General features: G+C 36.9%; 1 protein-coding gene across 1 annotated transcript; it reads left to right on the top strand.

Moving 5' to 3' along the window:
- Nucleotides 1–37,191: 37,191 nt before the first annotated feature.
- On the top strand, nt 37,192–51,467 carry gpr26 (G protein-coupled receptor 26). The gene is made up of 4 exons (XM_073827413.1): nt 37,192–38,018; nt 40,441–40,554; nt 45,654–46,280; nt 50,532–51,467. Exons 1-3 carry the CDS (start codon nt 37,348–37,350, stop codon nt 45,916–45,918), a joined length of 1,050 nt encoding a protein of 349 aa, XP_073683514.1. The 5' UTR covers nt 37,192–37,347; the 3' UTR covers nt 45,919–46,280; nt 50,532–51,467.
- The last annotated feature ends 20,622 nt before the right edge of the window (nt 51,468–72,089 follow it).

Genomic DNA, 72,089 nt, shown 5'->3' with positions numbered 1-72,089 from the left:
TGAGCCAGCCCGAGCTGTGAGGAACATTTTCTCACCTTATTGTTCCTGTTCTTTTCTTTTCCTTTTCTTGCTCAGCTGAACCCCATAGACCGTGAGTGACAGAGTGCCACTAGAGAAGCAGCCGGTGCACAGAAAGATTAGGGCCATGTGGGGTTAAGCCAACAATATGTAGAAGCACTAAGGATCGTGTAGGTTATACAGACGTATATGACTGTGTGTGTGTGTGTGTGTGTGTGTGTGTGTGTGTGTAGCAGACGATAGGTCCATCATTACAACGATCGTGCTGCAAAATCGGTTAGGATTGCATGGCAGATCTCTCTCTTTATTATGGCAGGGTGTGAAGTATTTCTCAATTAGAAGTAAATTTGATAATCAGTCACGTAACTTCATAGCCTGCATGGGTTGTAAACAATACTCTTATTTACAAAGAGAGCAGGTGTAAGATCGTGAACAAGACTCTCACAAAGCAATTCTCTCTTTTAAATACACTGAGAGAGGCACTTTGTTTTCAGCCTAACGACCCCATTTAGAACACGTCGGCAAAATTAATGCGGAACAAACTCGGCAGTAACCGGGCCGACTAATTTTTGCTCATTTCGCGTGAATTATTGATGATGGAGAAATATACCATATGCTCCCGCCAGAGTCACGCACATCCATTCTGCTGCGATATCACGCCTGTTTGGTGAAAAGTACTGGAAACTTATGGCCGTGCTTTGGCGCCAAAGGTAAGTTATAGCCGTGTGTTAATCACGTATAAATCAGGTGTGGTAATTACACTCCCAGCTGCCGCCTGAGGGGGGAGGAGGATCTTTTTGCTCCGTAATATAGACTACACACCTGATTCATCTGAATCTAGAGTTTCTCAACCAGAGGGCCAGACTCGTGCCAAATCATAGCCTATCAAACGCCTACCCACTTTGGCTGACTGAACTTCTTTTGAGTACCCTATTAGGCACCTGATTATAAAACTTAGAATACAGCTTGTTAAAGGAATAGTTCACTCAAAAATTAATTTAAATTATCTTTTACTCACCGTCACGTCACACAATACCCAATGGTCACCCAAGACTATTCTTCAAAATATCTTCTTTTGTGTTCCACAAATTAAAGTCATATGAGTTTTTGAACAACATGAGGGTAATTTTTTTTTTGGTTCAACTATCCCTTCAGTGCAATATATGTTGTAGTAAGACTGTGTTAGCAAGCTAAAGCTAAAGATATCCTGACATAACGCTAACCGATTACACTAATAATGAACCATGCTCTATGCAATTTTCTTACCTTGTGTAAAATGATCATTGGGCATCACAAATGGTTACATCTTTGGCTCCAAGGGATTTGACATGACGCAGAGGCCCACTGGATGACCGTAGACAAGGGAACTGCAATATAAAAAATAAAACAAAATAAATTTGATCAATTTAAATTTAAATTAAATGCTAAAAAAGTAACACTTTTCCAAAGGTTTCATTTGCTAACATTAGTTAACTGCATGAAATAATGGCAAATACTCCTAAAAATAATGTTAATTTTAACATTTACTAATACATCATTACGTATTACAAATTATATTTCTTAATATTCCTTAATGGATCTAAGCTAAGTTAAAGATTAATAAATAATGTAACAAACGTATTGTTAATTAATGTGGTAACACTTTACAATACGGTTCATTAGTTAACATTAGTAAACTACTATAGCTAACATAAACTAAGAATGAACAATACTTCTACAGCATTTACTAATGCATTATTAAAATCACAAGTTGTGCTTTTTAACAATAGTTAATGCACTGTGAAATAACATGAACAATGAACGACTGCATTTTTATTAATTAATATCAACAAAGATTAATAAACACTGTAATAAAAGTACAACAGCCCTACAACATCTAATTTTACATAATATTAGTCATATTTGCTATTCTGGTCAGTCCTGCTTCATTTACACAGTTTCTAACTGTCAGATCACTAAAAACAGAGAAATAAAGCTGTTTTATACACTTTTATAATTTTTTTATTTAAAAAAAAAAACTAATTTGTTACAGTACTTTTTAATCTTTTATTTTAAAAAATAGGTTTCACCTTGGTTGTGGCTTTGGGTTTCAAGCAAATAGGGTGTTATAACTGTAATCTATAAAAACATACCAGTCTGAAATGATCTGACACAGGTCCTAGTTTACGCTACAAGAGTAGATTACTAATGTCTCATCAACAGATACTGACTGTATAGGTGGCGTTCAGGTGGACTGTTACACAGGTCGTTCTTTGTTTGGCCTTAACGAGAAATCCATCTCATAAATGAATTCCCTTCTCTCATTTAAGACCAGTCGATCACACAAGAACAGCTAATGATCTAAAAGAAGATTTCGTATATTGGTGCCATTACCTTCTGTGATATCATAATCTTATGACATAGGATTGCACTGTCCGGAGGAGAAGGGGGGACACCTAGTGTTGGGTTTCTGGTACTTTCACATCCATTGCTAATGCATTGTTTCTATCACTGAAGATGATTTTAAAAAGCCTTCACATTTGAATCTTCAATTACATTCACAAAAAAAAAAAAAAAAAAAAAAATCAGTTCTATAAATGTCCACATGTATTGCTTAATTATTGTTTTTTAAATGTCTGATTCAATTTACTGTACACAAACTCTCTCTTGGTATCTCTTATTTCTTTTGAGGGAAGATGAAGGGAACAATCGCTAGCTTGTTCTATACCTGAGTGACTCTTTTAGTGATAGTCAAATGGCTCTAAGGGGGAAAGGTAGTCTAATTCCTAGGCCTAAGTTGGAATCATAGATAATTTCCTGGTGTCGGGAAAGGGGATTTTGTTTTGTACATAGCACCAGTAACTTTGCATATATAAACTGTATTTGTATAGCAGGCTCCAGCAATGCAAAACTGCATGGTTCTCTCTAAAGCCGGACAATAATAAGCAGCAGCTATTTAACTGAAACTTTATGTGATATGAGCGGCCCTCTAACCCTGTCATCCAGAACCTTTACTGATAGGCAAATGCAAGAACAAATTTGTTGGTATGGTGATTTTTATCTTCTTTCGCTCACTCCGATATAGCTGCCATTTACAGCAAAATGTGTCAGATAAGAGCGCTCTTCAGTACGGTTCAGGCTAGAGTGATGGCAGTTGTTGTAGAGTCCCAGGAATTGCCTGGATGACAGTACATGGAACAGTGTCGCAAGTCACAGGTCATCAGAAATCGCAGCGAACTGCTGGTTCACACTTATAATTAAAGTACTACACATATATGATGACAGACATAATATGTGCATGACTAATGTAGGAATTCACCTGCACTTAATATTATTTCACACTGCTATTACAACGCTAATCTTGTTAAATGTAAGCAGGCTGTTATTGACAATCTCTCTCTCTCTCTCTCTCTCTTCTCTCTCTCTCTCTCTCTCTCTCTCTCTCTCTCTCTCTCTCTCTATATATATATATATATATATATATATATATGAAGCAGATTTTGTGTTGTAACATTAGAGTTTTTTCCATGAGACAACATTGCTTAAGATTTAAGACGTAAAATCCTCTAAGTACCATCTGAAATTTTCTTCTAAAATGAGCATTTTTATCAGGCTCCTATATTTATGTTCAGTTATTTCACTTTAAATGCATAGAAAAGGACATTGGACATTGTCATTAGAGTAAAATGACTGAACCTAAATATACAAGCCTGATAAAAATGCTCATTTTCTATGAAATTTTCAGAAAGAAAATAGTTCAAAATCATTAATAAAGTTTGAGACACAAACAAAACAATTGCTTAGTAATGGTCCTGACACAAAACTTTCTTCATTTTGATACGGCCATAACCGAAAATAACAATAATTCGCAATTCAGAGAGTCAGAAGTTGATTGTGGATTCATCAGATTGATTCAAACCACTAATTCATCTTTTTAAATGATTGAGTAAAGAAGCTGCTCAGAAGATTCATTCACTTAAGTAATAGACTCTGTTTCTGATTTACTACAAAGAACAATAAAAGCTGTCGATTCTACTGGGAATCTGAATTTGGTTGTTGTAGATGTTGATTTACTAAAAAGTACCAGCTGTTATGGGTCATTCATTTGGAAATCGGTTTACACTGGCTATGCTGTGTGTTTTAGATTCAATAAAAAGAACCGCCTCACCAGTGTAAATTCGTTTAGTAATCAGATTACACTGGTCATGAAACTAAAAGAGAGTCATTTGTTAGTGAATCTAGCTACACTAAGCCCTCTATGTGTTTTGATTCAATAAAAAGAACCATCTCGCCCGAGTCATTTCTTTGTGACCTGAACTATGCTGGCAGTGTTATGTTTTGATTCACTAAAAAGAACTAACTTTGTTTGTTGAATATAAGTTCTGCATTCTATGTGATGTCTATTTGCAATGATGACTCAATAGAAGGATGTTTTTTCATTTGGTCACATGGTATGCAGTATTTTTCATAATCAACATAGAGAACAAACTCACATTCACAATAATATGACTTCTTTTGCTGTGGTGCTTTGGCAAAGTGGTGCATTAAAAACTGTACCAAGAAAGCAGATGGTACTTCCAACATATCTTTCACAACATTTTCAAGCTCAGTAATTCGAGTGTTTCTCTCATTTTAATTTATCCAGCTATGCATTTGCTAATTGAAAGATGTTCAGTGTTTTTGTATGCACACACACAAACACGCAGCGTTTGGAGCGGCTGAACTCCAGGCTAATTGGGACATCAAACAAGTGGGTTTTAATTGGCAGGGAGGGAAGGGACGTAATGACAGGATCTGTTGCAGTATCAGTGTCTTTGTATACTTGAATAAAGAGGTCACAGCTCTTACTGTATCCCACCATTCATGGCTTCTTGCAGCCGAAAGCTCAGAGAGGAACACCTGCTGTTTCTAATCAGACCCTGTTAACCAAACGCTGGCAGCAGGGTGCTGCTCTGTGTTTATATTTTGTGTGAGGAGATTATTGAGAGGTTCATTCGCTGTAAAAGAAGAGGTCAGCGCATGCACACAAATGCATACAAAAGAGCATCTTGCTGGAGACCACAGGCCAGACATGGACAGAAGCATTTTAGCGCATAAAATTGATGTGTGTCCATATTCGTGTTAAGATGCTAATTTATGACTGCGGTGTTGTGTGTAAACAAAGGCTGCATTCACACCCTCAGCTGGCCCGTGACACTCTTGGTATGTACTCAAGCAAGGATTTATGGAAAAATGATAAAGCGGCTCAGATCGCTAAACAACATCTGCTTTTCAACAAGAGAGACGAGAGAAACAGCGGAAGGGAGAAGGAAGAGAAACGGCGCTCGTATATCTGCCGCAGAATTCTTTTATGTTGCTTCTGTTTTATGTGTACCTTTTATTTAATCGCACAAATCAGCTGGCATTTCTTTTGTTATTTTGGATCCGAGGCTCAAAGCAGCAAGTAATCACGCGGCGGCGATGACACCCAATCCATCCCGAGCTTGGCGTTCTCAGACAGACTCGGCATTTCCGCCCACTGTGGCCTTGTGCCGTTCACACAGCTGCTTTTAGTTATGGTGAGTGGTAATCACATTGCTAAAGTTTAATTGTTCAATTATTGGTGCGCTTTGTGAAGGGGAAACACAGACCTATCCCACACCCTCTTCTCCTCTCTGCTCTCTCTCTCTCTCGCTCTCTCCTCCTCTTCTCTCTCTCCACCAAATGGACCATATTTGTAATGGTTAGCAATTAGAGGAAGGGCCCTTTTGCTAAGTTGTGCCTGGTGCAGGCTGCTCAGCCCTAATGAAAAGCTTTTATTACAGAACCCGCTACTGCAGTTAGCAGCAAATTATGGGTCATTTCTGTCAGCCCAGGGCCCCGGCTGCCACGGCTACATTTAGATAAATGACTCGCATCAGGCAATGCCAAACAGCCAGCCGCGGGGACATCCGTCTTTTTTATTTAATACACAAACCCACAGACACTGGCTTTTATCTATCTATCATTGTTCTGGAGGATGGCGTGATGGAGGCAGGTAGACCAGATCAGATTTGTTTTTCCAGGGAGTGATTGAAGTCATTGGGGCCATAAAGCAACGTGCAGACACACGCTGTCATTGTCATACACACCATTAGGAGGGCTACGGGGGGCTTGTGTTTAAAATCTCCATCTAAGACCACTTTTTTTCTTTACGCTTTTTTGATTTGCATAAAATGGAAAATAAACCCCTCTGTCAGCCCATATGAACACAAATCTACGCTTAGTTTCGGCTACAGGCCAGCACCGTCAATGTCTTTACCATCTAAACGGTGTCCTGGCTGGAAATATGTTAAAGATGAATTGATATTCACTGTCACATCACTACTTGGATGCTGCAAAACTCTGTGCAAGTCAACTGGCATATAATATCAATATGCTTAAACCAGCATAAAAATGGTCTTAGCTGGATTAAAATGGTCACACAGACAGGCAAGCTGGTTTTAAGTTGCTTCCAAGCCTGACCAGCTGAAAAGTTTCTATAAAACCAGCCAAGAGACCAGCTTAATCATCCAACAAAATATCTCAGGCTGGTTTAAGATGTTTTTTCCAACAATGTACACTCTTTAAAAAAAAATAAAGGTATAAAGGCGGTTTGCACAGCCGTAGAACCTTCATTTTGGGTTCCAAAAAGATTTTTCATCAAACATTTTTTCCAGGTGTGAGTAACATTAATGGGTTTAAAACAACTCAGTGCAAAGATGTGACCCTGGGCCACAAACCAGTCACAAGTAGCATATGTTGTATGGTTAAAAAATTATAGATTTTAGTAGAAGTAAATTATATTCCATGAACTAAACTAAAGTAAAATGCATTGCTAAGAACTTAATTTGGACAACTTTTTCTCAAAAATTGACTGATTTTGTGGTCCAGGGTCACATATGGACACATCTAGCGATTGGGTAGTTGTGACCCAGTGGTTGGGAATGTTTAAGCCAGTCTTCTGGGTAGTATTATTTAACTCAACTATTGCTTAAATATTACTCTATGTTTTGCTTTAAATGAACCCACAATTTTGGAAATGAACATTTATTAATATATTCAATAAATGAACATTCATTAATAAGTTGAATACATAATAATTAAATAATAAACGTTTGTTTAAATTGCTTATCAATGAATGTTCACATTTTTAACATTGCTGATGCGTATAGTAATTATGTGTCTGGTTTTTAATTTACAATGTTTTTGAGTTCCTTTTAAGCCAGCCATACAATAACTTTAAAACGACAGTTTTAAAAAATAAAGGTTGTTGAAAAATTGATGGTTCCATGAAGAACCTTGAACATCCATGGAACCTCAAATGTAGAAAAAATGTAGATTTTTAAAATGTTCTTCAAAATGGTTCTTTTAAGAACTGTTCGCTGAAAGGTTCTTTGGGAAACCAAAAATGGTTCTTCTATGGCATCACTGCAAAAACACCCCTTTAGCCTTTATTTTTAAGAGTGTGCTGGGTCAAAACAACCCAATTGCTGGGGTTTTCCATTTAACCCAGCAGAACCAGAATATAGTAGAATCGTCTTCTACTATATTTGTGCAATGGAAAGGTCCTGTGAATGCTTCTTCAAGGAATCACTGACACTAATAAAGAACCTTTACTTTTAAGAGTGTATCTCATGACTTTCCACACCAACAGAAGCAGTTGTAAATTCATATATATATTTAGGCCTATATATGAACAAGTCAAATCACTTTGGAACCTAAAAATTACAGATAAGATTCTTGTACATTTATAGACACTTCAGTTGTCAGTAATTCTTCACAGCATATATTCAGACTCAAAGACACTCATTTAGTGGCTGAGGTCATTGTGTCACTGTCCACTCTGTTCATTACCCAAATACACGTCTGTGTATTAATAATGGCCGTGTCTCTGTCGCCTCGCAAAAGAGGCAGTTGCCGGGAAACCGCGCTCGCTATGCCGTCAACTTCACCCTCGTCGCCGGGTAAACATTACAGAGTGATCCCTCTCTTCATTACACTCGCTCCTGATCTCTCTCCAGCGCTAATGAAGAGGGGAGGACTGTCTTTCTCCAGCACTAGAGAACAATCGCTCTGCATTCTCTGGCTTTTTATCTGCCCGCGGTAATGAGTAACATATTCACGCAGACGCTCTTGAAGATGCCTCCGATCGCGCGCATCACGGAAGCAGAATCCGACTCAACAGCGCTTCTATTCAGCACACACTGACTGCTTCGCGCAATTACTGCATTTCGCACATTTCTCAGCCTTTATGCGGGTGACTTTGTGACAAATTGTCCTTTTTCCCTCTCTCTCATTCATTTTCTGCCTTTTCTGTCCGTCGCTGTTCCTTTATTTCTTTCACACGCTATTTCTTTTGTTTGACTTTATACTCACACAGATGTGTGTACCGTCATTACCCTAATGCTTCTTGTAAGTCAGGTACTATATATTGTTTACCCGGCACAACTGCTTTTTCTTATCATAAAACAAACCTTTACAGGCTCGTGTATGTTTAGAAAAGTCTAGGACCCAAAAGTTCACCCATACAAATCAGGTAATTTACATAGTATCCATATCTTGTTTTATCTCTTCTTTATATTATTTTATAAGAGCAAAGAGTTTCTACAAAATGCTGGCCAAAAATAAATAAAACATAAGTAAAAAAATAAAAAAAAAAATAAAAATAATAATAATAATAATAATAATAATGGAGAATAACTGGAGTCCCATCATTTGTAGGAATAGTGATGGCTTTTTGGGGACATTGCACAGAAAATAAGGCACTGTCGCCATCTATAGGTGACATGGGGTATTGGTGGGTCACTTTCTAATTTCTAGATGTTATCTTTTTGATTTTATATTGTAATTTACTATCTGTGTGAGAGGTTTATCATTGCATTGTGTATTATTCTATCATAGTAAATAAAAATACTTGATATTTTCTGTATGAGGTAAGTAATGATGCAGATGTAAAAACCAGGACAAACAGAAGGCCTGCTTCCCACTAAAACTGCTGAGGCATATTGGTATGGAATTGGGCTAATGAATAAACAGATAAAAATGTGATAATGTTTAATATCCTCTTTCAAGTCGACCAGAGTGCAATACAACAGTCATTTGTATAACGGCAGCCAAGCTTATGGAGCATAAAATAATCATCGATGAAACTGGCATTGTATTTTTTTCAGAGGTTAGGCAAATCTCAGGCAAATCTTGGCTGTTTTTTCTTGACTATGATTCCTCATTTGAAGCCGGCGTAATAGTCTAAAAAATATTTTTGCATGGCTATCAGATTTTTGATGAACGAGGTGCTAGAATTTAAATGATCTTATTATCATGCATTCTGCAAAGGCACCAAAACAGTTCTCGAGAACAGATGAGTAATATATCACAAACAACTCTAAACCTAATGAGGACAAAAGAAAACATGTGTCCTGTTTGCTCTGCAGGGCCTTATTTGCATTTAAAAAGTGAAGCACTAGAGGATCAGTTATTTGCCATGGCCTCTGTGATCATGGACTAACTGTCTCTCTGGAGCTTTCTGTCCCCACATCCATTCAAAACAAGGATATTTACGGATACATCATTCAAATCTAGGTCTGAAAACACAGTTAGGCCACATCACATAGATCAGGATACATCATAGAAATGCAAAGCTGGCAATTCAGTTTTGCATTAATTTAGGAAAACAAGGCCACGGTAATCATTTAGAAGTCCAGAAGTTCTTTAGCAATATCAAAATAAAACAAAAACACTCATATCTAGAAATTAAAATGAATGTGCACTGTTTACCTACTTGATTAATCTACAGTCAAGCCAGAAATTATTCAAACCCCTGGCAAATTCTGACTTAAAAGTTATGTTTATTCAACCAACATTTTTTTCTTTTGACCAGAAATGACACAGGCTTTTTCTCAGCTTTTATTTACATTTGAACAAAAAGTGGCATGTCCAAAATTATTCATACCCTTTGCAAACTGTCATAGTCTATGGGAAAATCCAAAGTTCTATACTATTCCAAATAGTCCAAGCTTCTAAAGAATCTTAATTACCCTGATTCATTGGGAACAGCTGTTTTAATCAACTCAACAGGTGAAAAACAGAAGCTCTCTGCTGTTGGTTTGTGGACAGTCATGGCTAAGACAAAGGAGCTCACTGAGGACCTGCGGCTGCGCATTGTGGCTGCTCACAAGTCAGGAAAGGGCTATAAGACCAGATCTAAATGCTTTGAAGTTCCAGTGGCTACAGTGCAAAGTATTGTTAAAAATACAAGACGTTTCACACTGTTAAAAATCTTAGAGGACGTGGTCGGAAGCCAAAAGTGCTGGCCAGGAGGATAGTGAGAGAGGTAAAAAAAGAATTGTCATCAAAGCAATCCTAATGAATCTGGGCTCTGCTTGTGGCAACATCTCAAGGCAGACAGTCCAACGGACACTGCACACTGCTGCGTTCCACGGACGCAGACCAAGGAGGACACCACTTCTCCAGATAAGGCACACAAAAGCCCACTTGGCCTTTGGAAATGCTCATCTGGACAAAGAAGAAGACTTCTAGTCTTCTGTTTTATGGTCAGATGAAACAAAAAAAGAATTGTTTGGCCACAATGATGTAGCCTTCATTTGGTGTAAAAAAGCAGAAGCCTTAAACCCTAAGAACACCATCCCCACTGTCAAACATGGGAACCTAATGTTTTCGGGGTGTTTTCAGCCGGTGGACCAGGGAACCTAATCACAGTAAACGGCACCATGAAAAAGGAGCAATACATCAAACTTCTCAACAACAACATCAGGCAGTCTGCAAAGAAACTTGGCCTTGGGCACCAGTGGACATTTCAGCACGACAACGACCCAAAACACACAGCAAAAGTGATTAAGAAATGGTTAGCAGCCAAAAACATTAATGTTTTGCAGTGGCCCAGCCAGAATCTTGACTTAAATCCAATTGAGAATCTGTGGAGGGAGCTAAAGATCAGGGTGATGGCAAGGAGACCCTCCAACCTGAAAGATTAGGAGCTCATTGCTAAAGATGAATGGGCAAAAATACCAGTGGAGACATGCAAAAAGCTGGTCAGCAATTATAGGAAGCGTTTGATTGCTGTAATAGCCAAAAAAGGCTTTTCTATTGATTATTGAGAAGGGTATGAATATTTTTGGACATGCCACTTTTTATTAAAATGTAATTAAAAGATGAGTAATGGTTTTTTTCCACAATGATGCCTCTTGTACATCATCTATTATCTTTTGGGAGAAGCCTGTGTCATTTCCGGCAAAAAAAAAAACTTGGTCGAATAAAATTAACTTTAAGTCAGAATTTGCCAGGGGTATGAATAATTTCGGGCTTGACTGTACATCTCTTATAGGAGTAATAACAGAATACATTATTAGCACTGTATTCAATTTAACCCAGGGGTTTTAAATTTACCAAAGCAATATAAAGATGGTTAAATAAGGACAGCAAACTAGCAAACTATAACTTAGAAGATCCAAGTTCAAATCCCTAAAGATCTTCCCTTCTCTGACCACTAATGTTATGCCATTGAGTGGGGCACTTAACCCTTGACACCTGCCCAGCACAATCACCCCCCCTCGACTTTCCATCTTCCTGTATAAAACTAAAACTAAAAATATTAACCATTAAAACAATTAAAATATATATATTTAATATTACAAAATGTTTTATTGCTTTTTATATAATAAATAATATTGAATAAATATATATACATATAACTATTTATCTTTCTCTATTAAAAACAAATATATTTGAAAAAGTAAAAAAAAAAACACTGAAAAAAAGCTAATGAAAATATCTATCGCCACCTCACCTTTAGCAAATATGAATGTATTTTTAGAAGGAAATTTAAACACACACACACACACAGCCTAGGCTGAACCCTGCTCCATGTTGTTATCAAGAGACAGTGTTTCAGACAATAGAGATCTATGCAGGTCCCAGTGGGCCTTTTGAGCAGATATCTCTGTTAGCTGTCCATCGTACGCCTGTCTCAAAGGGCCTGCTGACTCCAGGTCAGTGTGCTCATACACACATTTATCATGTAATTACCTTGTTTGGGCTGAGTCTCTGATCTTAGGACATCATTACCAGTAATTACAGAACATTTCACGCCTCTCCTCTCGCACAGATGGGGTTCCAGACTCCCCACACAATAGGAGAGTGGAGAGAGGGTCATTTTTTTCATTCAATCTTTTTTCCCAACCCTTTTTTTAAATCCTTCATCCATCGTACCTCTTTAAGGGTGCTCAGTGGCAAATGAACTGAACCATATGTGTTCAGTAGTTAATGTAGTGCCACAGATTATGGTAGATGGGGCAGGGGTTTCCATTACAAGCATACTTTTAATGGTATAATGATATAAATAATATTGATATCAATATTGATTGTTAATCATTGCATAGATATTTAATTAAAGTTATCTCAAGGCAGGTGTTTGTCTTAAATCACAATATAAAACATTGTCTGTTGAACAGTAAAAGGGTTTCCATTAAGATACTTTTAAATAATGAAATAATAAAACACCGTAAACAATATTGATAACAACGTTGCTTGTTATATAGATGCCTAAAGTCAGGTGTTTGTGTTAAGTAACAATATAAATCATTGTCAGAAAAACATTTACATGCATTTCCACAGGCAATATGTACATGCAAACATGCAAACCAGGCTCTGAAGAAAGGCTTTGAATCTAATTCTAAAGTATTTCTAGGTGACATGCTGCATTTTATGCGTTTTTTGTTATTCTTTAACATAAAGAGCTATTTAAAGTTGATTATTTTTTAAATTATCATTATTTTTTATGTGTTGTGGTCATTCTTCACAATCCAACAGTCTTCTAACACATTCTTGATCATATCTCTATGCAAATATCACACCAGTGAGAGTCTTCCACACCCTCAGCAAAGCTACGGACTGTATTTCCGTGTCACCAGACCCACGGTTATGTTAAGTAATGGGGAATTCCATACATTTCAGGATAAAATGGCTGCATTTATTTAATAAAAAAATACAGTAAAAAAAATTAATCTTTGTTTTAAATATTATTATATTTTAAATGCAATTAGCAAAGCTGAATTATCAGCAGCATTTTTTTTCAGCTTTTGCTGTACTTTGGATCAAATAAATTCAGGCTTGGTAAGTAGAAGAAACTTTAAAACATTACAAATCTTACTGTTCAAAAACTTTTGACTGGTACCATATATTATGGCTTGCACAAAAATATTATTGTTGACTAATAAGAAATGTTACTTGAGCACCAAATCAGCCGCTTCAGTGTCATATTTTCAAAAATCATTTATCAATATTTTTGTGGAAGCCATAATATACAGTACTAGTCAAAAGTTTTTGAACAGTAAGATTTGTAATGTTTTTAAAGAAGTTTCTTCTGCTTACCAAGCCTGAATTTATTTGATCCAAAGTACAGCAAAAACTGTAAAAAGATTTATTCATGAATATATTTCAAAATATAATTTATTCCTGTGATCAAAGCTAAATGTTCAGTATTACTCCAATCTTCAGTGTCACATGATCCTTCAGAAATTATTCTAATATGCTGATTTGCTATTCAAGAATTTTTTTATTATTATTATTATCAATATTTAAAACAGTTGAGAACGTATTTTTTAAGGATTCTTTGATGAATAGAAAGATCCAAATATCAGCATTTATCTGAAACAAAAAGCTTTTGAAACATTATGAACTACACCATTCAAAAGTTTGGAGAATGATTGAAATTAATACTTTTATTTAGCAAGAATGCTTTAAATTGATCAAAAGCGATAAAAAAAGACATTTATTATGTTACAAAAGATTTCTATTTCAGATAAATGTTGTTCTTCTGAACTTTCTATTCATCAAAAAAAATTCTACTCAGCTGCTTTCAACATAATACTAATAATTGTTTGACCAGCAAATCAGAATGTTTGAATGATTTCTGAAGGATCATGTGACTGGAGTAATGATGCTCAAATTTCAGCTTTGAAATCACAGAAACAAATTATTTTAAATAGTACAAATATTTCAAAATGTTATTGTTTTTGCTTTACTTTGGAACAAACAAATGCAAGCATGGTGAGCCAATAAAATAAAATCTTACTGTTCAAAAACTTTTGACTGGTAGTGTATATTTTTAGGATTCTTTGATGAATAGTTCACTTTTAAGCAATTGAATGCATCCTTGCTAAATAAAAGTACTAATTTTGTTAAATAAAATCTCACCAGCCTCAAACTTCTGAACAGTATGTAGTGAATTTGCCATTAGATATGCAATAAAGCACCATTCATTTAGCTGGGAACGGTGATGTCACAAACCGTGGACTATGCTAGACTGGAATGAAATAACAGGGCAGTAAAGACAGATGCGAAGACGTCCATTTAACTACTGTGGCTGTCTGTGCGTGCACTGAACTGTTCACCTCAGGCAGAATAACGGCAGATGTGGTCTGTGTTGCGACTGTGTGTGTGTGAGAGGGAGAGAAAGAAAGGGAGAGGATGGGGGTCACATTAAGCTGTTGTGACCCTCGCATGAACTGGGGGTAGACAGATCACCCACTTAGCAGGTGCAGCCTACAGAACTGCAAAACAGGCCTCTTCAGTGCCATATTCAAGCAGTGTGTGTGTGTGTTTGTGTTGGTTCGAGCATCTATTCTGAATCCATTACCCCTAAGGTCTCCCCTCTACATTCTTACAATTACCTGTGCGGGCGAAACAGGTGCGTTCTCAGGTTTAAAAGGGGGGTCCGAGCCACTTAGCCGTCGGGGGGAAACCTCACGAGTGACACTTTGGCCTGGCAGAAACAATAAAAACAAAACAAAAAAACAAGTGAGAAAAACAAGACGAGAAAGTGAACTGACAGTCCTGTTTAATAGGAAACAAATTGCTCTCCACTTTTCTGTGACACAGATAGGAGCCCATTTATGCCTGTCCGGCTTTGTTGGGAACAATTGGGAGGAAGTGGTGGGATCCCGAACAGGGATTGGTTTCAGGCCTCGCCGCCCCTCATGCTGCTCTGAACAAGCCCCTGTGGTGAAGCAGTTCAGGTGCGGCTACATTCGGAGAGAATGGAAGCGATGGTTACGGCCCAAGCTGGGATTGGAAGGGTTGCGGGAGGGGTGGGCGAATTGCCGGGGGGAACTTGGTGGATGAATAACGGTGTTGTTTGGATTCACAGAGCGAAACAGTAAGAGAAAGAGCCTGTTCACATTGGCATCTAGTGACTTGAGCTTTATTTTTCTCAACTTTCCTCTTTACACGCACACACTTGTATTTATTTGCATGTACCGACTGATATTTTTATAGGAACCTGCTAATGTAAGAGACACATGCATATCTGCATGTGTGTGTGAAGAGGTAGGGTTTCAAGAGTGAAGGCCGTGTTTCACTAGGTTGAATCTAGTCAAAGACATTTTTGAATACAGGAAACACACAGTCCCCCCCTCTTGTCGAACATGGTCCTGTGGGACACACACACTCACACGCCTATGTATGTAACCTAGGCTGTGTGTACACCTGTTTTACCAAGGCTGGGAACGTATTGACCTCACCTCTGACCGGCCACTATCTGCCTGTTAACTGATCACATGCATCCACATCACAGAAGCCAAATGGCCAGTTCAGGAGCTGAGATTAAGATCGTGTCACTTTACATTTCCATCCTTGAATTACAGCACAAAGACAATTTTCTTTCAGCTTACAACCTGAATTGCTTCCTCGAACTGAAATACACTGACACTGCGGACTCCTGACATGAATTTATTATAATTGACTGCCTCCAACCATGAAAGGCGCTATATTTTGGAGAACTACAGCCTGAGGAGTGCAAAGCCTCACTGAGCAGCCAACTAATGGGAGTTAATCTCATTTTCTGTCAGCCGGCTCCCAGGGGTCAGGGTTTAAGTGCTTAGGTCAGAGGTCCTCTGAAAAGAGAAAAAGATAAACCATTTCAGAATAGATGGTAAAGAACATTTTTGAATATAGTGTTTCGTGGTTTTCTATAGAGGTTGGTTTTGAACATTGGTATTATATAATACATAGTCTTATTCATTCTCTGTTTGCATATCCGGTTATGGTTCCTCAGTAAGATGCAAATAAGCGGTAATCACAAATAGTAGATGCTAAAAGAGACTTGTTTATTTACACAACTGATACTGCGCATTGTCATGCTATGTTCGCAGTAGACTTGACGCATGGTAAATTCAGGACTTAATTGTTATCCTCTCTGCAGCTTAAAGAAAGTAATATCCCTGTGACTGGTACACCATCTAATTCCTGAACATGTATATTTGACCAATGGTTTCAGCCTCTGCGCTCTCCTTGTAATTATTTAGATTTGAATAGTGTGAATAGCTTGCGTGAATGTAGAGCGAGGGATGAATAGATCGATTGATGCTGGGGTTTTGCACAGATAGATTGAACAGCTGATAGTGATCTGACTTTCAAGGAAACAAAATAACAGCGGAATGCATAGTACTTTACAGAGGTAGACTGTATGGAAATAACACATTTTACTGTTGTATATTTAACTATCTGAAATGATTTGCATCAGAGAGAATGGTAATATTTGCTGCAAATCTGTGTGTTAATAGAAATAATCCATCGCTAAAGCAATGTCAGTAAGTGGATGGTTTAATAATTGATTTACTGTTATACACTACCAGTCAGAAGTTTTTGAACAGTAAGATTTTTAATGTTTATTGAAAAAGTCTCTTCTGCTCACCAAGCCTGCATTTATTTGATCCATAGTTTTCTATTTAAAATAACTGTTTTCTATTTGAATATATTTTAAAATGTAATTTATTCCTGTTATCAAAGCTACATTTTCAGCATTACTCCAGTCTTCAGTGTCACATAATCATTCAGAAATCATTTTGATATGCTGATTCGCTGTTTAAGAAACATTTTTTATTATTGTTGAGTACTTTTTTCAGGATTCTTTGATGAATAGAAAGATTCAAAGATAAGCATTTAACTGAAATAAAAAGCTTTTGTAACATTATACACTAAACCATTCAAAAGCTTGGAGTCAGCATTTTTTAAAAGGAAAGAAATAATGAAATATAGAATTTCTATAATGTAATTCTATAATGTCACAAAAGATTTCTATTTCAGATAAATGCTGTTGTTCTGAACCTTATTGTAACGGAGGGAGTCTGAGAGGTGGATCCAAATGCAAGCTTTAATGAAATACGTGGTCAAACAGGCAGGGTCAAACACGGGCAACCAGGAACAACAAAGATAATCCAAGGCGTAATCCGTAATACAAAGCGAAATGGTCAGGGGCAGGCGGCAAGGTTCAAAAACACAAAAAACAATCCAAGATCAAAGACACGAAGGCTAGGGAACAGGAATACTAAATACAAGACAAACGCTAAAGCTAAACAACAATCAGCAAACACAGAGGGGGAGGAGAGGCCTTTTATACCAAACACTAGGGGTCACATGACAGAAACAACCAATGGGAGACAGTCACATGGAATAGGGGAACCAATGAAAACATGACACAGACAAGGGTGAAGCATGGTGGGTTGAGACAACACATAACATAGAGTCCATTTTGGAGTGCCCTCTAGAGGGGCTGCCGGGCACTCCGTAACATAGCCGACTTGGCTTTAGTGGAACAGATGTGACTTGACTTGGCTTTAGTGGAACAGCTGTGACCTGACATGGCTTTAGTGGAACAGATGTGACTTGACTTGGCTTTAGTGGAACAGCTGTGACCTGACTTGGCTTTAGTGGAACAGATGTGACTTGACTTGGCTTTAGTGGAACAGCTGTGACTTGACTTGGCTTTAGTGGAACAGATGTGACCTGACTTGGCTTTAGTGGAACAGATGTGACTTGACTTGGCTTTAGTGGAACAGCTGTGACTTGACTTGGCTTTAGTGGAACAGATGTGACCTGACTTGGCTTTAGTGGAACAGATGTGACTTGACTTGGCTTTAGTGGAACAGCTGTGACCTGACTTGGCTTTAGTGGAACAGCTGTGACCTGACTTGGCTTTAGTGGAACAGATGTGACCTGACTTGGCTTTAGTGGAACAGCTGTGACCTGACTTGGCTTTAGTGGAACAGCTGTGACCTGACTTGGCTTTAGTGGAACAGATGTGACCTGACTTGGCTTTAGTGGAACAGCTGTGACCTGACTTGGCTTTAGTGGAACAGCTGTGACCTGACTTGGCTTTAGTGGAACAGCTGTGACCTGACTTGGCTTTAGTGGAACAGCTGTGACTTGACTTGGCTTTAGTGGAACAGATGTGACTTGACTTGGCTTTAGTGGAACAGCTGTGACTTGACTTGGCTTTAGTGGAACAGATGTGACTTGACTTGGCTTTAGTGGAACAGCTGTGACCTGACTTGGCTTTAGTGGAACAGCTGTGACCTGACTTGGCTTTAGTGGAACAGCTGTGACTTGACTTGGCTTTAGTGGAACAGCTGAGACCTGACTTGGCTTTAGTGGAACAGATGAGACCTGACTTGGCTTTAGTGGAACAGATGTGACCTGACTTGGCTTTAGTGGAACAGATGTGACTTGACTTGGCTTTAGTGGAACAGATGTGACCTGACTTGGCTTTAGTGGAACAGATGTGACTTGACTTGGCTTTAGTGGAACAGATGTGACCTGACTTGGCTTTAGTGGAACAGATGTGACCTGACTTGGCTTTAGTGGAACAGCTGTGACCTGACTTGGCTTTAGTGGAACAGATGAGACCTGACTTGGCTTTAGTGGAACAGATGTGACTTGACTTGGCTTTAGTGGAACAGATGAGACCTGACTTGGCTTTAGTGGAACAGATGTGACTTGACTTGGCTTTAGTGGAACAGCTGTGACTTGACTTGGCTTTAGTGGAACAGATGTGACCTGACTTGGCTTTAGTGGAACAGATATGACTTGACTTGGCTTTAGTGGAACAGCTGTGACCTGACTTGGCTTTAGTGGAACAGCTGTGACCTGACTTGGCTTTAGTGGAACAGCTGTGACCTGACTTGGCTTTAGTGGAACAGATGTGACCTGACTTGGCTTTAGTGGAACAGCTGTGACCTGACTTGGCTTTAGTGGAACAGATGTGACCTGACTTGGCTTTAGTGGAACAGATGTGACCTGACTTGGCTTTAGTGGAACAGATGTGACTTGACTTGGCTTTAGTGGAACAGCTGTGACCTGACTTGGCTTTAGTGGAACAGATGTGACCTGACTTGGCTTTAGTGGAACAGATGTGACTTGACTTGGCTTTAGTGGAACAGCTGTGACTTGACTTGGCTTTAGTGGAACAGCTGTGACTTGACTTGGCTTTAGTGGAACGGGTGTAACTTGACTTGGCTTTAGTGGAACGGCTGTAACTTGATGTGATTCAGGAGGTGCTGTAGTATCTTGAGGTGACTTGGGGTGTGAAACCGTGACTTGTCTTGGCTCAGGAAATAAAATTGTAACTTGGCCTGGTTCAGAAAGTGAAGTTGCTTGACTTGACTCAGGAAGTGCTGTTTGACTTGACTCAGGAAGTGCTGCTTGACTTGACTCAGGAAGTGCTGCTTGACTTGACTCAGGAAGTGCTGCTTGACTTGACTCAGGAAGTGCTGCTTGACTTGACTCAGGAAGTGCTGCTTGACTTGACTCAGGAAGTGCTGCTTGACTTGACTCAGGAAGTGCTGCTTGACTTGACTCAGGAAGTGCTGCTTGACTTGACTCAGGAAGTGCTGCTTGACTTGACTCAGGAAGTGCTGCTTGACTTGACTCAGGAAGTAGTATGGTGTCTTGGCTTGAATCAGGATGTGAAACTGTGTCTTTGCTTGACTCATGAAGTGTTGCTGTGTCTTGACTTGACTCAGGTGGTGCTGCTTGACTTGACTCCGGAAGTTCAGCTGTACTGTGACTTGACCTTGCAGGAACAGCAGCTGTACTATGACTTGACTTTGTGGGAAGTGCAACTGTACCGTGACTTGACCTTGCAGGAACAGCAGCTGTACTATGACTTGACTTTGTGGGAAGTGCAACTGTACCGTGACTTGACTTGGCAGGAATGGCGGTTGTGATGGCAGCCATGATGGGTGCAGACTCAGGAGCTGAAGACATGACGTTCACAGGCTGCTGTTTGATTGACGTGACGTGAGCGGGTGCTGGCTCTAACATGGCGGCCATCTTGTGCAGTGGCTCTGGGCTGGCGGCCATCTTGTGCAGTGGCTCTGGGTTGGCGGCCATCTTGTGCAGTGGCTCTGGGCTGGCGGCCATCTTGTGCAGTGGCTCTGGGCTGGCGGCCATCTTGTGCAGTGGCTCTGGGCTGGCGGCCATCTTGTGCAGTGGCTCTGGGCTGGCGGCCATCTTGTGCAGTAGCTCTGGGCTGACGGCCATCTTGTGCAGCGGCTCTGGAGGGGCGGCCATCTTGTGAACAGGCTCAGGGATGGTGGCCATCTTGTGAACATGCTTTGAGATGGTGGCCATTTTGTGAACAGGCTTTGGGATGGCAGACATGACGTGAGGCTTATGATAGTCAGCTGCGAGGTGACGTGGCTCAGAAAGATCAGCTGTGATTTGATTTCTGTCAACTGACTCCTCAACAGATCCCACAGTGAAAGAGGAGCCAGTGAACAGCAGAGCAAAGTCCAAAAATTCACTGATTGACCCTTGAGGACCACGAAGTATAAGTACAGATTTTAACGGTTCATTGAGTCCACGGCAAAATAAATCGATAAGTGCACAGTCCGGCAAATTAGAGTATTGTATAATGTCCAGGAAATCTTGGATGTGGTCCTCGAGGGGCCGATTACCTTGAGACTTGAGGGCGAAGCTGATGACTGGGTCCATGGTGCAATGCTGGTGGATAAAGCTGCTGGATCCGGGTGTGGCTGATTGTTCTGTAACGGAGGGAGTCTGAGAGGTGGATCCAAATGCAAGCTTTAATGAAATACAGGTCAAACAGGCAGGGTCAAACACGGGCAACCAGGAACAACAAAGATAATCCAAGGCGTAATCCGTAATACAAAGCGAAATGGTCAGGGGCAGGCGGCAAGGTTCAAAAACACAAAAAAACAATCCAAGATCAAAGACACGAAGGCAAGGGAACAGGAATACTAGATACAAGACAAACATTAAAGCTAAACAACAATCAGCAAACACAGAGGGGGAGGAGAGGCCTTTTATACCAAACACTAGGGGTCACATGACAGAAACAACCAATGGGAGACAGACACATGGAACAGGGGAACCAATGAAAACATGACACAGACAAGGGTGAAGCATGGTGGGTTGAGACAACACATAACATAGAGTCCATTTTGGTCACTCCGTAACACTTATATTCATCAAAGAAACCTAAATAAATTGTGCTCAGCTGTTTTCAACATAATAATAATAATATTAATAAATGTTTTTTTTGAGCAGCAAATCAGAAATTTCGAATGATTTCTGAAGGATCATGTGACTGGAGTAATGATGCTAAAAAAATCAGCTTTGAAATCACAGGAATTAATTATATTTTAAAATATATTCAAATAGAAAACAGTTATTTTATAGTAAAAAATTAACTGTTTTTGCAGTACTTTGGATCAAATAAATGCAGGCTTAGTGAGTAGGAGACATTCAAATACATTAAAAATCTTACTGTTCAAAAACTTTGGACTGATAGTGCATCTAATTAAAATATTTGTTCATTGATCGTATCATAACTTAATTCAGATCAAAGAAACACCACTTAACCCTTAAATGGTCTGTATTCCCACAAGCGCAGATGAAAGTGTGTATTCTTCCAAATGTTTTTGTTGCCATGTTCAATAAGCTAAATACATAAAAGACATTAGAAGTGTATAACTACAGTGCCACCTATGTGTCATATGTGGAATAACAGAAGGAAACAGTTGAAATAACTTGAATAAGTTAGAAAAGTAAATGTCTGTTAATTAAGATTTTCAGTGCATAAAAATATAAAGGAGCTATATTGACACATTTATCAATACATATATGTGTTGCAATGAAAAGGCTGAATTGACAAAGTTGAAAAATGGATGGTCCAAAACGGCCTTTTATAATAGAATTTAGCTAATTCCTAATAGCTGAAATGACTGTACAACTGATCTAAGAGGCATCCCTCACTCTTTCATCATTCTCAAAGGCGGATTATATGGGGATGTGGTTCTTCCAAAATATTGCCTCCGTTTCTCTTTTAACAAGGCAATTACCCTGTCAGACACACAGCCGTATCCACCCACATGCACGCACTGACACACACACACATGGTTTCTTTTGTCAATTAACCTCTGTTTCAGCCCAGCCAGGGGAAGAGAGCCCCTGTCAGTCTTTCAGTGCATGGACATTCTTCTAATAAACTTGGTTGACAGTATGATCAGATTGCGCAGCTTGCCAGGTCGCAGTGGTTGGCAGATTGAAATTTTTGGTGATAACTTTGCTCGGATTACTAATTGTCGAAGCGTTTTTATTTTTATTTTACTCCTAAACCCACAAAAAAAGTCTCTGTTTGCTCAAAGCAAGCGAAAATGCATTTGAAGAAACCTGAAATGAAAAAGTTTGCACATAGCTCAGTATCAAGATAATTTTTTAATAAGATCTGCTGCATCATGCCAGAAAAGCTCCACTGTCTTCTTTGATCTGACTCCAGCTTTGATTCTGTCTCTACATGTCGGAGACCGTAAATGGGTATTTTATGAACGTTCCCTAATTATATCCCTCATCGGCTTCAGTCTGTTTGTGGTGAAGGGTCACTGTAAGCCTTTTGTACTTGTATCAGATCTTCTCAGCCTTAAGAATGACAAATATTTACCTCCCTTACACTCATATATAGACCTACACACACACACACACACTACGTATTATGACACTAGCTGAGATTCTAGAATGTTCCACAACTTAATTTCATCAAAAACCCTGAATTCGATCAAAATTTAAATCCATAATTTCCTCTCTGCTCAGTCTGCAGTCATACAATACACAGTGAGAGTGCAGAAAGCAGCGTTGTACGCCTAAATAAGTGCCTGTTGAAATGAACCTCAGTGGAGCACACTTTATCCCCTCCCTTTCCACAAGAAACGCCTGCGGGGTAAGGTAATAGCATCCGGATGGCCTTAACTAAATATTCAGATTATCCTTACCTCTCATCATCACCCAATCAATCAACACTACCTGGAAACGTGTGTGTGTGCGCTCTGTGATAGCAGGCCAAACAGCTCAGGCACGGGGTATAAGCCCTTCTTGGCGACGTTGGCCATCTGTTTCCATGGTAACTGGCTTGCCATAGTAAAGAGCAAAAGGAAATTAAGATTATCTGATTAAAAGTTCAAAGTTGAAACCCATAGAAAACAAAATGGAGGGGTGAGTCACTGCCTGAATAATACGGCAGACCTCAAGCCAGTTTGAGTGGGCTTTTGACTTCAATGACTTAGTTGTTAAAGCGATAGATAAATTCTGTCCCCTGATTGTCATTCCAAATGTGTATGACTTTCTTACGTAGAACAGAAAAGCTATCTTTTTTCACCAAACTGACTGTTTTACTCCATACAATGAAAATAACAGTGAAGCCCATTGACTTTCATTGTATGGGCAAAAAAAAAAAGGAAGTAGTAAGTCATACAAGTTGGAACGACATGATGTTATGAGTAAATAATGTCATAATTTCCTTTTTTACTGGAAAATGTCTATTGCAATTGTGTGCACTGGAAATAGAAGGGATAGCTCGCTTAAAAATGAAAATCTGAAAGCTGTCTAACCCTGCAGAGACAGGTAAAAACAGTTTTTTCATGTACCTGTTAAGTTTGAGATTTTGGGCTGTTTGGTGTTTTTTTTTTCAGACTAGTGGACAGTTAATATAGAAAATGTCCAAAAAACACTGTTACGTGTTTCTTTTATAGCACTTTATCTATTTGTGTCAATAGATTTCAATTACAATACATATTTTTAAAGGGTGTTTTCTCAAAATGAGTTTTTCTCCTACACTAAGCCATAAATCTCCATTTCAGTAGCACTTAAACACACTCTGTTCTAAGTATTTTCAAAATTATGGAGTGTAAGTGCATAGGTTTGCTTTTGACTTTGGCTGCGCCCAACCACCCAATAATTTTTGCATTTATGATAGACCTTTGACTCCAGGATTTGAAATGTTAGTATGTATTTTTAATTGACAATAATTACACAATTTCGATTTTGTGAACCAACAACATCAGCATTAGAGCACTGGGTGTCTAAATCATGTATTAGCCCATGTATTAAATGCGTGTACTTGAAAGCACACAGTTTTCTAACCAATTTACTTCTTAGGTAGGTATTGGTAGGGACAATTCGTGAACATGTCAGTTGCTTTGCGAAAAATGATTAAAATTTAACGGTAAAAGTAAAAGTAACAACCTGGTAAATGGTTAAAGGTAAGTTCCCTACTACATGCACTGTTAAAAAAATTTATGGTAAAAAAAAAACAGCAGCTGTGTTTGCCGGAATTTTATCATACAAAATACTGTAGCAACATTTTAGGATTTAACTTAAATTTACATTTAAATACCGTAATTTCATGAACTGATATAATGCTAATATCCCAAACTATTGAAGTACTGAAATCTGTTTTGTCCCTTTGTAATACTCTGATAACCACCAAAAAGCAGGTAGAGATTACGAAGTCACATGATGAACTAAAGGCCATCACAAGCAGCTTTTAAATACTAACATATATAGAAGGAGCACAGTGTCATTCACACAAACACTAAACAGTATCATGGTAACACATAAGAAACTGAGATAATGCAATAAACATTCATTTAACAACATTAGATGTAACATACAACCCTAATGTACAAATTGATAAGAAAAAAGAAAAAAAGAAACAGTTATTTCAACAAAAAAACATCCAATTTGAAATGCAATGCAGGGAATTCTGGGAATGTCAATTTACGGTTATTCGCTGTAAATTTTCTTTCTTTCTGTTAATATTAATTTTTCTTACTGTAATTTTACTACCGTAAAATTACATGCAATGTCCAATACAGTTTTTTACCGTATATAATAGGGGAACTTACCGTTAACCATTTAACAGGTTTTTACTGTAGCATTTTTACAGTCTTTTACCGTTAAATTCACAGTCATTTGTTACAGTGAAGGTGAAAAACTGTATTAGCCTTTGCACGTAATTTTACGGAAGTAAAAAAAAAAAGAATTCAGAATTCCCTGCATTACATTTTTTAAATTTGAAGTTTTTTTGTTGAAATAATTGTTTCTTCTTAGATTTTTTTTTTTATCAATTTTGTACTTTAGGGTTGTATGTTATACCTAATGTTGTTAAATACATTTTTAATAGTTTCATGTGTGTTACCATGATGGTGTTTAGTGTTTGTGTTTATTATTTAAAGCTGCTTGTGATGGGCTTTGGTTCATCATGTGACTTTCTTATCACCACCTGCTTTTGGTGGTTATCAGTGTATTATCACTGGTTATCAGGTACAAAACAGATTTCAGTACTTCACATTAACATTATATCAGTTAGTGAATGTACGATAATTAACTGTAAATTAAGGTTAAAACTCTAAAACCTAAAACGTTGCTACTGTATTTTCTACAGTAGCAACATAACAGTATTTAAATGTAAATTTAGGGTAAAACCTAAAACATTGCTACAGTATTTTTTTATGGTACAATTCTGGCAACCACAGCTGCCGGTTTACTACCGTAAATTTTTTTTTTTTTTTTTACAGTGTATATAGTAGGGGAACTTAGCGTTAACCATTTAACAGGTTTTTACTGTAGAATTTTAGTTTTTTACCGTTAAATTCACTGCCATTTTTTCCAGTGTACTCTGAATAACTGTAATTTTGTAATTTAAATTTGTAATGTAAATGTAATTTTACAGTAGTATACTGTTTCTGAAACTGAAAAGAATGTAAAATTTACAGTGAATAACCGTAAATTGACATTCCCACAATTCCCTGCATTACATTTTTTTAAATGTTATGTTTTTTTTGTTGAAATAACCGTTTCTCCTTAGCTTTTTCTTATCAGTTTTGTACATTAGGGTTTTATGTTAGACCTAATGTTGTAAAATTAATTTTTTAATAGTTGTGTTTAGTATTTAAAAGCTGCCTGTGATGGGCTTTGGTTCATCATGTGACTTTCTCGTCACCACCGCTTTTGGTGGTTATCAGTGTATTATCACTGGTTGTCAGGTACAAAACAGATTTCAGTACTTCAGTAGGTTGGTACATTAACATTATATCGGTTAATGAATTTACAGTATTTAACTGTAAATTAACGTTAAAATGGTAAAACTGTAAAACCGTAAAACTGTAAAACCTAAAACGGTGCGACTGTATTTTTTTTAAGGTAAAATTCTGGCATCCACAGCTGCCATTTTTTTACAGTAGGCAACATGAATGATGTGTTAAGCAGTTTGTATAACACCCGACAGGCCTCTCGCACAGCGTCCAAGTTCAATTTGCAACTGACACCTCGCATCTGGCCCTTTCCTCCGCATCCTGCCATGCCAATTCACTTTGCTGTCGGTCTTGTTTTACAAAAAGAGGCTTTAATGCAACTCAATTCACAATTTCCTTCTTGCGCCCTACTGTAGAGGATACGACCCCGTCTCCTCGCTTCCTCCCCCCCGTCACACACAACAGTGTGCACTATTAGAGACGGGAAGAATTCTGATAAGCGTGGCATTAAACTCAATTTCAGATATCCGCAATCCCCAAGCCACAAGCACCAACCCCCTGCTCTAACTTCTAATCTTCCTTAACTGCACAATAATACTTTATTTATCTGGAAGGGGTGGGTGGAATTGTCCTTAAGCAAGATGTGGTAGCACTTTACAGTATGCATTTCACACAAGAGCTAATCCTCTGGGAGAGAGAAAGAAATGGTTCGCCTTTTTGGTGAAGGTAAGACTATCCTGACTCAGGAGTAGGAATGCTGAGCTTATCTGCCTGCGGTTTTAATGCGTTTTGAAATGCTATGACAGATTAGGTAAACAGTGCATTTGATGAATTGGAGAAGAAGTCAATTGGCCATACAGCGTAGCGTTCAATCCTCACACAACACAAAAAGCTCTTTCTTACTCTGCGCTCCTCTACTTTCCAAAGGCTTATAGATGCCTCCTACCCAAATCTGATTTCCCTCACATTAACCTCCAGAAGGGCAGGTTACACTAAAGCTGTAGACACTTCCGCAGGTGGAGAGTTCAGGGGAGAGACGTTTTTAGTTTGCCATACTGAATCCGTTTCAAACTAGCTTCAATTATGAATGAGTGACGAAAATAGAGATTTTACAAGAAATTATCTTTGACAGGTCAAGCCATTCAGTAGTCAAAATTAGGCAAGCTGCTCTGATTTTTTTTTTCAACAAATTTTAATATTCTGAATGCTGCCACACTAACCTGTTAACAAAAAGGAAGAAGAAAACATCAGAGACCCGGCCATGACCCTGAAGCTCAGAGTTGCTGCCATTGATAGTTTATATCCACAATTATCCAGAACTGGTGTACACCTGGGTCATTTTATAAAGAACTTCATTATGGGACCTTTTCACACATTATTCATTTTGCATTTCATTGTGCTGTTTCTTAATAGACAGCCATACTAAAGTTCTAGAAGTAAAAATTAATTTTCTTTATGGGGGATCAGATTTTTAACTATAATTTGTAAAACATTAAAGACATACCAATGTACTGTGAGCTACAAGGGTGTCAGTCAACAGTATATGCTTTTGTTGAAGCTATTAGACCTTATTAATCTAACTTTTTTCAAATAATCTTGATTAACAGCTGAATTCCTAGTAAAAAAAAACAAAAAAAAAAAAAAACACTACATTACCCATGATTCTGCAAAGGCTTCTTAAAGGAGCAGTTCACCCAAAAATAAAATTTGCTTAACATTTACTCTCCCTCTTGCCATTCAAAATGTAGATTTAGGTTAGATGTAGGTTTATTCATTAGAACAGATTTGAAGAAATTTAGCAACACATCACTTGCTCACCAACGGATCTTCTGCAGTGAATGGGTGCTGTCAGAATGAGAGTCACAATAATCCAAAAGTAATCCACATTTACTTGTGTGGATTACTCCTACTCCAGTCTATCAACTGACATCTTGTGAAGCAAAAAACTGGATGCATGTTTTAAGCTGAGAAATATGCACAGATCAAGCAATGCTTACAAGCAAAAAATGTCTAGTGGTATGTTTCTCAAAGCCAACCTTTGGGAAACATACCTCAGAACAGTTCTAAATATATCTGTAGGACTACAGGGTATCAAATTTTTCCCTTGAAGGATCACTATTAAGGAGCATTATTATCTATGTGTATTTTAGCCAGAAGACACAGTTAAAACACCATAATAATGGATTTGTTTATAACAAATACATAGTTTTAGACATCAATTGATGGACTAAAGTCAATTGGATTTCTTCTGGATAATTGGGAAGTTTTTGAACTCTCATTCTGACGGCACCCATTTACTGCAGGGGATTTATTGGTGAGCAAGTGATGTAATATAGTTACATATATAGTTGAAGTCAAAAGTTTGCATACACCTTGCAGAAATCTGCAAAATTATTTTACCAAAATAAGAGGGATCATACAAAATGCATGTTACATTTTATTTTGTACTGACCTGAATAAGATATTTCACATAAAAGACATCAAGAGTCAACAAGTTTTCACCCCCCAGCTCTTAATGCATTGCTTTTCCTTCTAAAGTATCAGTGAGCATTTAAACCTTCTGTAATAGTTGCATATGGGTCCCTCAGTTGTCCTCAGTGTAAAAAGATGGATCTCAAAATCATACAGTCATTGTTAGAAAAGAGTAAAAATTCATAAAAATGCTAAAAAAAAAAAAAAAATTGGTTGGACCTGAAGAATTTTTCTAAAGAACAGCAGGCAGTTTAACTGTTTAGCGCAAACAAGAAACTCATGAATAACTATGACTAAAAAAAAAAAAAAAAAAAAAAAAAAACAGCTGTGGAACACAGTATTATGAATAAAGTGTATGTAAACGTTTGAACAGATTAATTTTTATAAATTATAAACTATTATTTTCTCTTGTGGACTATATGTAAATGTCTTTCATGGGAAATATCTTATTCAGGTCAGTACTAAATAAAAAATAACATGCATTTTGCATAATCCCTCTTATTTTGCTAAAATAATTAACATTTTGCAGATTGTGCAAGGTGTATGTAAACTTTTGACTTTAACTGCATATATATATATATATACACACACACAATATACAATGACCATATTTAAATCAATAGTTTTATATTTCTCTCTAATTTATACTAGTTTATTTACAATTGATTCAACGTTTGTAATGTTGCGGTTTACCTTGTGGCTGGTTGGTTTAGTTCATGGCTTATAACTCTTTAACAAATCCCAGTCAGAAGAAGCTGAGGGCAGGGCAAGTCGACCTGCCAGAGAAAGCACTTAGCTGGGGAATTATTATTATATATATCTTTTTTTTTTTCCTATTTCAAAACACTAGCTTTCAATTATGTTTTTCAACTATTAAGCTTTTTTGGAACATGTCTCATAAAAGTGCACCTTGAGTGGGGAGAGACTCACTGCCTTGCTACGGAAACACGATTTAACCAAATTAAAATAAGGGAATCAATTAGTACAACACTATGATTAAAATTAATAAATTGTGGTAACTACATCTTAATTTATAACCATGATATCTATTTTTTATTCTGCATGTCATGTGCAGGGCTCAAGTACATTTCTGTGTACTTCCAAATAATAAAATACATAAAAACACTAAATACCCTGTTGAGACATATAGGTTTAGCCCCTGACCTTTGTTTTGTCTCCCTATGTGAGGATTCCAGCTGTATTTCATGGCTTCTAACCTCTCCAAATCACCCCATAATTCACACCTTGACTTTACTCAATCATTACTTTTATAGAAAGTATTTGCCAGAGTTTTCTACCCACTCTCTGTCTGTCTCACTCACATACGTCTGACACATAGGTAATCCCCCCCAAATATCCCCGAGCAGTGTGATCTCTTCTTTCGTCTTCTCCTTTCCCTAACCTCCCTTCCCTCCTTTAACCATCCCATCTATGCCATTCATCCATCCACAGGACCATGTCTCTCCTTTTCCTCCCTCTAATCCTCTTTTTGGACATTACCTGCTAATAAAGACACTAAGAGGGGAGAGAGAGGGGAAAAAAATATCATCTTACACCCAGTGGCAGATTCACCGAACTGCCTGTTTCACCCGAGCACAGACAAATAGAGATGGAAAGAGACATTTGGCAGAAGAAAAGATCCTAAATATCTATATCATGGAACTCTACTCTAAGCAGTGAAGACAACTCATAAACAACTCAAGTCACAGCTAACAGTAAATTATTATGGCAAGACAAATAGTTTTGGACGTACTACTCAAAATCTGGAACAGTTATGACGCTTAAGAGCTGCCAATCTTTCTATCTTGTCTTTTCCTCCTCAATAGTTAAATTACAGATTTCCGCTCAAAGCTCTGTAGTTCCAACAAGCCCGGTTTTCACAAGGACGATCTCTTTCACATACCTGCCTGATCTGCTTACATTCCTCCGCAACACTTGAAAGGTCATCAGAGGGATCTCATTGTGTTTAGCTAAGAGGCCTTACTTCCTCTCTTGCAAGCTGCTCACACTGTAACAAGTAGTATATTGATTATATTATTTAAAAAATGCTGGCAGAACTAATGCAAACAGGCAAATTCTTTAAAACATTATGTGTTTTATCAAGGTGTTATTGTGCCCTTGAGCAAGACATTTATGCTCAGGTAGTTCCAGGACTGTAATAAACATACTTAAATTGATCTAAATTCAGCTAATTAGCCACACAACTGTTAAACAGCAGCCTAATAATTTGACAGTTTAGTAATGAGTACTAATTAGTGGTTGCCCTGCGTACACCCTTATACACCATATTTAAAGCACTAGACCACAAAATGCAAATTGGCCCTTTTTATTTTGTTTATTTATTAGTTTTTTGTTTGACAGTAATTTTGAAAATGGTTTCAGCTGTTTTTGTCAATATCAAATGCCTGTGGAGGAATAAAACCTAGTAAAGACCTGCGTCTTTGTTCTCTCCACTTTTTACCCTGATGCCTTTGAGGCTTTTAGTAGACCACAGCTACTGAAAGAGGTTAGAAACTGCAGTAACAAGAAATGTTAGATGCACACATGTAAACATTGTCATGCAGCCACTGAAGGAGTTTCTCAGCATGGATTTCCCTCAATATCTGAGAGATTTAGAATTCTTGTATATAAGGAAAATCATTGGTATGACATTTGGTTTAAGGTCACACTTACATCTATAATCACCTGTAAGCTCTTTTAGTAGCTGCGGTCATCGTATCCAGTGTTGGGGAATGTTACTTTTAAAAGTTATGCATTACAATATTGCGTTACTCCCTAAAAAAGTAACTAATTATGTTACTTAGTTACTTTTTATAGAAAGTAATGCATTACATTACTTTTGCGTTACTTTTTAAATCTGGGCAGGGCTTGCTTGTTTGTTTTTAATATTAAAAGTTGTTGTAAAAGCCCTTTCACACCAAAAAGTGAAATAAAAATGCCTAAGGCTGACGGAGAAGTAAATTCACATCTGTACAGTAGAACTGTAGGAAAAGGAAGTTCAACACTCTTCAGCAATGTGAAAAATGAAACACAAATGTTAGTTAATCTGAAGTAAGTTTTGCTTATTAGTATGGTTGAGTTGAATCATTGTGCTGCCCTCCATAGTCCAAAATATGTATAAAACGATGTACATTTTTTAAATAACATAAATCTTTCATGGGTTTTCCACTGCATATTTCCGTAAGAGACATAATTTACATTATACTACGCCATACATGTCATAATACCCAGGGTTCCCTTTAAGTTTGGAACTACATGATGGCAGAATTTTTATTTTTGGCTGAACTATTGCTTTAAACTCAACAATAGTGCCCTCACAGTCCTGCTAAACATGACAGATTAACCCTGACTGTGACCTCTGAGGACAGACCAAACAGCACCATACTCTGCCCCCTGTGCCTGTGCCCGGACAACACACATGGGCATTATAGGCTGCTGATGATGTGTTTATTAGTTTTGTTGAGACCTGATGACAGACTTGTTGGGCAAGAAGGGTTTCAGTAAAGGTCAAGCACTCCCTCTAGAGGTGAAAATAAAGAGCTCACATCCAGAAAAGCAAGCAATTATCAAACAACATTACCAGTACACTCTTAAAAATGAAGGTTCTTCACTGGCAAGTGATTTTTCACCCAAAAATGAAAATTCTGTCATTAATTACTTACCCTCATGTTATTCTGTAAGACCTTTGTTCATCTTCTGAACACAAATTAAGATATTTTTGATGAAATCCAAGAGCTTTCTGACCCTGCAAAGATAGCAACGCAACTATCACATTCAACATTCTTAAAAATAAAGGTTCTTGACTGGCATTGATGGGTCCATGAAGAACTTTGCACATCTATGGAAACTTTCAAATGCAGAGAAGTCTGAAAAAAATAGTTCTTTAGTTTTTAAAATGTTCTTCATTCACTGAAAGGTTCTTTGGGGAAACAAAAATAGTTATTCTATGGCATTACTGCAAAAACACCCTTTTGGAACCTTTGCTTTTAAGAGTGAAGGCCTAGAAAGGTGTAAGGACATTTTTAAAATAATGCATGTGACATCAGTGGTTCAACCGTAATTTTATGAAGCTAAGAGAATACTTTTTGTGCACAAAGAAAACAAAAATAATGACTTTATTCAAAAATTTCTTCCAATGAGCCTTTCAAGTACACAAAAGGTTCTTTATAATGACATAGTTTTTTCATTATTATAATGTTCTTCACACTAGCAAAAAAGGTTCAAACTAGTCACTAAAAAAAGAGGTTCTTCTATGGAAAACCCCTTTTGGAACTTTTTTAAGAGTGTAGAGAACACCTCTGTGCAAACTTGACAGTGGGAAGAATCTGTTGGAATTCCATGACCCGTTTCTGTCTTTGCCTAGGGCCTATAAATCAGTAAATCTGCTCCTGTTTGTGAGTGCATGAGTGCTTCCTCTAATCACATTACAACTAAAGTCAAAACAACATATTTTCAAATAAGGACTAGGCTTTGATTAGTCAGGGCTCCACCGCCGAAAATAAATTAGCTGTCAAAGTAAAGATGAACTGTCTCAGAGACAATCACACAATATGCAGTGCATACATAATAAACAACTGTCCTCACACAAACACAAACTGATAATAAATAAATCAACATAATTCTGAATTAAATCAATCAAATCCAAAGCAAGCAACTGCACTGATTGCAGACAAACATGTAGCCAGTTAAACCACCAGATGGAGCCACAGGTACACGGAAAAAATAAAAAAATAAAATAAAATCTGGCTGGTCGTATTAGAGGTTTTTACCTACAATCTCATTTCATAGGTCAATGTTTTACAGTATTTACAGTCATTTTCTCTCATTTACAGAGTTTTCCTCTCTGAAAACATGGACTCAAAGCAGACCAGAATATAACACAAACTAACCAGTTAAACAGTAACCAATTCTTCATTTTGAAATACAGCCTTTGACTTAAGCATATGACATGTGTTGTGAAAGCAAGTCTTTCATCACATGCAACAAGCAACACAACAATGGATCTGGCAGAATCAGAATCAGAATTACTGGACCCAGAATGCAATGCATCTAGTCCACAGGGCAGCATTTCGTGGTATTTACCATGCAGATCATGTGTACATCACTCACATTCCAATGGTTTGGGGAAGTTACAATACACACAGATCTCAGGCTGTATATTCCAGGTTATAGAAACAATAGCATCATCTAATTATATATAATTACCTTCAGTATAATCCTCTGGAGCACCAAACGTACATGTACATTTTGTACATCCAAATGTACATGCAAATGAATGATTTTGGCATCCTCCTTGCTCTGGGCATAGTCAACCTGTGCTTTACAGCTTTTAAATGCATGCTTAAATGCATGCACTGTCATGTTGGAGATATAAATATGAAAATATATATGGAAACTAATGTTATGGATAAACAGGAGCTAGGAGCTTCTTTGTGCTCAATGAAAGCACCCAGATGGAAACTATGAGGGTCCCATGCCCTCGCAAAGCTAAAGCTAGTGTGCCATGCAGAAACATGAATCCAGTGGACCAAAGGTAGATGATTTCCTGTGGCAAAAATGATACCAGTATTCAACATAGGACTTAACACAAGCTCAAAAGGGCTTATTGATATTAGAGGCCTTTAACTGTAAAATAAAATAAAATAAATTTTATTGATTTATTGAATTTTATTTTAAATAAATTGATCTAATATACAATTATTATTTTAAATAATATTTTTTAAATAATATAATAAGTATTATAATAATAAACGTGACCAAAACAATGGCACGTTTTGGCAAGTTTTAGCAAGATCCCAAAATGATCAAGCCTTCCCTTAAAGCCTGATTGTTCCTGACTACATTTAATATTTTAAAACATAAATTAGCTCAAGAAAAGGCAAATTTATTGAATTACGCCAAAAAAGCGATGGAGATAAAAGCCTATGTTTCACATCAAGACAAGCTGTCCATATCGCCCCCTCAAGAAGAATAACGAGATCTGTGCAGTTGCTCCACTGATTGGTCCGAATCGTTCATGCTGTCACAAAGGATCATGGGATGGACCACCACACACCCACTGCCCAGACAGCGTGGGCGTTTCCGTGGTAACAGAGGACAGCGGCGATCTTTACGTGGCCTCAGTGAGCCACTAATGAGTACGAGTGTGTTGTGTGTGTGTGTGTGTGTGTACCTGGTATTCATCACGTTGTGGGGACCAAATGTCCCCACAAGGATAGGAATACCAGTAGATTTTGACCTTGTGGGGACATTTCTCAGGTCCCCATGAGGAAACAGGCTTATAAATCATGCACAATGAGTTTTTTTAAAGGAAGTAAAAGTGTGCACAATCTCCTGTGAGGGCTAGGTGTAGGTGTAGGGTAGGTGTAGGGCGATAGAAAGTACAGTTTGTACAGTATAAAAACCATTACGCCTATGGAATGTCCCCATAAAACATGTAAACCCAACATATGTGTGTGTGTGTGTGTGTGTGTGTGCTGGTTTATCTCTTCATGCTACAGTGCAAACAGGGGTTTATGTTGTAAGAGAGACACTGCAGTGAAATAGAAACTCTTCCAACATAAGAATCTGGGCTGGTGTGTGGGTGCATATGTGTGTGCATGTGTGTGTGTAAACTGATCTTCTGGTTCAGAAAAAGTAAATGTCAGGGTTGCTTTCTAATTAGGAGGACCCAGAATGAAAGTAATTCCCCCGCAAAATAGGGAAAAACTTCAAATGTCATATAAGTTATGAATACTGTTAAATTAAGTCGTGTTCTACATGCTGATATGCAAACATACACGTGCACATGTACAAATTCACATACAGATTTGTGTACACAAAGTGAAAGGAATTTCATCTGACATCCCCCAGCCAAGCAAACAAGAGCCAAACGCATCAAGCCTCTAACGCTCTCTCTATTTTTGTATTCAAATACAGAGCCAAGTCCAAGAATTGACTGTTTGTATTAGCAATACTGGATTCGTTATTATTGAGAGAGCCCACATTTGTGTTAAAAAGTTCAGGGTGTGTTTTGAACTCTATATAACCCATTAAACAAGCTTCAAATAAATGTGTATTTGTGAAAACATTGCAGGAACTACTGCACACTCTCAAAGTACTGCAATTCTACTTTAATACAATCCAACAATAACATGATTATCTGTTCAGTTACATAGATTACACACCCTGGATGTATCCTGGAAATGATTTGGCTTGAACTATAAATGCAGTCTATTTCTCCTCAAGGAAGCTTAAATCAATATTTTACCAAAGGTTTGATTAAAAGTGTTTCCTTCACTCTCTATTTCTCTTTGTGTCTGCCTCTAGCTATTCCATTTGCTGCTCAAAAGAGCTGCTCAGATGATTTTTCACCCTATCTAGGAATTCTTTGAGATTAATAAGATATTTGATTGTTAGAGATTGAAATGAAAAATGACATTTTCATAATTTCCATTGTGTCTCTCAGGATGTTATGGTGAGGACAAAATGTCTTCAGCCAAACTCAGACAGTAAACTAATGTGGCTGATGTGAACATCTCAATAAGAGTATATGTGACCCTGGACCACAAAATCAGTCTTAAGTAGCATGGGCATATTTGTAGCAATAGCCAAAAGTACATGCCAGTATGCCAAAAATCATTAGAATATTAAGTAAAAATCATGTTCCATGAAGATATTTTGTACATTACCTACCGTAAATATATCAAAACTTAATTTTGGATTAGAAATATGCATTGCTAAGAACTTCATTTGGACACCTTTAAAGGTGATTTTGATTTCTTTGCACCCTCAGATTCCAGATTTTCAAATAGTTGTATCTCAGCCAAATATTGCCCTATCCTAACAAACCATACATCAATGGAAAGCTATTTATTTATTCAGCCTTTTTCAGGTTTTGTGGTCCAGGGTCATATTTATTCAGCTTTCAGATTATTTATAAATCTCAATTTAAAAAAAATTGACCTTTATGACTGGTTTTGTGGTCCATGGTCAAAGTTTACCACAACAAATTCATGCTCATTTAAAACCAGCCTGTTTTTAATGTGTGTACACTACTGGGGACTTTGTACTTGACATTAATTTACACATTTTAAGAATAAGCAGTCTTGGGAATAAGCAGTCTAAATAAAAAGTTTGAGACGCATAGTTCTCCAAACCACCAAGTAAACTAAATGCGTTAGAAATCGCGTTTGTAAATGCATAAAGGTGATACTGCTCTTCAAGATCTTGTAGCTGTGTGAGCGAGCGAATCATAAAATTGTACCACGAGACGCAGGGCTTCTGCCTCATCGTGACGTGAAAGAGTTCCCTCCGACAAATATAAACACTTTCTAAATTTAGTCCCCTCACAAAATTAATTCCCTGACGATTCCTTTGACGCTAGTCACGTGTGCGCATTTCGTGAGTGTGTGTGGGGGGGTGGAGGGGGGTGACATTTTGACATATAAAGCTGTTTCAAGGGCGAATTCTGCATTAGAAGCGCAGGCAAACCCGAGCTGCGCAATTGCGCTAGGCATTCCTTTAGGGTTGCGAGCGAGAGCGGATTAATCGTCCACTCTTGAGATTTCACGTTCCAGTTGTTTGGATGGATTTCCCCAACACTTGGCTGACTGAACGGAGGTCGGAGTCATGGAGAGCCGTGCATCGAGCGTCTGTGTACAAGTGGATAACGCGTTGGGGGATCTACAAGTTCTATTGATGCCATTTAGTTCCCCGTCATGAACTGTCCTGGAGTTGCGGTTCAAAGTTGGGGGCTTTAAGAGCGGGGAACATCATGCACACAGCGGAGCTTGCGCTCTCTCTCCTACTCGTCGTGATCATCGTTGTGTCGCTGCTGTCCAACGTGCTGGTGCTGATCTGCTTCTTATACAATGCCGAAATTCGCAAGCAGGTTCCTGGGTTGTTTATACTCAACCTAACGTTCTGCAACCTGCTTCTGTCCGCCTCCAGCATGCCGTTGACTCTTTTCGGGGTGTTGAGTAATGCACATCCCGGAGGACAGTTTTTCTGTCAGGTGGTCGGCTTTCTGGACACTTTCCTGACCACCAACTCAATGCTGAGTATGGCTGCGCTCAGCATCGACCGGTGGGTTGCAGTGGTGTTCCCTCTGAGTTACCATTCCAGGATCCGTCACCGGGACGCTGTACTCGCTCTGGCTTACACGTGGGTGCACTCGTTGTCCTTCTCTGTGGTTGCTGCCTGCCTCTCCTGGGTGGGCTACCATCAGCTGTATGCGTCGTGCACGCTCTGTAACGGCAGGGCGGTCAATGCCAAGACGCAGTTCGCGATTTACACCATGGTGCTGCACTCGCTCACGTTCCTGTTGGTGTCGGTGGTACTCTGCGTCACGTATCTGAAAGTGCTCAAAGTTGCGCGCTTTCACTGCAAGCGTATAGACGTGATAACCATGCAAACGCTCGTACTGCTGGTGGACATTCACCCCAGGTAAGAATGAGTGAGAATAAAAAGAAAAAATAGGAAGAAAACTGGCAGCGGTGGTTTCCAGAACTTTATCGTAGAACCACGGAGACGATAATACATTGGCTATATACTGTCAATAGGTTATTTAATTGTCAAATGCAATAACTGTAGTCTTTAATTATTCAAATGTTACCACTAACCATGTTAACAAACATTCTAAACGTAATAAACCACTTAAAATGCTACAAAACCCAAACAAATAACCAATAACACCAAGAAAGTTTGTACAGGGAACTCTGGGAATACCCCTTTCTCTAATTGCCCATGTATGCTTTTTCTTTATTAGGAAATTAATTTACTTTTCTGATTGTCAAACTTACTAATATTCTTTTCAAATGTAGCTTTTAAGTGTCTGCACCAATAAATATTATATCACATACTCAGCACTCAAATATAAAAAACAGAGGCCAGAGAAACTCTGAGAGCTGCTGAGTTTCAGCACCACAGCTTTGGTCCACAGCCTTCTACACTAGATCCGACAGGGATTTTAACCTACTGAATCCTAAATAACTGTTCTGAACTGAGTAAACATGTATTTTATTTCCGTGGATATCAATATTTTATATTCAGCACTCAAATATTAAACAAAGGGCAGAGAAACTCTTAAGAGCTGCTGGGTTTGCGCACCACAGTTTTGGACTGACAAGGTCTAGATCTGACAAGGATTTTAGCCTATTGAATCTTAAACATTTTTTCTTAACTAAGTGAACATGCATTTTATTTCCCTGGACATATCAAAAATATATCACATATTCAGCACTCAAATATTAAATACAGGCCAGAGAAACTCTTTAGAGCTGCTGGGTTTCAGCACCATAGTTTTGGTCCACAGCCCTCTACACTAGCTCTGACAGGGATTTTAACCTATTGAATTCTAAATAATTGTTCTGAACTAAGTTAACATGTATTCCTTGGATATTTAACAGAAACAAACTAACGTTTGTAAATAAATAATATTCATAGTCAAAATTGTAACTAGTGGAAAACTACAAAGCTGGAAAAAACTGTGTAAACTGACACTTTTTTTATGTGTACTGTGATTTAGAGACTGAACTGATCATTGACAAAGGCAGGATCAAACTGGAAGTAAACAGCTCAGGTCACATGACTATTCACAGTAGCCTTGTAAAAATGTTAACATGAAATCAAGACGCACTGGACTAGGGTTGTCACTAACGATTATTTCCGTAATCGAGTAATCTGTAGATTATTCTTACGATTAATCGAGTAATTGGATATTTATTTTTTCGTAGCCTTTAAAATACTTCAAATGCACATATTATTAGCAATAAGGCAATAATAATTAGTTCAGATAAAGTATCAAAAGCAAGTAATCTTGTGGTTTTATTGAACAAAACTGTTTAAATCCATAATATTACAAACAAAAAGCACATATATTAAAGATGCATCACATATATGTATTTAAGTTAATCATAGGATTTGTGAATTCACAATATAACTATGGTTTATTATGATTTTTAATTGGTTTAATATATCATGCAGGTCTAATAATGCATTTAATAGATTTGTGTATGTGTAATGCGCCACTTTGCAGTACCTGAACTGAATCTAGGAATCGTGACAGCCTTATATTGGACCACTCAAATTTCTGTCAGAAATCTAACTTGTGCAGTGACACAAGGCATAAATAGAACTGTGATCAACAATTCCTACTTTAAAATCAATCAATGGTCCTTAAATAATATAATGTGGCACATTTGTATTCTGCTACCGAATAATGTGGCTGAAAAAACAGTTAGTGGCTGAACATACCTCTCTCACGTGCCAACAAATATCAAGAGACATTTGTGCTCATCAGAGAGTGAACACCAGCAGCTCATTGCCCAGAGCTCTGGATGACTTTCAATGGCAACATGTCGACCACAATAACTTATTAACCAACAATGACAAATCACAATAGCCCTACAAACCACATGTAATGAGCACATCTGGTGTTCAGGCAGGGGATGTATCAGAGCACTCCACATATGCATAGAGAAAGGAAAATGACTGCCAGCTGTTGGCTTTTTATAGACTGATATAGCAATCAAATAATCACACCTTACGTCTGCTTGACACAAGTGACCATGTGAGCAAGTGTTAAATAATCCACGGCAGGTGTGACGAAGTTAATCTGACATTTCAATGATTCACTGAAACAGCTTAGGCAAACATCCTCACTCTATGGGAACACCTGTTATGTCTCTATGTTTTGTCAGAATATTTAAAAGGTTTGTAATGTGGTGATGTATGTATGTCTGTTGAACAGATAACATCTGTTTAAAGCTGGATAAAAGTCCAATGTGCTTGTCTCATATGCATAACAACATAATATACAATTCAAGTGAGAGAAATCATCTAAATGGAGGTCATAACTTTTGTCCAGTGTTCGTCAGCGCTGTCTGGAGGAGCAGAAAAGGAGGAGACAGAGGGCCACCCGCAAAATTAGTACCTTCATTGGAACCTTCGTCGTCTGTTTCACCCCTTATGTCATTACCAGGTGAGCCACCTTGCTTTTCTCCCCTGGGCTCAGCATCTGTGCAGTCATGCTGCTATTATAGTTTTAATTTGCTGGCCAGGTTGAGATCCCTGGATGTTATTAAACTGCATGCTTGATGTAATACTAATAAGCTGGAGGACACTGCATATTGTTTAAAAGAGACCGGAGACATTCATAACATATTTTCCAATTTGTTAGTGAACATAACTGAATAGTTTTTTTCAGTTAATACCTTTAAATGGCAATAATTAATTTACCCATGAGGAACAACGTGTGCTTAAAGCAAAATTGAAAAAAATGTCAGTAATGTAGATAAAATGAAAAGCAATCAAATAAATACACTCTAAAAAATGCTTGGTGAAAAACAACCTAGCTCTGGGTGAAATATTGGCAAACCCAACCATTGGGTTGTTTTGACCCAGCAGTTGTGTTAAATCTTTTAACTCAACTATTGCTTAAAATGACTATTTCTTGCTTAAAAGAAACCCAAACGAGGATCGAAATTAACATTTATTAATAAGTTAAACAAATTAACATTTATTAATAGAGATGCACCGATTGCAATTTTCTTGGCCGATTCCGATTTTTTTTTTTTTCCCCCGATTTTTCAGTAAGTGTGACCTGCCGATTCCGATTTTTGCAGATTCCGATTTTTTTTTTTTTAAGAACTGTAATGAAAGCATAGGCCTATGCAGAAATATTTAGCAAAATACATTTTTAAACATTATAGGATCTTCTTACAACAAAATAACTTGAACAACAAAATAAAGTGCTCTGAGCCTTGAAAACATTAGAAATAAAATATAAGTAACAAAGCAGGCATACAAAAATCTACTTTCCTTCAATGAATTTTATATGGATTTTTTTTCAACATTAATTACAGGATCATCTCACAACAACTTTAATAACAAAACGTGCACTGTGTCTTCAAACAGGTAGAAATAACAATTCTAGTACTAAATGCTATTACTTGAGCATTAATGGCAAATTTTCCTTGATAAAGAGAAGCATTTCTGCCTTGTCACCAGTTAATCCAGCGGTAACGTTACTACATGTCGTAACATTCATTCACATATTTGCGCTACGCCACTGCATACATCGTCTTCACACACAGATGATATTTACTAGAGAAGTGTAACATAAATGCATCTGTAAATAAATACAAATTAAATTCACGTCGCGCACGCTTTAATTACCTTCAAATGGAACATATACGCTCGCTTTGAACTATTAGTGTGTGAAGAGGCTGTATGCGGAGGCGCAGCGCAAATATGTGAATGAATGAAAGTGTAGTAAACGTCAATGGATTTCCATTGCTCAGGGAGTAGGGAGCAATGAACACTGGGCAGGGACCATGTCAGTCGGAACACAGTTCATTCACGGAGCTTACTTCTAACGAGTGGGTTATCTGAATCAGGTGTGTTAACTAACAGAGACATGCAAAATATGCAGAGCGGGGGCGCGATCTACAACATGTCCAGCCAAGCTAAACAAGCGTGTGGTTCGTGGTTGTTCCCTCACGTTGTATTTTGGCCTTATAAATGTTACAAACTGCGATCTTTGTGTCATCTTCACTCACACCAAAGACATGTTTACACGCGACTGTGAGTGTGCGGCTGCGCGCGCGTGGCTGTGACATAATTGCATGCGCCGCTGACAATAAAAGGATCGGCTAGGAATCGGCAAGAGGAGAAATTGACCGGCCGGTCACCAATACGGGTCGATCATGCGAAAATCGGCGGATTCCGATCACTAGCCGATCAATCGGTGCATCTCTATTTATTAACAATTTGAATAAATAATAATTTAATAATAAACATGTTTTAAATGTTTATTAAATGTCCACCTTTTTAATATTGCTGATGTATCTAGAAATTAATGTCTGATTCTTCATTTTAAGCCAGTCATATAGTAATTTTAATATAATTAATTTTAATTATATTTGCATTAAATAAAACTATCCAGAAGGTTGGGCTAAACATTTAAACCAACAACTGGGTCAAAACAACCCAGTAGCTGAGTTTGTCCATATTTCACCCATACTGGGTTGTATTTAACCTATTTTGGGTTAATTTTAGCAAGAAATATAGTAATTTTAAGCAATAGTTGTGTTAAATAAAACTACCCAGAAGGTTGGGCTAAACATTTAACCCAAAAGCTGGGTCAAAACAACCCAGTCGCTGGGTTTGTCCATATTTCACCCATACTTGGTTGTATTTAACCTATTTTGGGTTCATTTTAGCAAGAAATATAGTAATTTTAAGCAATAGTTGTGTTAAATAAAACTACCCAGAAGGTTGGGCTAAACATTTAACCCAAAAGCTGGGTCAAAACAACCCAGTCACTGGGTTTGTCAATATTTCACCCATACTTGGTTGTATTTAAGCTATTTTGGGTTCATTTTAGCAAGAAATATAGTAATTTTAATTAATAGTTACGTTAAATAAAACTATCCAGAAGGTTGGGTTAAACATTTAAACATTTAACCCAACTGCTGGGTCAAAACCCAAATGCTGGTTTTGTCCATATTTCACCCAGCGCTGGGTTGTATTTAAGCTATTTTGGGTTCATTTTAGCAAGAAATATAGTAATTTTAAGCAATAGTTGCATTAAATAAAACTACTACCTTGAAAGTTGGGTTAAACATTCAACCCAACTGCTGGGTCAAAACAACCCAAATGCTGGTTATGTCCATATTTCACCCAACGCTGGATTGTATTTAACCTATTTTGGGCTAATTTTAAGCAAGAAATATCCAGAAGGCTGGGTTAAACATTTAACCCAACCACTGGATCAAAACAGCCCAGTCACTGGGTTTGTTCATATTTCATCCAGCGGTGGGTTGTAATTAGCCCAGTCATTTTTTAGAGTGCGTAATCATTTAAATATTTTGCATTAAAATATGCATTACAAATAATATGGATCACTTACAAATTGCAGTCCGTTACTGCTTACAAAGTACCTGACAAAAAACTCTATAGCTCTATTAAGTTACACATTTTAGGTAATATAAGGTGACTGCTTTTGGATTACTTCTGTCTTAACAAATTCATCACGTAGATTTGAAAAAATATTATCGTGTACCAAATTGATATGGAAATAAAAATAAAATATATTCTATTATTTATTATCAACTCAAGTGCATTAAATGTTAGGGTTAGACTAAAGCAGGGTTTGACGAAAAGCTTATTAACTAAATATAAAAATGTGAACTTGAAGAAAAATAATTACTTTAAAATAAAAGCACTAAAAATACAAATATTTTGTTTACTTGCATGTCAATGTTGTCATTAACTGTCATCAAATAACTCAATCTGGACACATTTTTTAGTTTAAAATGAAAATTAAATTAGTTTAACATATTGTGTGAAAAATATGTAATCATGTAATCTAGGGATGTGACGATATCTCGTGGCACGAGATCTCGCGATATTCCGATGTGTCGATATCACTTTTGTCGTGACGATATCATGGCAAAACATTTTGCAGTGTTTACATTAGAGCTGCATTAATACTCCTTAAAATATCACAATCTCTATTCAAACACCCAAGCGATCTTATTCATGAATGAAAAGGATTCAGCGATGTCTATTACAACTGTTTCACGCGCTCCACTGACGCTTACGATGTGAAAGTTATTGAAGACATTCAAATCTGCATTCTTACTGCTGTGGTTTCAGAAAGCAACACAAACAGTCTTTTTAACCACATAATCATCATTATTTCTTTGTTACAGACATTTTAATAACATAGGTACTGGGATAAAATCTTATAGTTTGGGTATAAACCACTGATCTATATAATGACTCTATAATTCTCTATTATAGATCAGTGGTATAAACACTTATTGTCTACAGTAGCGATTAAAACGAAAGTATCTTCTAACACATCTGTAGTGTAACGCTTCTCCTCTTTGCCAGAAGATGGCGACAACTGCACGTTTAAAAAAGTATTTGTCATTGAATTATACATTCAAGAGATTCCAACAGTGAAACAAGTTTTTATTAATTGAGACACTGGCTCCTTCATTTTTTTTAAATGTTGTTCAAATATAGACTTAAGCAATGAATATTCTGTCAGAACCACTAGTAAATTACGTAATTTTGTTTAGATTTCTATTCCTTTTTTCCTCTTCTCCACTTTACAGAAAATTGTTTTTCAATTTATCCAGAATCATGCAGCATTGATTTACATGTTTATATAATATAATATAATATAATATAATATAATATAATATAATATAATATATTCATTAAAATAGAAGTTTAATTTCATAAAGTACAGGTTCATATCAAAATGCACCTACATTTTTGTTGAATAAAATACAATTTTCCCCTATATATTTTCATCACTGAGGATTTCTTTAAAAAAGTTTAAAAATCTTGTCTCGTCTCGTTCTCGTGAACCCAATCTCGTGTCTCGTCTCGTCTCGTGAGATAAGTGTCTCGTCACACTCCTAATGTAATCCATTAAAGAGTAACTGTAATCTAATAAACATTTTAAAACCCAATATAATTAATTACAAGTACTTTATTTTGTAAATATTTTTTCTCTCTTAGGTCTAAAGTAATCTAAAAGTAATCTGATTATATTACCTAACATATGTAATGTAATGAATTACGTTACTACTGTAACTACACTTTGTGTCATATAATTTGGAATCAGAAATAAATTACAATTTTTAAGTAATCTACTTAGCTCTGCCAAAAAGTTATGAAATGTGAAGCCTGTAGCTCTCGTACTAATGTCTCTGGTCATGCATGTCTACCTGACTCATAATCCAAAATGAAGAAGGGCCTCCTGACTAGGCATGTTACATAACCTGGGTACGCTCAGAGTAGATGGAAGGATGAACTGTCTTGTGTATCCCTGACTCTTGCTAAAGCTTTTCTTCCTCAAAGCCCCTGTCAAAAGCAATTTTTTAAAAGCAAGTGTTAGTGTCCCATTCAGGTCACAGTTTATCCCTCACATAACTAAACTGATAACAAAATTGTTGTGCATTTACTGCCATCTGTTATTTAAACGTATAACTTTCCATATGCAAACAAGATACTAAAAACAGACTTTGCAGCTTGCTCATATGGGTGTCATGTCTTTAGGATTGTGGAGCTATTTGTGACGGAGCCGTTTAATCCATATTGGGGCGTGCTGTGTAAAAGTCTGGCGTACAGCAAAGCTGCATGCGACCCCTTCGTCTACTCTCTTCTGCGACACCAGTACAGGAAGACCTGCAGTGACATCATCAATCGACTCTTGAAACGCAGATCCCCGAATGGCTCTGGGCATCAGCAGCAAAATGGAAAGATTGGGAGGGCCAAGGAAATCGTAAAAGATGGGGGAGTCGAAGCCAGACCTGCAGACTGAGGTCTCCCTGTTGCTATAGAGATGAACGATCACAAAGGTAGAGAATCGACTCTGGAGGGAGAGAGAACAATGAAAGCAGAGGAAACAGCGGGAGACCAGGCTCTGCATTTCTGAGCTCAAAAAGAATACGAGATGTTAACTGTAGCAAGAGATTTTAGTAGCAAAAGAGATTCTTTTTATAAAAGTATTTATTAACTCTCTTCCTTTCTTTCTGTCTTTCTTTCTTTCTCCAATCGATTCTGAAATCAAACTTCTGTAAAGCTGCAATCCACGAAAGCTGCTAGTTAGCCAACATTCAAAGAGAATCCGTAGGGCCTGTTACGTATCGTGGTCTGATTTGTCTCTTATGTTATAGTGCTAAAGTGCTGTTTAGACTAGGGCTGCACGATTAATCGTTTTTAAACCGAAATCGCGATTTGAAAGGGTGCGATTTTCAAATCGCAAGAGCTGCGATTATTTCGATTTATTATCAAATGTGGTAACAAGCATTTAAGTCGTTTCTGACAGGTCGCTTCATGTGCACATTACGTCTTCATGCTTATATTACGTTTGATGCAGAGTTTAACCAATAGGGGGCATTTTAACACTGCATGTAGAGACATGCACAGGACGTATTTTTCAGTCCCGCGTCCGCAGAAATATGTTTATCTCGTTCAGTTCCCGTCTCGACATTCATGTTTTGTCCCGCTCCTGCCCGCATAAAAGTAACCTATATAGTTTTTCTCAGTACATCAATTGAATTTACATGAAACAGTTTTGTAACATCTCGTAATTTCACAAAACCCCAGCATAAACGCTCCTGATAAAATATTTGTTATATAGGCTAAGCATCAACATTCACAAACCACTGTTATTCTTAACAGAAGAGCAAGCATGAGCTATTGTGTGTATCCATAGCAGAATGCAAGTAGACAAAGCTAAAGTTGACATCTCAGTTCAAATGCGATCTCATAAAGCTCTAACACAATGAATATTATGCACAATGAATCTTTCACAATGTGATGTTTCAATAACAAATTTCAGGAGGAGCTCGCGCAGATAATTAACACGGCCAATTCATCATCAGCAATCACTCCCTATCCAATCACTCTCCCTATCCCATTACTACAGTCCCTTTAAATAACCAAGCAGTCCTACCTTCAGCTATCTCTGATTCCAGCATCCCTCCCACCCCCCCTGTTTATTTTCTCCTCACCTCCAGCCAGGGGGGGAGCGCTATTGGGTTCGGGCCAAAGGCCGAGCTCGGACCCCTCTCCCTGGGCAGGGGGAGTGCCCCGGGCTCGGGAATGACTACCGAGCTCGGAGCCCTCTCCCGGACAGCATGCCAAACACGCTTAACTTTACGCTGTTTATTATATGCAAAAGCGAACTAGTGAAGTCTACAATTCGTGTGTTTTAATTCGCGAGCACGCAATATTCAGCACTGTGCAAGAATGTTTGAGCAGTGAGTGGATTCTAACCTCTGATGACTGCCTATCCTTGTGCTTACTAGCTGTAAGTTATATACTAGTTGTTCTTGCTGCTTTTGTGCAATAGATTAATAACAATATTTGCTTTTTAGATAGCCTATTTCTATTTTGCGGGGGTCCCGCGAATCATTTTATTTTCCCGCGTCCCGAACAGCCGCACTCGCCCATCAAGTTTTGTCCCGCGCCGCAGTCGGTTGCCTCGGGTCCCGCTATAATCCAGTAGGAGTGCAGGTCTCGTCTCTACTGCAGGTACTGAGCAAATAACGTTAACGCCATTTGGAAAAGATGAGCGGGAGCAGCGGCTCAACTTCCCAACAAAGTGTCTCTTAATGTAGGTTATCATTAGTGTTTTACTGATGTAAAATTGTTCACAGTGTGTTTGGATTCCTAAAAGTTTAAGATTTTAATAATATTTTATTATAAAATTATATATATATATATATATATATTATAAAAGATTTTAATAATATTTTATTATAGCATTTTAATTGTTAATTTTATTTAAGATACTGTAGTTATTTTCTTAATATGTCATGATAACTGACAACTTTATTTCAAGGGCGAAATTGTCAATCACACATTGGGGGGGACAACTGTGGGACTTTTTGTGTTGGCGCATGCACACATTTTTTAAATCAAAATAAAATAAAAGTCAGAGTCCAAATGTTTGTAATTGTATAACACAACAAGGCATTTTATTACATCTGATCGTCAAACCAACGTATACTCACCCTGTAATGATTACAGCATCAGCATACAGGCTATTAAGTCACAAAGCTTAATTTAAAGGGATAGTTCACCCAAAAATGAAAATTCTGTCATCATTTACTCACCCTCAAGTTGTTTAAAAAAATTCTTTCTTCTGCTGAACACAAAAGAAGATATTTTGAAAAATGTCTGTAACCAAACAGTTGATGGACCCCATTGACTTCCATAGTAGGTCAATGGTGTCCATCAACTGTTTGGTTACAGACATTTTTCAAATGATCTTCTTTTGTGTTCAGCAGAAGAAAGAAATTCTTACAGGTTTTAAACAACTTGAGGGTGAGTAAATGATGACAGAATTTTCATTTTTGAAAATATCCCTTTAAATATTCATATGAAATGAACCAGTGCATACTTTGTAACATGCCACCCTTAACACTTTTATTAAAATGATCCAAACACATTCTTGCGGATGTCACTCATGGCTATTAAGCTTTTGCAGACTTGTTTTCTATCAATTCTGTCCAACCTATTTCTGCTTTTTTGTTTCAATAATTAAACATTGTTCTTAGGGGCGGCTTGTTACCACAGCTTACCCTATAACGTTACATTCACTCACAATGAATGTCAGTTAACCCTTGTGTGGTGTTCATATTTTTGATTTTCAGCCAGTGTCCGTGGGTCTGGTGGACCCGCTGCATTTTGGGTTTTTTAATTCAACATAATCAAACAATTTATGTTAAAATACTCAACAGATATTTAGGCTACTTCATCCCAATTACAAGCAATATAAACAGCATTTATGGTTAATATTTCCTCGTTAGCTTTGTTAGATCACATTTAAGAATTGTAACCTTGTGCGGGAACGGCAGGGGTAGAAACAAAACTCACTTTTGCACTCACACTCTCTCACACTTACACACAATCTCTCTCTCACATGCATGCACACACACACACACACACACACACAGATATGTGGTTCATACAGGGACTCTCCATAGGCGTAATGGTTTTACAAATGTACAAACTATAATCTATAATCTATCCCCCTACACTAACCCTACCCCAAACCTACCAATCACAGAAAACTTTTGGCCTTTTTTGAAGTTCAAAAAACACCATTTAGTATGTTTTTTAAGCCGTTTGGTTTACGAAGACACAGATGTCCTCATAAACCATGTTTACGTTGTAATACCCAAGTCATTATACACATGTGTCCTCATAAACCATATACTATACAAGAACACACACACACATACATACACACACATAACAGCAAGGCCTGACAGGAGGAGGACAGAGTAAAGGTCCTACAGACCCGAACACCATACAAGGGTTAAGAGCTATTAATGTCATGCTGTCCGGTACCTTAGAACATTAAATTAATTACTTCTCACTTCTCTGTTAAAAATGCCTAAAATCTCCAGAAAATTACGGATGTCAGCTGCTGCAGTCTTTCTTTTGTCCATTTTTGGCCACTACTGTGAAATATAACAGCAACGCAATTCCAAGGGATGAAAATGGTGAAGTAAGAAAGAACAAATGGCAGGACTCTAAAATAACTTGCTAAAATAATAACCCAATTCGGAGAACAGGACCGTGGCTCAAAACGCTAACGTTAGCTTTAAAAACTGGGTTTGGTACAGTACATTTGACAAGCCTGTCACTGACCGCTATCCCAGTTTGCTTTAAAGCCAGGCTACATGCTAGCGTGTATACAGTAACGTTAGATAGCTATCGGCTAGATTGTCAATAGCCCCATTCATACAAGCTGTATAATATTACAGTCGACATTTACAAATTCTACAATTCGAAATTCACCTGGTCGTTATCTAAGGGATTATGTCAACCAAAAACAGGATATTTACCATTCATAGATATGTGCCAAATGTCTGTCAGATTTCGCGCTCTTCTTCTGTTTGTTTTTCCCTAACTCACTGACGGTGCACGAGCTACTAAAGGTATAAGGGAAAACATGACATGGATTAGGTTTTGTTAATGTATAGTGTAAGGCCAGTCGAATGGATTTGGGAAATGGACCGGCCGGGATTTTATATTTTCGGAGCTGGAAAGAAAGACGTATTTGCAATCACATCGATATTGCCCGCATAATCATACAGTATGATCAAATATTGGGGGGGACAAATTGTCCTTCTTTGAATATTGGGGGGGACGTGTCCCCCTGTCCCCCCATAGAATTACGCCTATGCTTTATTTTAAAAAAGGCAACAATGTTGGTTTTAAAATAGGTTTAAAGAGGTTTTAAATAAACAGTAGAACAGTGTAGCATACTTTGTGATTATGCTTGGTCTTTCTTTGGTGCTGTTAAAACCACCATATCAAACCTGTAGCTCTTTTATGAAATAGTAGTAAATCGCATTTTAAATCGCAATTTTGATCAGAAAAATCGCAATTAGATTTTTTCTCCAAATCGTGCAGCCCTAGTTTAGACTTACGAATAGGTGACTCAATTTTGAGAAAACAAGATCGCATTGTGAGTTTTTCAAAACAGAATAAGAAATATTTTCTAGATGATGTTTTAGTGGAACTCAGTGGCATGTGGTTTTGATTTTGTAGCATGTATTGTATCTTCAGGGTTTAGATATGAAGCCCAAAGGCAATGGGTGGACCTGTTCTTATGGTGCCTTTATTTATTTATTTTATTTATTTATTTAAAACCTGCATAGACTGAACTTTATAAGAAGTTTATGACATTGAAAAGCTCATTTCAGCAGAGAATTGTAGAGAAATCATGTGTAAACCAAAGGGTAGAGGAGATGAGTATTTATTGAGAGTGAATACAGCTTAAAAAATGTTGGATTCAATTCTGACGGCATAAATAGTCTCTTTTTCTTACTTGCCTCTGAAAATTATGTGTGAAAATATTGTGCAAGTGCCTGAAGTGCTGTCATATGGGTTTACTTAATTAATGTTCTCAGTGTGGGAACACTGGCCACAAGACACAGAAAAAAAAGACTTGCAAAAGAGCAAAATGGAAAAAGTGACAATTTTTCTTTCCCTAATCGTTCTGTTGAGTTTTACAATGCTGTTCTTTGTCTATGTACTGTAAATATGCATATACATTTTTGTATTTTTAAAGAGTTAACCATTTCTACAGGGTTATTTATATCTGAATGTCACTCTATAGTAAATATGTATTGTTTTTTTTGTAGAGCGTATATGTGTGCGAATATGTGACATTTGGACGTGGGAACATTATTACACTTTGAGGGTGTTCATGTATAAAACCACATGTTTAAATGTTTTTCTTTCGTGCAAATGTAAAGCCTTAGGAAGAAACATGTCTATTTTTGTTAAGCAGAAAATAATGTAGTTTTAACTTTTGCTACATAAATATCTTTGTGACTTTGATGACAATAAACAGTGCGTTTGAAAAGAACACACGATTTTGCTATTTGTTAGACAGAGCACAAAGCACAAAAGAAATGAAATGCAAGCAAAGAAGTCCAATTTCTGCTCTGCATATCTAGTGCATTTGCTCCTTGCCTTCTAAGTTTCCTTCTGTCTGAGAAAAGGAAGAGAAATGCATGGAAAGTTCAATTCCAAAGCAGGAGAAAGAAAGAAAGAGAGATAGGAATGTGGGTGAGACAATTACTTTCTGTAACGGTTTAAAACAGATTTCATCCCTCCTCTGTTCAACTGAAACGAAGACAGCTTTGCACTTTGCACTCATGCTCCGGCTCAGGAAGCGCACAATAGAGAGAGAAAGACCCAAGAAGTCTCCGTAATTGCAGGTTCAGAAGAAAAAGAAAAGAAGGAACCATAAAAAGAGAAGTAGAGAGCGTGAAGGCAGACGTTATAGAACTAGAAGAAATGAGACCACTAAAGAATTCCGGGTAATTATTACCGCCCCCCTCATCACCACCCCCTCTTGCAAACCAAACAAGAACAGAAGAAAATTACATCAGAATCCAGCCTCGACAGCCCCCACATTATAAAAACAGTTCTTACTTAGGTTTTCCCTATCTCTCCTATTGTGCTTGTTTAATATTATGGATTTTTCACTGCTGAGTATGTCATCCTCATTTCTCAGTGATCCATCAATACTGGCCTACAAAGGCAAAAGACAGTAATCACACCAACACCGAAACTGGGGAAAACGTATCAGTAATGACTGCTGAAAATTCAGCTTTGCCATGACAGGAAATATTAGGATACATTTTAAAAATATATACAGATAGAAAGGAGATATTTTAAATCACAATGTTTCACAATATCAATTTTTATTCCATGTTTGCTCAAATAAATGCAACTTTAGAAAACTTTAAGATAGGGCTAAGTTTTGACACATTTCACAATTCGATTCAATTCAATATTGATTATTTTGGATATATACAGTTGAGGTCAAAAGTTTACTTACATCTTGCAGAATCTGCAAAATAAGAGGGATCATACAAAATGCATGTTATTCTTATTTAGTACTTACCTGAATAAGATATTTCACATGAAAAGACATTTACATATAGTCCACAAGAGAAAATAATAGTTGAATTTATAAAATTACCCTTTCTAAAACCTTAATTCTTAATACTGTGTTGTTACCTGAATGATTCACAGCTGTGTTTTTTTTTTTTTTTTTTTTTGTTTCATGATAGTTGTTCATGAGTTTCTTAGTTTTTCCTGAACAGTTAAACACAATCCATTAAGAGCCGGGGGTAAAAACTTTTTTTGAATATTAGAGTAAATTTAACTTATTTTGTCTTCTGGGAAACATGGTAGTATCTTCTGTAACTTCTGTAAAGTGTAGTACTAAATGAAAAAAAAAATTATTTAGGCAAAATAAGAAAAATGTACAAATCTTCATTCTGTTCAAAAGTTTACACCCCTGGCTCTTAATGCATTGTGTTTCCTTCTGGAGCATCAGTAAGCATTTAAACCTTCTGTAATAGTTGCATATGAGTCCCTCAGTTGTCCTCAGTGTGAAAAGATGGATCTCAAAATCATATAGTCATTGTTGGAAAGGGTACAAACACACAAAAATGCTGAAAAAAACGAAATTTGTGGGACCTGAAGGATTTTTCAAATGAACAGCGGGCAGTTTAACTGTTTAGGACGAACAAGGAACTCATGAACAACAATCACCAAAAAAAACAAAAACAAAAACAAAAAACAGCTGTGGATCATTCAGGTAATAACATAGTATTAAGAATCAAGTGTATGTAAACTTTTGAACAGGATCATTTTTATGAATTCAACTATTATTTTCACTTGTGGAATACATGTAAACATCTTCTATGTGAAATATCTTATTCAGGTCAGTACTAAATAAAAAATAGCATACCTTTTTGTGTAATTCCTCTTATTTTGGTAAAATAATGAAGATTTAGCAGATTCTTAAAAGTGTAAACTTTTGACCTCAACTGTGTGTGCTTTACAAGTACTAATATACTAACAATATGCTAGTAATATGCATGTTAATAAGCAACTAGTTAACAGTGAATACTGTTTCCTAATCTGAAATGTTACCACATACAATGGGCTATTAATATTATGGTTTAATAGAAAACCATCATTAAATAATATTAGACATTACTAATTACTGAAAAACCATTTTACAAGAATTAGTTCTACAAACCTGTTTCTTTAAAAAGAATTTTCATAAGCTCTACCAGTTTAGATAAGAATATTTACCAAGTAATGATGACTAGCTGCCCAGGACAACAGTCAATCACGCAGTTTAGAGGTCAAAATACTAAAATATTTGACCGGAGGATTTCTTAATTGGCCAATCACAATGAAGTATTCTAGATAGCCATGCGATAATGGTAGGTAATGGTAATGGCGTGTTTAGGTCCAATTTGAAAATTTCCAGTGGCACAAAAGGAAATACCTCATCTGTCATCTTCAACTTACTGTGCATGTTTCATCACAGCTTGATTGAAAGCTTGGTTCAATAAATTATCATGAGAATGAGAGACTAAATGTAAGACTAACGACCATAACCAAAAGCATTTGGTATAAATAAATTATATTTATGAAAAAATATAAATTCTCTAGCTTCTGTACTCCAGCTTAGAAACTCACACAAAGTGTTATTTGCTCTTGTATAATAAATTGCTTGTGATGTTCCTCATTTGTAAGTCGCTTTAGTGACATGTTGCCATGTTTCAAACAGCCTCAGTTCTACCATTAGCTTTCTGAACAGGATGTGGACTACAACCTTGTCAACCATACATTCATACAGGCAGGCATGCTTAAACATAGTCATTTAGGGACATACTTGTACAAACATTTAACCTCCTTCACACACACAATCGCACATACACAAGCAAATTCCTAAATTACTATCATTTGCTCCAAGACTCACCCACACAAACACAGCACAGAACTCACCAGGGACTCACGCAGTGAGCCCAATTAAAAACCGAGCGAGCGGATAGACAGAAAGAGAGGGGTAAAAAAAGAAAAGGAAAACACAGAGCACTGTCAGTTTGTTCTCTTATTTCCACTCATGAACTGAACAGCTTCATAGCAGTACAACACAGAACAACTCATGAGAGAGCAGCTCTTCAGAGACTTCAAAGACTATTCTGCGCTAACTGCAATTGTTTAGGGTCAAGCTGAAATGACGTACATCTCTTCTGGCACCACAATAAGCGTTCTTCACAGAACAAAAAGAAATCGTTTTAAAGATTGATTTCTTTGGGGTTAACAAGATCTTTTAGAGATTATATGTTGTTTTCACTTACTGACTACTTCAAATCGCTGTCTGGAGATTGCAGTGAAGCTTTGTTCTCAGACCAGATCTTCTTTGCTGTAATTGGTAAAATGTGATGGGGATTTGAACGTGAGACAACGTAAAACTTACTTTAAGGCTTTGAAACCAGGTATCCACATACGTGGGCATTTAGAGTGATCAATGCAGACAAATAGACTAGCTGATTGTATATTGAGAACGACTGCTGTCAATTATAAATGAACAGAGCCAAGGGTTTATTTGAACTAATACAGCTAAATCCCTGGAGAAATATCCAATGTGAAGAGTCTGTAAGAGATACCGGGAGTGACACCGGGACAAATGAAAGCATTACCTGAATTAGGGCAATAATATGAACAATGGCACTTCTTCCTTGGAATGCACTGATATTAAAATTATAGCCGATACAGAAAAGTTGATCATTATTTTTATCATCTGATGGCTGAAATTAAAACAATAGTTTGTCAAGTTAATAACAAAACGCTACAAAATTAAAATACATTTTTTTCAAGTAAAAAGCATTTAGGTATTCAAGGTTTTCTATGTTTACTAAAATCATTCTATTATCAATTGAAACCCACAATAATATTTAAAATATCAATAAGCTTATAAATATATAAAATCATAATTTGTTGGGTACTTTCAATTGGGAGGTGGCAGTCTTAAATCCTAACCCCTAAATTTCAACTTTTTTTTTTCCATTGTTGTTTTGAAAAGTATCTTTATGATTCTTTTAAAAAATGAATTAAAAATATATATATATATTTATTTGATATTTTCTTTGTAAATTGTTTAACTTTATGTAAAAATGTCCCGCATTTTTCGTCACTACCAAAACAGTTTAAGTCCATTGGCTGAGACTGATTTCAACCTCAACCCTACATTTATGATCAGAAAATATTCCTCTCTCATAGCTACAAGGTGGGAGAAGATAGGCCCCATCATTTTGAGGTAAATGTGTTCAAAGGTCTGAAAAATCTGTGTAACTTTAAAGGGTTACTCCACCCCAAAATGAAAATTGTCAATAATCACTTATGATGACCAAAACATGTCCTTTAGACCTTTATTTGGAGAAAATACTTTTTTAGTACAGTTATGCAATTGTTCTGTATTGTTTTAGTATGCAAGTTAAAATTCTCTGTGATGTGGTTGTGCAGTCACTACCGAAACATGGGATGTTTTGTCAAAAATAAAGTATATTAAATTATCAACTAAGATGTTATGATAGTTTTTGGTTCAATTTATATTTAAACTAATTAATCCTAACTTTGACATCAGTATGCTCATCTTTTTTGCCTTTTATAAGGAAAAATTGGATTCAAAATGCAACAAATCTCATCAATCACACTTGATTTTTGTTAAAACTGTACAAATCATAATAAAATAGCAAAAGAATACATTTACAATGTAGATGTAAGCAAAATCTTAATAGGTCAATATAACCTTTCTGATTAAATTATTATTACTGTGTTTTGGTAGTGACACATTTGGGGAGAGGACAAATATTCCAAAACTTTCTCAAAATACAATATGAGAATTAACTGCAAAACTACTAGAAATGTATACTTTGGGTATTATACAATTTGCATACATACAATTTCTTTAGAAAAATACTTTTTTTTCCAAGACATTTCCAACTCTGACTTTGGACCAGCTCTGTAGAATGACCCATATATGTATATAAAAATTTAAATTAATGTAAAACTTAAGAGTAACCAGGGCTGTGACAAAAACTGTCTCTGCTTTTAAATTATTTTATCGGCAAATCAGTTTTGAAAATGACCAATACCATAACTATAAAATTGAAATTAAAATTAAATAAATAGTGTCCAAATGACCTGGAAAATAAAACACTAAAAATTAAAATGAATAATTTTAAATACTATGAAGTTACAGTATAGTACATACAGTTTATGATTTAAAATAATGTAATATAATGTACAGTATTTTGAATGAATAGATATTCATTTTGAGAACATTCCCTTAAAGTTAGTGTATGATGACCTAAAATTAAGAAAAAAATAGAATGAGAAAGTTAAAGGGGTCATCGGATGCCCATTTTCCACAAGTTCATATGATTCCTTAGGGTCTTAATGAAAAGTCTATAATATACTTTGGTTAAAAATTCTCAACAGTAGTGTAAAAAAACACCCTTTTACCTTGTCAAAATCAGCTCAGCAAAAAGCCGCATTTGCAGCGTTTATGGACAAAACTTGCCAACAAGCACATTATTAAAGGTCATTTGCAAAGATGCATAAAACCCCTTATACTCACTTCTGCTGTGGGTAAAAGCTGCATCACACGAACATAGATGCATATGTAGATCGGGATCGGCACTTTCCTTTAAAAAGACGAAAGTAACGTTATCCTCTGCCTCTTCAGCGACTCAGATATCGGGAGTAAATGATGACTGCTATGTTCATTATTACATCCAACAACAGAACACCTAAATCATTCAATTAGAGTCTTCCTCTGCACCTAAAGTCGACACAATGACGATCGTATTCGGACTGTTTCAGCTCGGTGAGGGTGGGTCTAAGGTAAGGCACTCATGTCAATCAACGGTGTGTCGTCACACCGACAAAAAGCTGAGAATGACCTGATTTTAAAAAGAAGATATTACTTTTAAAGATAAAAAAATACCACTGGGTGAATTTTTATCATTGTAAGTTGGTTGTGTACACAAACAGCCAACACACATTAATGTTCAAAAAACATGTAAAAGTTAGTGATGACCCTTTTTAAGTGTTTTTGTTAAAAATGTTATGTGAAGTTTGTGTGAAACCCAGAAAATTCAACTTTTAATAAAACTTGCACAGAGTGCATGTTCATATCCTACTGTAGTTTATATTAGTAGTGTCTGCTGCACAGACAATACCAGAGTCTTTTATAGAAACTTCTCTCAATACACTCCAAGGACAGCACAGCTCCAGACAGAAAAAAAAGAGACTAAGAATACCAAATCCTCACAGAGAGAAAACAATTACAACTGGGTTGACACCCTGCAAAACTGAGAGAAATTGCAGTGTCTGTTTGTTTGTGCTCATAACAGCTATTTACAGATTTGTTTTATTAAGTTTTCCTCCCACTTAGTTTGCAAGCCTGTATATCATTTGATTAGATGAAGAAAAAGTTTTCATAGCAACAGTCTGGATTTTAAGTCTTGCATAGGTACTGTACAGTCCATGCAAACGAACCCATGGTTACCGTTCCATCACAGCAGGAACTTGTTTTGTCATCTTAGGCAAGTAATTTACTCACGACATTTAAAGCTGCAATCAGATGTACTATACAAATTAACAAAATTTACCTCCTTCCAGAATTACTCAACTGCGCTTTTAGTTTAAAATAAGCCTTGGCAAGTGGTGTCAAATTGTCAGGAGTTTAGAGCTCACAAACACACATACACACACACACACCCCTACGCACAAACTTGATAGGTTGTTCAAAAGATATCCCCAGCATCCAAGCAATTAGTGCTCATTGTTTCCATAGCAACCCAAAAGACCAGTAGGAAGGAGCCAAAACTTGGACCATAATTGCGATTTTCCCTTCCTCCCCTGTACATTTCCCTTCCTCACTACTATGCATTATGGATTAAATCTTGCACAATTTTATAAGAACTGATTTTCAAGTCTCCAATAGCTTCCCGCTGAGTTGTTCAAGTGAAACCAAGGACCTTGATTAGCTATTTCAGATGTTTGATTGAAAAAGACCCTAAACCATATGAATTTAAATGTCCAGGGGTAAGTCCGAGCCTCATAGTAGTGGCTTGCATCTATAAATGCTATATAAAGACACATTTCCACAAGGCCAATCACATAATTGAGATTTAATGATTGCCTTCAGTAATTTACTCACAGCTAACTAGCAATTAGAATTAATTAACTGGCATTCTGTGTACTGTAAAAAAATGAATGCCTATATACAATAAATAAGTTAAATTATGCAGCAAACATCAAATTTCAGCTCTTTGGATGAAGAGGGTTTCTGGATCAAATCTTAGCAAGTCACACCACGTCAACAAACACATCTGATGCATATTTTAATCATCTATTCAAATGAGTCGTTATAGAAACATCTGTTATTCTGTTCAACACTTTGCATTTAATAAACAGAGACAGGAATAGTATTATAATTAACTTGCCAAATGGTCAGAGTCAGTGAAGCGGATGAAAGCTTCATCAGGCCAGATCTAGAGGCCAGCAGTGAGGAGTTTATGAACCCCGTGATCCACACTGACTAGGGGAATTACATATGCATGCTGGGAAGTGATGGTGGCGATGCTGTTTGCATGATTGTGTTTGATTGCCATGTTTGATAAGGGTTCTGCAAATATGGTCAAAACCTCTAATAATAGCACCTAAAGCCTGGAAGGTAGCTTGAGGGAAGCATCACAACACACACACGAACACACACAAACTGCTTGGTTTATCGGCCTTGGAGTGACACACACACACACACACACACACACACACACACACACACACTCTGAAAAACACATTAAACCCGTTTTCATTATCTGCAGACACACACACACACACACACACACACACACGTACACATGGCCATTATATTCCTGACAGTCCCGTGGGAGGTGAAATTTGATATGATGGAGGTTAAGCAGTTGGTTAAGGCCGGGTCACACTTGCACTCTTCAGATTCCCATGACTGTCTGACTGGGTCAAGTCCACGGCCGTCACCAAGGAGACTCAGCCTCCGATGATTTTTCTATAGAGTTTTTGTTTAGCGTCAGTATTCACAATGTTGTATTAATAAATGCAAAATGCAAACCAATGAAATATAGGAATTGAAAAGTCTTTGTGCTTGGTTACATTGTCATTAGGGCTGGGTTGACAATAACATTTGTTCATTACTCAAAAAAACATTAAAACATCAAAAACGGTAGACCAGTACCTTTGAAATTCCCATTTTTACATACTATGATTTGGGATACAGAAAATCTAATACCACATACTGTTTAGGGCACATTTTAGGGCCAACTGGATTGTTTTTAAAATGATAGCTCACCCAAAAAATTAAATTCTGTCATTATTTACTCACCAAAACCTGTAAGACCTTTGTTTGTCTTCGGAACACAAATTAGGATATTTTGGATTAAATCTGACCCTGACAGCAATGGTACCACCATGTTCAAGGCCCAGAAAGGTAGTAAGGACATTGTTAAAATAGTCCCTGTGACATCAGTGGTTCAACCTTAATCTCATGAAGCGACAAGAATACTTTTTGTGCACAAAGAACTTGTGAATATGTGTTGAAGACTGAGGTATGAGAAGAAATTGTTGAATAAAGTTGTTATTTTTGTTTTCTTTGTGCACAAAAAGTATTCTTGTAGCTTCATTACATTACGGTTGAACCACTGATGTCACATGGACTGTTTTAACGATGTCCTTACTACCTTTCTGGGCCTTGAATGTGTCAGTTGCATTGCTGTGCAGGGTCAGAACATTTTCGGATTTCTTAAAAAACATCTTAATTTGTGTTCTAATGATAAAGGAAGGTGTTATGGATTTAGAACAACATGGCGGTGAGTAATTAAAGGAGTAGTTCACTTCCAGAACAAAAATTTACAGATAATGTACTTACCCCCTTTACCCCCCTTTTTCATGTTCATGTCTTTCTTTCTTCAGTCGTAAAGAAATAATGTTTTTTTAAGGAAAGCATGTCAGGATTTCTCTCCATATAATGGACTTCTCATTTTAAATGCTGCTTCAAAAGGCCATAAAAGGCTTCTTCTCAGCCGAGGAAGAAGGGTCTTATCTAGCGAAACAATCAGTTATTTAAAAAAAAAATAATTACAATTGATATACTTTTTAACCTCAAATGCTTGTCTTGCCTAGCTCTGTGTGAACTCTGTGTATTGTGGTTCATGACAGTTAGGGTATGTCGAAAACACTCCCATCTCATTTTCTCCTTCAAACAGCGATGTAGGGCGATTTTGAAGTTAAAGGAGATAACGAGATGGGAGTTTCTGCATTTTTGAAGTTCAAACTCACACCATAGAAGTCCATTATATGGAAAACCCTTAAATGTTTTCCCAAAACACTTAATTTCTTTACAAATGAAGAAAGAAAGACATGAACATCTTGGATAAAAAGGGGGTGAGAAAATTATCTAATTTTTTGTTCTGGAAGTGAACTACTCCTTTAATGACCGAATTTTCATTCTTGGGTGAACTCTTGTTAAAAAGGTCTTTTAAACAACTGGTTACTAAACAAATAATTTAACCCCAAAATCTTTAAAAACATTTGTCTCCATTGCTGAGTATTGATAAGCGCAGAATATTCTTTGAATGTTGCAAACATTTAAAATGGCAAATATTTTATTAATGTAGATGCTTTAGATTTTAATGTACAGTCGTGGCCAAAAGTTTTGAGAATTACATAAATATTGGAAATTGGAAAAGTTGCTGCTTAAGTTTTTATAATAGCAATTTGCATATACTCCAGAATGTTATGAAGAGTGATCAGATGAATTGCATAGTCCTTCTTTGCCATGAAAATTAACTTAATCCCGAAAAAAAAACTTTCCACTGCATTGTTAAGAAGGCTTCAGGGCGTCCAAGAAAGTCCAGCAAGCGCCAGGATGGTCTCCTAAAGAGGATTCAGCTGCGGGATTGGAGTGCCACCAGTGCAGAGCTTGCTCAGGAATGGCAGCAGGCAGGTGTGAGCGCATCTGCACGCACAGTGAGGCCAAGACTTTTGGAAGATGGCCTGGTGTCAAGAAGGGCAGTAAAGAAGCCACTTCTCTCCAAAAAAAAACATCAGGGACAGATTGATCTTCTGCAAAAAGTATGGTGAATGGACTGCTGAGGACTGGGGCAAAGCCATATTCTCCGATGAAGCCTCTTTCCGATTGTTTGGGGCATCTGGAAAAAGGCTTGTCCGGAGAAGAAAAGGTGAGCGCTACCATCAGTCCTGTGTCATGCCAACAGTAAATCCTGAGACCATTCATGTGTGGGGTCGCTTCTCGTCCAAGGGAGTGGGCTCACTCACAATTTTTGCCCAAAAACACAGCCATGAATAAAAAATGGTACCAAAACACCCTCCAACAGCAACTTCTTCCAACAATCCAACAACAGTTTGGTGAACAACAATGCATTTTCCAGCACGATGGAGCACCGTGCCATAAGGCAAAAGTGATAACTAAGTGGCTCGGGGACCAAAACGTTGAAATTTTGGGTCCATGGCCTGGAAACTCCCCAGATCTTAATCCCATTGAGAACTTGTGGGCAATCTTCAAGAGGCGGGTGGACAAACAAAAACCCACTAATTCTGACAAACTCCAAAAAGTGATTATGAATGAATGGGTTGCTATCAGTCAGGATTTGGCACAGAAGTTGATTGAGAGCATGCCCAGTCGAATTGCAGAGGTCCTGAAAAAGAAGGGCCAACACTACAAATACTGACTCTTTGCATAAATGGCACGTAATTGTCAATAAAAGCCTTTGAAACGTATGAAGTGCTTGTAATTATATTTCAGTACATCACAGAAACAACTGAAACAAAGATCTAAAATCAGTTGAGCAGCAAACTTTGTGAAAACTAATATTTGTGTCATTCTCAAAACTTTTGGCCACGACTGTAGATGATTCTTTGAAAGCTCTTTTTATTAGCCTTTAGACTTACATAGGGATTTCAAATCAAAATGGCTTACATACAGTATAGCTGTCTCATATTAAGCAAGCACAGGAGATTTTAGCATCCAAAAATTACACACTTCACCTCTAAGTCATGTAATAGACTCTCTGGAGAAAGAGGATTTTAGACTATTTAGTCTGTGGAAAAGTCTAAACAGCCAGCAAAGCTGCACTGTAAATATGCTGTCCAAAAAGCTGACAACCAGTGAATTTCAGCAACAAGCAGTTGTATTCATAATATTTTGTAATATTACTGTCTTTACTGTGTTTTTTATTAAATAACTGCAGCCCTGGGAAGCATTAGAGACAAACGTTTGAACGGTAGTATAAATGTAGAAAAGATTTTGAGGTCTGAAAATCCTATCTTCGAAATGTCTCACATATAGTTGAAGTCAAAAGTTTACATACACCTTGCAGAATCTGCAAATGATCCTACCTGAATAATACACAGCTGTTGTTTTTTTGTTTAGTTCTTCATGAGTCACTTGTTTATCCTGAACAGTTAAACTGCTCACTGTTATTCAGAAAAATCCTTCAGGTCCCACAAATTCTTTGGTTCTTCAGCATTTTTGTGTATTTGAACCCTTTCCAACAATGACTGTATGATTTTAAGATCCATCTTTTCAAACTGAAGACAACTGAGGGACTCATGTGCAACTATTACAGAAGGATCAAACGCTCACTGATGCTTCAGAGGAGCCGGGGGTGAAAACTTTTTGAATTTGAAGATCAGGGTCAATTTTACTTATTTTGTCTTCTAGGAAACATGTATCTTCTGTAGCTTCTAAAGGGCAGTACTAAATGAAAAAATATGATATTTAGGCAAAATAATGTATACATCTTCATTCTGTTAAAAAAGTTTACACCCCTGTTTCTTAATGCATGGTGTTTCTTTCTGAAGCATGAACCTTCTGTAATAGTTGCATGCGAGTCCATCAGTTCTCTTCAGTGTGAAAAGATGGATCTCAAAATCATACTGTCATTGTTGGAAAGGGTTCAAATACATAAAAATACTGAAAAACCAAAGAATTTGTGGGACATAAAAGCTTTTTCTGAAGAACAGCAGGCAGTTTAACTGTTCAACATCTACCACTAAACAAAAAAGACAGCTGTGGATCATTCAGGTAACAACAGAGTATTAAGAATCAAGTGTATCTAAACTTTTGAACAGGGTAATTTTTATAAATTCAACTATTATCTTCTCTTGTGGACTATACGTCTTTTATATGAAATATCTTATTCAGGTCAGTACTAAATAAAAAATAACATGCATTTTATACAATCCCTCTTATTTAGGTAAAATAGTTAACATTCTGCAGATTCTGCAAGATGTATGTGAACTTCTGGCTTCTGGCTCTATTCCATTATGTCCAACTGTTGAGAAGTTTTAAAATATATGTCATTAAGGAAAATGATGCACTGAGATTTCACAACAGCTTTCTTAAGAATGCATCCAATAAAGCTAGCCAGTCTAAATGCTAATGTACCCTTGCAGCCATTAAAAGAAAATAAAGAATCACTTTTAAACTAAAAATTCAATTGTCGATACTGTGGGTGAAAAAAGACTTACCAAGTACTATATAGAAACTTTTTATTTCAGGTTTAACGAAGCAGAACCACTGCTTTAGAACTTTCACTGCTTATAACAGCAATGGTAATGACAGCAACCCCCATTTGAGTTTCATTTTTCTACAAATAAGGATTGATTTTAAAAAACTCAGAAAGGGTTTTGCACTTAGTATAAAAGGTGATAGAAATCAGAGAGAAAAATAAAGAGCCAGTGTGAAACATATGCAATTAGCTGAACCCAATATAAAGGAAAGACAAAGAAGAGGATGAGATTCTAAGGTAGTGGCCATTAGACTGACTCCTGCAAGATTCCTAATTACTAGAACCTCTGTGTGTAGGTTTTGTGTGTGCGTGTGAAAGTGTAGGCGGATGTGTGTGAGCGCATATGTTAATTAACACTCACTTTAATCACTTAATCAAACAGGAAAATTTGAATCCCAATTTGCAAATAATTGCATCTGCTGCAGCATGTCAGCAATGATGTTTCAAGCAATGACATGCACTCGCTGATTCTCATGACAGTAGCTGAAGCCACTACATCTGAACCACGCGCACCCTCTGCTTGCTAAAATAACCGTCACTCAAAGCACAGAGTGTTTTCATAGTTTGAATAATATCATTTCATCGAAGATATGACCAGGCAGTGACTCAGAGGATATGATTTAACAGGTCTCTGAAAGAGAACAAAGGAGGAAACTGCTGATTACAAATCAAAAAGAATCTGTCATACAGGCAGACACTCAGACAGGAGTCAGAAAGGGCCATTTAGGGTCCGCAGTAATGGAAATTTATGCATAATTGACTTGTTTAACATTCCTGTCATAAGCTGCCAAGATACCATCAAGGTGGCTAATGACATTTTCACTTGCATCAGGAACCTGCATGATTTTCATGTGAAAATATTATTTGTTTCTTTGGGGACATTACATTTGGAGTTGTATCAAAGACAGCTTTAAATTCTATGTAATGTTATTTACAGTTATAATAAATAATAAATACAGGCATAATAAATCAAATGGACACTACAAACAAAATGTATCATTTAACTATTTGAACCCTTTCCAACAATGACACTGAAGACAACTGAGGAAAGGTTCAAATGCTGACTGATGCTCCAGAAGGATAAACTATGCATTAAGAGCCAGGGGTGTAAACTTTTTTTCTTATTTTTCCTAAACATCAGAAGCTACAGAATATACTTGCATGTTTCCCAGAAGACACAATAAGTTAAATTTAGCCTGATCTTTAAATTCAAAAAGTTTTCAACCCCGCCTCTTTATGCATCGTTTTTGCTTCTGAAGCGTCAGTGAGCATTTGAACCTTTTGTAATAGTTGCATATGAGTCCCTCAGTTGTCCTCAGTGTGAAAAGATGGATCTCAAAATCATACAGTCATTGCTGAAATGGGTTCAAATACACAAAAATGCTGAAAAACCAAATAATTTGTGGAACCTGTGGACAAACAAGGGGCTTATGAACAACTACTATGAAACAAAAAAAAAAACAGCTGTGGATCATTCAGGTAATAACACAGTAATAAGAATCAAGTGTATGTAAACTTTTGAACAGGTTCATTTTTATAAATTCAACTATTGTGGACTATATGTAAACCTATTTTATGTGAAATATCTTATTCAGGTCAGTACTAAATAAACAATAACCTGCATTTTGTATTATTTTGGTAAAATAATTAACATTTTGCAGATTCTGCAAGGTGTATGTAAACTTTTGACTTAAACTGTAGATGATAAGAGTTTACCGTCAGACAGAAATAGGCTTCCATAGCAACTGGATTGTTGAAGGATGTTTTAGCACTCATTTGAGTTCATCAGTGAGGAAATTCATTGGCTAAATTCTACTAATCAATACATACCGTGAGTAAACATAGTAACTGCTCAGACCCGCGACAATTTCATTACTTTTTATACAATCCGTTTTGGCATTTGCCACGATCTTATACAAATCTATATAGGGAGTTTGAACAAAAGGTCTGAATCACTCTTTTACTTCATGCTGAAATGCACAACCCTTGAATGTCAGAGCCGAAGAGAGAAGCCAGGAATTATCTAACCGCCCCCTAAAATCAATTAACCCCAGTCCCCTCATCCTGCCCAGGTGCAATTCCCATCATTCTCTGATTAATGCTTGCCCATCAATTAAAGACACATCAGTGTGGCTTATCGTGGGCAGCACAGAAACGTCAGAGGAGCACTGCAGTTTAGAAAGAACTGTTGCATTACTGAGGATAAAAGATGTTCACTCTGCTTCCTGAATAACAGTCTGATGCTCATTCTTATAAATGTCACAAGGCTCCCATAGGACAACGGGACTTGTGTTGATGTGTTTGTGACCTTCAACATGAAAATGATCGAGACAGTTCTTCAGATAAGGCAAGAATGTGCTGCGTCAAACCCTGCAGACATTAATACCATTCAGACAGTAATTGTTTCTCCAGTCTGTAATAAACAAACCTAAAGCATTAAGACAGCAAACTAGCAAATATGTCCCCATAATAGGTGTATTTTGGATAAAGAATCTGCTAAATATTAAAAACTCAAAGACAGATGTAGATAGGGAAAGAGCGATATACCGGTAGACAAGAATAACTGGTAGAACTTTGTCAGGTTACATGCTTATGTGATGTTGCTGTGCCACGTGGTCATGAAAATGTATAACTTACACACGTTTTTATGCTTTGCGGCTTAAAAACAATTGACTTTAAGCCGATGAAATGCAATCAGCAGCGAAAGAGAAGTCATGTCTGAGAGACGTGTGCACATTAAGACGTTGCTAATAGAGCCGGGGGTACTGAATGGAGTTACGCCGGTTTATATGCCTTAAATGGTTAAATACACACACACCATGTCTGCACACGTACATCTGCAAGATGTCTGTTAAAGATCACATGTTAAAGATCATCTGGAAAGCATCTGCTGTGTACAAACATCTGACAGACGTCTGTAAGATGTCAGTTTTAAATACATTCTATATCTTGAAGACATCTAATAGACGTCTATTTGACATCTGAATGGAGACGAGCAGAAATTCTATAGACATATTGCAGATGAGCAAACATCCTTAAGAATACGTCTTGCAGATGTAAATGCAGACGTTTAATAGACATCTCTGTGATGTACGTGTGCTATCAGGGAAGTGGCCTCGTAAACACAGTTAAGTCTTAGGAAAGCAAACGGCTGAGGAAGAAAACACAGTATAACAGTGTAACAGTATATTGGATCTGGGCAGCTTTTAAAGTGACAGCAGTCATTCATGTTAATCAAACAACAAAAGAGAGACAATCTCTCACTTCTCTTGACTAAATCACTTTTGTAACTTTAATACCCTGTTGAAAAAACCCTGTTGTCTTCAGTAAGCTTGAGGTTTTTTTTTTAATTTAGGCTAGTATTAGTTTTTTTGTAAGAAATTATGAAATTTCTAGGGTTTTAAAATTTATATCAAAAAGACTTTATTTAAAGCAAAAAATAACTTTGTGATATATTGTGATATGTATTGAGATTTTGGTCATATTGCCCACCCCTATATGTAGTTAAGAAAAAAAACATTGATTAAAACAGGGTTGCTCCAGAGGAGCCACTTTTCTGCAGAGTTTAGTTCCACTAATTAAACACACCTGAAAAGATTAACCAAGGTTTTCATTTACTTGAGATTAGCCACTTTTTTCTGCACCACAATTGGAACTGAACTCCGCAGGAAGGAGTAGGAATGAGCAACCCAGAATTAAATCATTATGACAACTGACTGGCTCTTGCAGTTTGTAAAGTCACCAATGACAAGGTATAACAAATCTTTATGTTAAAGAAGGCAGAACACAATGTCCTTCTCTTAATTTCCTTTGTCCAGCGCTTCTTGAAATTCTTCCACTTGGCCTTGGAAAGATAACAGCCAACCCCTGCACTGTATGACTCATGGTACTATTACTCAGAGCTAAAACCACAGCAGTAAATTGAATAATGGTCAATTAGACAGGTGCTTCTAAACACTGCAAAAGGAAAAAAAATTGAGCAAATGAACAACGGGTGGGCCTTTTTTGAGTTTTAAGGCTCCCTTTGGTGTTCAGAAAAAAATGAACGGTTGTATGGTTTCAGTAAATCAATGGAATCAAGATGAAACAGTGGTTAAATCTCAAGTCATCTGGTTTAGTTACCGTTAAAAGTTAGAGCTTAGCGAGAGAATCAAAGTGAGAGAGGGGATGTGGGTATATACTGACAGTTGCTATGGTAACACAACACTAAAACCAGACAGCAAACTTTTCGTAGTTTTTTTCTATTTTTTTTTTTTCAGACTTACGGAAAGAAGAGGTATTATTTTCATCCTGAAAGCAACCTTTGGTGTGCTTTTTAATTTGATAATACAAAAATTGATTTGCTTAATCTGCTATTAATCACTTTAAATGTAAGAAGCAACACTCAATTTATAAAACATTTAATGACACTGCCACACAAACTAAATTGCAGCTTTAAAAATTAGCGCCGGGTTATGAGAAGTACAACGTCTCCGTGTCTTGCTTTCTAAACAGATGCTTGATGATGTCACATTGATTAGTTCATTAATATGTGCACAGACTCTTATTTCCAGAGAGGTTAATTTTAATATTGCAAAGCCTCTCAGAAAATGAGAATGGAACAGGTTAATTAAAGTGACGCAGTGGGCTTGAACTCAGAAATGAAGTCGTACCTCATCTCAACCACAACAGATTGCATTTGCTCAAACTCGGATGAAGGTTAGTCACTTCTTTCTTTAGCCTGTTGTCTCGTATAGTCACACCTTTAAGTAAATGGCAGAGGTCTGGTCAACACTGGTTAAAAATGAATGCCTACTGAAGCTCCATGCACCCGAATAGCAATTCATTTCAAGGTCGTGCTGTTGGTTTATAGACTGCGACTCTGCCGCACCAACTTTATTAGTTTGCAGACTGCTGTCGATCAGGAGAGTTAAAGAGCTGCTTTATCTGAAATAGATTAAAGAAATAGTTCACCCAAAAAAAAAAAAAAAAAATTATAAAAAAAAAAAAATGTACTCACCCTCAGGTCACCCAAGATGCAGAGTTTGTTTTTTCATTAGAATTTTTTTTTTTTTTTTTGAGAAATTTAGCATTTCATCACTTGCTCACTAATTGATCCTCTGCAAACAGAATCACAATAATCCACAAGTATTCCACACAATATATTATAATATTACCGTCCTTTAATCTGCACATTTCCACCCACGGTGCCACCATTTTGTTTTTGCAAGTGATAACAGTGTACCAGTTTTAACGCCATTGCAAAAGTTAGAGCAAAGCATGCTAACTGTTCTGTCTTTGGCTGCAAATATGAGCACAGAACACTATTTAGAGTCCCAGCCCCAGAGGAGACAAGAAAGCAGTGGGTTTATCGATTTATTTACTGTATATTACACTGCAGCCACACAGATCTAATATAAACATGCAATTTCTTTCCCAGCTGTTTACCTTCACAGACATAACCGACTGTTTTGTAACTCATGTGTTTTTAACATAAACTTGTGTGTATTTGACAGTTTAAGCGTAATAAGACATGAAAGAAAATTTAGTTTAGTACTCACATGCTGTGTGACTGCCGCTTTCTGTGCGTGTGCTTTGGATGTGCGCTTAGTAGGGGTGTGACGAGATCTCGTGTGACGAGATCTCGCGAGATGAAATTTGGCGAGATTGCTCGTCGCATTAAAATTCTGTCTCGCGAGATTTGTTATCCAACAAGCAACCGGAAAACACAGGCATTACTATACTATTTACTACGCACCCGCCACGTTCAAATCGTGATCCAAGAAGCAGCAAAATGACGGACAATACAGATAATGAAATTGAAGATGCCCCCACCACGTTCAAATCTTTTGTTTGGCAGCATTTTGGGTTCCCGACAGAAATGATTAATGGCAAGAGAGTAAGTGATAAGACACGGACAATATGCAGACACTGCAAGCAAACAATGCCGTACAGCGCGGCTAATACGAGCAGTGAGCGCATCTTTTCCACAGCTGGAGACATAGTCAATGCGCAAAGATCCCAACTACTGCCAGAAAATGTGGACATGCTAATATTCTTAAAAAAGAACATGGATGTGTAGTTGTCAGTGACATACTTGATACATCTCAGTCTGTAAATGACAGAGAAGAACTTCTTGTTTTGCTTATATTGTTTGCACTTGAAAAAAGGAGAAATATATAATTTTATTTATTTTATTTTAACTTTTATAACATTTTATTTTAGTTTCAATTTGTAGAGGAAGAAGTGACATACTTGGTCAGGATCTGTTTGCACTATTTGCCGTCTGTATTGACAGAGAAGAACTTTTTGTTTTGCACATATTGTTTGCTTTTAGAAAAAAGGAGAAATATATAATTGTATTTTTTATTTATTTTTTAAATATTATTTTAACTTTTATAACATTTTAGTTTCAATTTGTAGAGGAAGAAGTTCATTAAGAAGTTTATTAAAAAGAAGAAGACCATTGAATGTTAAGGCTTGTGCAACTAAGTTAAATAAAAGTCTGTTTTAGTTTTCTTAAAATCTCGTCTCGTCTCGATCTCGTGAACCCAATCTCGTGTCTCGTCTCGTCTCGTGAGCTGAGTGTCTCGTCACACCCCTAGCGCTTAGAAAACCCTATATCAGAAGTTTAAATTAATATGGTTTAAAATGCATGATTTTGAGGACGATAGACATGAACATCAGTGTTTTTCTGCTTCCACTCAAAATAGGCATTTTCAAACTGATAAAATTAATTATCTGCAGTGTATTTTGAGCTAAAATTTTACAGACATATATTATGGACACCTGAGACTTATATTACATATTGTAAAAAGGGGCATAATAGGTCTGTGTTAATGTACTGTGAAGTGAAAAGCTGTGTGTTTGTAAGAAACAAGCCATTATTAAGGCATTTTAACATGAATCCATCACTTCTGGCCAAAATATGGGTCAATAACCCTTAATAATGCTTTATCCCTAAAAAAGTCCATGACTGTTGTCCTCTCACATCAAAATCCACCCACATATTTGTTTTTACTTGTAAACGGTGCTTGATCTCTGCATATTTCGCTTCTGATTTAGACAAGATTACTTGTTTTTTACTTTGGAAAGCAATATTTTGGATAGAGGATTTGTATATTTTCAGGGAGCAATGGTTTGAAGATAAAACAGCTTGATGAATTTATCTTTATCTTTTCACTTCACAAGACGTTAATTCATTCACTGGAGTCATGTGCATTACTTGTGGATTATTGTGATTTATGAGCTCTTTGGACTCTCATTCTGATGACACCCATTCACTTTAGATGAACTATTCCTTTAAATACACCAACAGAGCGATGTAAACATTTTATTTAAGCAGTGGTATAAAAAAATTAAAAAATGTGTGATCAGAAATCTGCTCGTCCAAAAGTACAGACTATTTTACTGAGATATTTCAGAAAAACATATATAGCTATACAGCTATACACTTCTACATGTGAATATTTGGATAATTTTGCTTTTACAAGCTCTTAACTAAACTTTAAATATTCTACAAAAATAAATAAATAAAAAATAATTGGCATTTCATCCACAATAGTGCTAATACAAAATTATTTAAAAAAAAAAGGCAGACCAAAAAATTACACATAGAAGTTGCATGAAGCCAAACAAATTAGAGCTTGCAAAATCAAGAAAAATGCTTTTCACCTTTGTGAATTTAAGTGAGCCCATAATAGCCTTTTTTCTTAGTGTGAGGTCATCATATTCTGATGTTCTCAGAAGTGTATTAACTTTGATGAAGCCTTACTGTGTAATTTTCAGTTGCTGTCAGACATTTATGTTATGGACGTTAATGACAAGGACTGCACACAACAGTCTATTATTGAGAAGTTAAAATATCCCTCTGTTTTTATGCTTTCAGGTCCTGTCAGCCTGAAGAGGGAATACAGGGGTTACGACAGAGATTAAATTCCAAGAAGAGACAGTGACGAATGACTCATAGTTTTATCACAGGCCACAAGTGTAGGCAGACATGCTACTGCCCAAGCATCATTACAAGTGC

This window comes from Garra rufa, chromosome 21 (genome assembly GCF_049309525.1).
Source record: "Garra rufa chromosome 21, GarRuf1.0, whole genome shotgun sequence".
NCBI lineage: Eukaryota > Metazoa > Chordata > Actinopteri > Cypriniformes > Cyprinidae > Garra > Garra rufa.
This window is presented reverse-complemented; position numbering and strand designations above follow the sequence as displayed.

What these genes read in the sequence shown, in the direction of transcription:
- gpr26 (XM_073827413.1), top strand. Translation starts at nt 37,348, where the DNA reads ATGCACACAGCGGAGCTTGCGCTCTCTCTCCTACTCGTCGTGATCATC. An exon ending in CTGGTGGACATTCACCCCAG is followed by an intron (nt 38,019 to 40,440) that starts GTAAGAATGAGT and finishes ACTTTTGTCCAG; the next exon opens with TGTTCGTCAGCGCTGTCTGG. An exon ending in ACCCCTTATGTCATTACCAG is followed by an intron (nt 40,555 to 45,653) that starts GTGAGCCACCTT and finishes TCATGTCTTTAG; the next exon opens with GATTGTGGAGCTATTTGTGA.